The sequence below is a fragment of the Manis javanica genome, chromosome 1 (genome assembly GCF_040802235.1).
Source record: "Manis javanica isolate MJ-LG chromosome 1, MJ_LKY, whole genome shotgun sequence".
In the NCBI taxonomy this organism is placed as follows: Eukaryota; Metazoa; Chordata; class Mammalia; order Pholidota; family Manidae; genus Manis; species Manis javanica.
The window spans coordinates 17,502,251-17,574,339 of NC_133156.1; positions in this window are offsets into that span (position 1 = coordinate 17,502,251).

Here is a 72,089-nt window from a genome sequence, read left to right on the forward strand (position 1 = left end):
CCCTTAAGACACGGTTTCTTAGAGGACGTATCAGTTATCAATTGCTGCATAACAAACCATCCCAAAACTTAGCTTAAGACAGCAATGATTCATTATCACTCATGACGTTTCAGGGCTGGAAATCTGAGCAGTTAAGTTGCTTGCCTTGCAAGACAGTTGGAGAGTGTGGCTCTGGGGGGTGTAAGGTGGCCTCTCTCACTGTCAAAAGTTGAAGCTGGCTGTGGCTCTATTCTCTTTCCCATGACCTCTGATCCACCGATAGATGAGAAGGGGCTTTTTTCTCAGCAGAGTGGTCTCAGAGCCTTAAGACTGAGGCTCTGGAACTTGTACAAGGTTGTTTTTGCCACATTCTATCGGTCCAAGCAGAGCCCAAGGACATTCCAGATTCAAGGGGTGGAGAAACAGACTCCATGTTTCAGTGTCAGGACCAAAAGGATATAGGCCTAGGAAGATGTGACTCCCTGGGGCCATTATTCTAACCATCTATCAGAGCAGAAGTGGGCTCAGGAGAAGGGGGTGAGAGCAAGACTGGGGGGCAGGAGGAAGCTAGTTTAGGGACTGAAGGTGGCTTCCCATGGAGTCTTTATGCTTTTCCTCAATTTTAGAATTCTACATCAGCCAGGGATAGGTTGTCCCCAGTTATTTTTTTCCGGGGATACAGATTCAAGGGAATGTATTAGAGAAGGAAAAATGATGGATGCCTGCAAATTGATTAAACTTTGGCATTTAGGAAACACTATATAAAGTGGAAAAGCAGAAAAAATAATGAACATACCAAAGAGATGAGGGGAAGCAGAAGATTTTATCAGGAAATTGTACACACATTCCAGATTATATATACGTATTTGAACATAGAGATATATATGCTTTCTGCTGTAAGATAGCTAATTTTATGGCTGAAGCTTTTACAGATTGTTTTCTGTCTGTAGCCCCAAAATTCAGGTAGTCTTCCACCAAATGATGGGTGCACGCTTTAACCGAGAGCCACATGGATTCTTCTGTTCAAGTCTTTTAGAGTCATCATCACAACTTTCCTCTTATATAATCAGGAATCATGTAATTCTTTATTAAAGGAATAGAACCGTAAAAAACCATTGAACGCTGAGTTAAAAATGAATTTCTCATCCATCTTTAGCTTTCCCTTTATTCATTTCCTCTGCATCTAAAATCAGTAGTTTTCCCAAATAGTTTCTCTCTTAGCAGGCGCAGCCATCTTTCTGTTATGGGCACAGGAACCCTGTAGAGATTTCTGGCCTTAATTAAAGAGGTGGCTTTAGGTTACCTTTCCAGCACCGTGTCTCTGCATTTTTCATCTACATGCAGAAGGGACAAAATGCAAAATGAAGCATAGAGGTAAGAGGCACAGAGATTATAATTTATAATAGTGTTTTTATTCACTGTCAGTTTACTCCTGAGTTTTAATTTTTTTCAGGACTTCCCATCTTTCTCTTCTCTTAATTAACTTCTTTAACTGGAACCAGCATGGCCTGAATGAACATAGTAAGCTTGCATTCTCTCCTTTATTGTAACCAATAACCACTTCTTATAAGCTGCCATAACTTCAGTCTTCTATAGAACATTTTCCTGTAGATCCTGTAACAGTTTGAAAGCTAAGCTTTAAAAGTTTGGAATAGTGACTTAAACCACTTTTATGCTGTAAATCCCATCTTTATTTCTTGAGCCAGGACAACCTGGGTAAGGAAGAAAATACACATCACTCATTGGAGAGGACCACTCTTGATTCTGTCCCAAGCTGAGCCATCTTTGTGAAAAGTATTCGAGGGCTGGTTGTAAATGAGCCTATGTACTGGTCTTCCTCAGACAGCCCCTCCCCATCACACAACAGCTGCCCTTTTCCCCGGCACCCAAAGGTGACAGCGCACACCCACCTGCGGGCAGGTGCTGAAGAGGCTTCCAGGTCCCCGTGTCCTCCAGAGGAAGGTTTGGGGGAATTTGGCTTCAGCTGAATCTCAGCCTGAGAGTACAAAATCAAACCCTGAGATCTGCTGTATCTTGAGTTACTGAAGTTGGGTGAAAGTGAGGTCATTACTGGGTGTAATGCACGGTCTTCCGGTCCCGAGGCCATGTGCAGAATGTTGCGGTCTTGGAAGTTAATGATTTCAGCATTTTACGTAGCAGCTTGAGTTTTTCACAGCCTGAACTCAACTAAGTTCCACAGCCCACAGGGGAGGTGAAGATGGAACTGTCACAGATTTCTGCAATGGGTGCAATATCCTGTCGCTGATTGATTATTTGCATAAACATCAAAACTTTGCAGTTCCAGGGGACACAGGCCCATCCCTATAATGTCTCTGTCTGCAGATCAGATACACAGATCCCCTGTTGTAGATTATCAACTGTTTCAGCCAGTCATTTAGAAAACGTTGCAGGGCAAACCATACCCAGTTGAGGTCTATGGCACGTGCCCGCACAGGAGAATTGTCTACTGACGGGCAGAAAAGCACAGCTCCAGATCGCAGGCATGTAGAAGACACCCCCTGGTGTTAGTGAGGATAGAGCAACGGGCACACACTTAAACTGCTGCTGGGGCTGTAAAGAAGAGCAAATCTCAGGCAATATAGTACCAATGTGCTTATGCAGATTAATGTGATTTGGCTGTTCAGGGTTTCTTTATAAATAAATGATATACTATAATTAATTCAACCAACTTTAAGTTGTTTCCGACTTTTCACTGTTATAAGCAGTGCTTTGTGAACATCCTTATTTCTCTGTGAACTTGACCTGTTACGTCCTTGGGATAAGGTCTCATGAAATGGAATTGCTGGATCAATCCTTAAAATGTTGATCTACAGTGTCAGGTGACCATCTTAAACTTTGCATACCAAGATTACGAATCAATTCCCTATGTTAACGTTTTCTTTTAGTATTTTAACTAAAATGTATATTTTTACATTTAGATATTTGCTCCATCTGAACTTTATTTTGATAGGAGAGATTTGTCATTTCTGTATTTCCAAATGACTGAGTCAGTTTTCCCAAGTTATTTTGCTGAATGGCCCACCTTTACCATGCATCAAATTCTCATTTGCACATGAGCTTGTTTCGGGATTCTGTACTCCTGAGCATTTAAAAATTATTATAGAATGCTTAAATTTTTATTTTTTTCATTTTTTATTTATTTTTTTTTTGAGAGGGCATCTCTCATATTTATTGATCAAATGGTTTAACAACAATAAAATTCTGTATAGGGGAGTCAATGCTCAATGCACAATCATTAATCCACCCCAAGCCTAATTCTCGTCAGTCTCCAATCTTCTGAAGCACAACGAACAAGTTCTTACATGGTGAACAAGTTCTTACATAGTGAATAAGTTCTTACATGGTGAAGAATACAAGGGCTTTCATCACAGAAACTTTTGGTTTTGATCACGCATCATGAACTATAAACAATCAGATCAGATATGATTATTCGTTTGATTTTTATACTTGATTTATATGTGGATCCCACATTTCTCCCTTTATTACTATTATTATTTTTATTTTTAATAAAATGCTGAAGTGGTAGGCAGATGCAAGATAAAGGTAGAAAACATAGTTTAGTGCTGTAAGAGGGCAATTGTAGATGATCAGGTGTGTGCCTGTAGACTATGCACTAATCCAAGCTAGACAAGGGCAATAAAACATCCACGGACGCAGAGGATTTCTCTCAAAACAGGGGGGGTGAGGTTCTAAGCCTCACCACTGTCGATCCCCAATTTCTCACCTGATGGCCCCCCTGCGACTGTGCCTGTCTTAGGTTGTTCCTCCCTTGAGGAATCTTACCCGGCTCTGGCTAACCTGTCATCTTCCAGGGCAGAATGCTTTAATTTTTATATTTGAATAATGTGTTTTAATACCTGGGAGGACAAATACTCCCTCATTATACTGCCCAGCTATTTATTCATTTTTATTCTTTCAGAAGAATTTTGAGAGCAATTCTTTTTATGTGCAAAGAAGACACAAAATTTTTTTGATTGAGATTTGCATTGATTTTATAGTTTGATTTCAGGAGAGTTGTTATTTTTTACAATGTGGAGGACATGTTCAAAAATGGAATTTATTTTTCCATTTATTCAAATATCCTGTGTCTTTCAGGAGAATTGTATTGTTTTCTTCACATAGGCCCTGCACATCTCTTGTTAAACTTTACCCTTAGGACTTTTATATTTCTTTGGTCACCACTGTTAAAGGGATAACCATCCCTCCATCCATTCCAGTCATCCTGGACAACCATGTCCCCATCCATTCTAGCCTGTTCCACTGACGTAGACTGATCCCCTTGGCTCCTAGCTGTACAGTTGCCTGGACGCTCCAGGTCCCACCTGTGCACTGACACCTACAAGGAGCAGCAGAAGGGAGGCTGAGCCAGGCCCTCACCTTCGCCTCCTGCCCCCATTAGTTCCCCAGCCCCCATCAGCCCAGAGTGTGGGTGTGGGGCCATTTGAAAAAGGGAGAATCAACCAACCTCTCAAAACTATGCAGAAATGACCAGCAATCAAAGTCGGAGCCTATTCGTAAGTACCCAGGACCCTGTACCTGGGGCCAGCTCCCCCAGGCAGGGCCAGATGTCCTGTGGCTGAGGGGTCAGGAGGCGGGGCTGGGGTGAGAGCAGAACCGGCTTCTTACCCTGGCCATGGTCTTGCAGCCCAGAGCCTGGAAGTCAGGGCCCAGGCCCGCCCAGGGAACATGCTTCTGCGTGGGGCATGCCCAGGGAAAGCTCCTGGGAAGAGAGGGGCAGCCCCAGCTTCTCAGAGGAGCTAGGAACCCCCCCAGGGCTCTGGTCTGCAGGAAGGACAAATTTCAGATAACGAGAAGTTCAGTGTTGTTCTATTTCTGACTTCTAACTCGGTCAGTAAAAATAAGACCCTCTCCATTATGTTTTAATAACCATCAATGGCTCACAGTGTGCTCCGCCCCTGGGGTCTGGGCGCATGACAGAGGTGACCCTTGAGAGGTGGCACCTGGAATCAGAGGGGACTTCCGTCCACACCATGGCCCTGGAAGCGTGGACTTCACAAAAGCCTGTTGTATTTTTAGCCAATGGATTTGTGGGAGAGGAATTTGTCATCAGTTGCTTCTTGCCTTTGATGCCACATGACTACTTGCAGGCTCAGAAAGCCAAGTCCCTTATCTTAATAATAATAGGTACTATCTGGCCCTGAGCTGACACTTCCCATGCGCTATTCTATGTGAAGTTTATAAATACTCTCAGGGGTATGTAATATTATTCCTGTTTTAAATATGAGGATGTGGAAGTTTAGAAATGTCAAGCTTGTAAGTGGTTGAAGTAAGATTTGGAATCAAATAACGTGCTTTTTCCATTACCCTATCTGACCTCACTAAATAATACTTAAATCACTGGTGCACTTTCCTGAGACATGACCGACCCTCTCCTAGACCCAGACTGGCCATTGTTCTTTTTCGGGTGACTGGTGTGTCAGAATGATTTCAGACTGTGAACAGCCAGGGATTGTGGCATAAGTATAATAGAAAACACTTATATTGGGCTTTTCTATGTGCCAGGCACTATGCTAAGTACTTTGTAAGCATTAAATCACGGAGTCCTCACGCCAATCTCATGGTGCAGGTTCCATTACTGTCTCTCGTTCTACTGTGAAGTCCTAGGGACATTAGGCAGCTCATGTAATGTCAGATAATGACCAGCATGTGACAGAGCTGGGACCCAGGCAGGCTTGCCTGTGCTCTTCCCATCCACAAAGGCCTGTGGAACCAAGATGAGAGGGCTTGGGGAGGGCCTTTAGGGGTGCCGTGAAGGCTGGGGCTGGCAAGAGTCTTATCTGAGCACATCGCTTTTGAGGTAGGCTAGTAGGTTCCCCAGTAGAATCTATCAAGAAGGTATTTGGGGATCAACTGGGAATCATCAGCATGCAGGTGGTGTGTAAAGCCTGAGATACAATGAAGTCACCCTTATAAAATATATAGGTGGAGAAGGGGAGAGACCCGGGGCCTCTTGCACAGCCTCGGGGAGGCAGAAGTGGGAAGGCTGGCCAAGGACATATGTGACTCCCTTTCCTCACCCCGTCTCCCAACCCTCAGCAGGACCTGCAGGTTCCATCAGTCGCTACCACTGCCCAAGATAAGCCGTCAACGTGGCACACTCCCAGTCTAGAGCCCCTCCAGCAGAGCGCCCTGCCCACCCCGCCCTCCTCCTACACTCCCGGCACCCCAGCCTTCCTGCTGTGACCTTGGGGCACTCTCTGCTGGGGGCTCCTGCCCTTGCTATCCCCCTTACCTGCAAATACTCTTCCCTATCCAGTTGTGGGCTTCACCCACTGCTTTGTTCAGATCCCTACTCAAACGCTACCCCCATTAGGGCCTTTCCTGACCACCCTACCCAAAAGAGCACCCCCAAAGCTCTCTTTCCCTATAAGCTGCTTTCATTTTCTTTGTAGGCTTCGTTACTCTCTACGCTGTTTTATCTGTTCATTGGCCAACTCTTCTCGAAATGGTGAACTCCAGAGAGTGGAGACAGTATATGTTTTCCCACTACTGTATTCCCAGGGCTTGGAAGAGTGCTTGGCCCAGTGGGAGACATGGGACAAATATTTATGAATGAATGAATGATTGATTGGAAGGAAACTGAGAAGGGGTGGTGGGGTAGGAGGAAAATAGGAGTGTGTTTTCACAGAAGCCAAGAGGAGAAAGTGTTTTCAGAAGGCAGATGTCATCCGTATCTACTGCTGGTAGTGGTCAAGGGGATGAGGATGGAATTTGGATGGCATGTTCTTGCCATTTTACTTTATTATTATTGGTGCCACAGTAAGTATTGTAAAGAGGCCCATTGCAGCACTGCAGGTAATGACAAACTTCAAACAAATGAGCGTAAATAAGCATCCATTAACTTATTAATACATCCAGGCTATGGAATATTAGGCAGTTATCCAAAAAGAGAGGGAGATCTACAGCATTTTCTGGAGAGATGTCCACATATGTTAAATGAAGAAAGTAAGTTGGAGCCCAAATTATATGATTCCCTCTTTGTTGGGAAAAAATGTATATATCTTTTATTTATCTATTATTTATATATGTGCATATTATATATACATTATACATATACACACACACACTAAGGAAAAGCTAGGATGGGTTAACAATAAATTATTTTAGAAATCATTTTTATGGGATTAGATGTCTGGGGAGATTTTCACTTCTTGTTTTGTGCAGTTGTTTTTTAAGTGGTAGGATTATGAGAATTTTGGTTGTTTGCTCTTTGCAGTTTACCGATATTTTAATAATCATTTAAAAGGGAAAGATAATGTATGTAACCGTCAGATAGCTGTGTTGTACACCTGAAGTAACGTGTTATATTGTCAACTATATTTCAAATTTGAAAAGGAAAATAAATAAATAGGATGATTTTATACAGATTTAAATAAATGGATGAAAATAATTGAGGGTGGGGTTGGAGGCTCTGAAACAGACATGAAGCAGAGGACCCCAAAGGCAACTCAGGGCCTGAGTGGGATGCTTTCTCCTCAGTGGCCCCTGCTCTGAATATGGGGCCCAGGATGACTGTTACTGTCATGAAATCACACTGGTCTTGAGCTGGCTGCGTTGTCGTGCCACAGGGAGAAGTTTCTGGAATGGCCAGTGGCTGATACTAGTAGTCTGTGGAGAGCAACCTGAGTTATGTCAACACTCAGACACTGGCACCACCACTTATTTTACTGAAATTCTTTTTCCCCTCAGGACGCCTAGAATCTGTGGGGCGCCCTCCGGCGAGAACACGTCACGCTGGCCGCAGGCTTCACTCTTCCAGATGCGTCACCTGTCCAGTCGCCGTTGACAGCCGGGAGCCGTGGGGTGAACTTGGCTCGCCTCCTAGAGATTCCATAGCAGAGCGAAATCCACTTTTATTGCATCAGTAAGTAAGAGCCAGGGGCATCCTCTAAAACCGATTTTCTTGCAAAAAGGAAACTGGTAATTTACTCCATGAATTGTAATTTTAAAAATTAAGTTCTGCTTCAATGAGAATTGCTAAAGATGCTGATGTTTTCCCTTTTTGTTTTGTTAAAGAATCGGAACCGAGGTGAGGTCTGTGTGTGTGTGTGGGGGGGGGGAGTCCGCAAAATCTCACTATCCTCTGCCCGTCAGACTTCTCGGAGAAGTCACATTTGCCAGATCCTTCCCTGGCCCTCCTCACTGGGCCTTCCTTCCCCTCCTGGCTTTTCATTGTCTCCATCCCTGCTTACCCATTTCATGCCAGGAGACTGTCTTGTGTCCCCAGGCCCCAGCCTGGCCCCTGATGCGGAGGACCCCCCCGCAGCCCGCAGGGCCCTGAGCTCTCGCGCGCTCCCTGCCTTTGCGTGGTCCGCCCCTCTTGCTGGGCATGCCTTCCGTCCTTTCTCACCCAACAGACTGACCACGATCTAGAGTATCAGCTCGACCGTCCCGTCCTTGGGGAATGTTCCCTGGCCGCTTCCTCCCACCCTCAGAAAGAACCAGGTCTCCCCCCGTCTGTGTCCCCAGAATGGCTGGCGGGAGCAGGGCACCCCTGAGCCTCTGCGGCCCTGCCGTCGGGCATCTCCCGTCTGTCTCTTCCATGAGGCTGCGCGTTCTTGCTTCCCGCACACCTGATCGGCACCCGGGGCAGGGCAGGTGTCCAGCCCGTGCTGGCCGAGTAAATGAATGATTCCCAGCGGGAGTAGGGAAGGCAAACCCCACCATTTCCCCGGGGACTTGTTACCCTGATCGTAGGAATACTGAAGGGCCACATGCACATCACGTCTCCACCTGGTCACCACTCTGACCACTCCTTCTTCCAAGTCCACGCCGGGGGTGGGCCGAGGGTTTTAAGCCCCATTCCCAGTTCTGTTCCTGACTCACTTCAGCCCTTCAGATTACTCGTTTCCTGTCTACAGTGGCATTTGCTGGTTTACAGAGCAGGGCGCCCTTGAGGGATGGCAGTTGAGAAGAGCTTCAAAAAGGTTTCACGGTGTCACAAACTGTCTAAATGCTAAATGTTGTTATGAATCAGTAAAGTGAATGAGTGGAATCTATCAAGCTCTCCCCTGGATTGCTAACTGCTTTATTTGTCCAATTAAAAAAGTACTAAAACCACCCCAAGGGGAGAGTTTTGATCTTCACCCTTCCTGATGAGTAATTTCTTATGAAGAATAACAAATAAGACAGGAAGCCAGAATTCCAGGCCATGGGGGAGGTGGGTGGTGCTGTCGCTCTCGCCTCTAATTCCCACCTTGGGTGTATTGAGGGATGTGTTTGCAAAGAGAACGATGCATAAATGATGAGTTCCCGAAGGCGGCTCCTGCCAAGGAAAGAGAATTTATAAATGTCGCAGCAGCGTTTCCTGCTGTGGGGTGCTGAGTGAATCAAAGGTCACTGTGGATGTCTGGCCCTTTACTTCTGCTGCTGGGAGGACTGAGACCCTCACATCATTCCCCCTTCGTCCCAGCAATACCCTGAGGGTGTGGGGGGCCTCCTCTTTCTGCTGCAGTCCAGCCAGGGTGAGCTGCGGGTATGTGTGGCTGGGCCTCTGGCCTCCCTCACACGGGACCTTTCAGATCAGAACTAATTAGCGGATTCATCCCAGGGCCAGAAGAATGAGGCCATGCCCAGTACCAATTAGCTTGGCACATAAACACGTAGCTTCCCTGAAGTCAGGGCTGATGTTAATACAAGGGCGAGAAAATGACAGGCAGTCTGTGCAGTGAGGTTCCATTTTTAGAACATGATTGGCTGCAGGCCTTAAAGAGGACCTTGATATGTTGCCTTTTCTCCTGTGCTTTCATAATCATGTGCTGTATGCTAGCTAATATTACGGGTTTTAGTTAAGCCTTTTATCTTTCCAGTTGTGAGGGTGAAAAAAATGGTGGGGCAGGGGGGCAGTCTTGTCCCTGTCACCCTGAAGGACCCTGATGGTGGGCTCCTCCGCGTCACGCCGCTGGGTGTTCGGAGGGCCCGTCTGTGCTTACAGGCGGCCTGAGGGTCCAGCAGGGTGGAGTCTCAGTGGGTGGCTGGGCGCGGAGGGCTAAGGGCTCCTCCCACGGCCGTTGCTGGGAGAAACAGCCCCACCGCATGAGACTGGCTGGCATCAGCCGCGTGTTAGGGGCCTGGGCTCAGGGCAGAGCTTTTCATTCTCTTCTGGGAAGGCCGAGCCTTGCCTTCAGGTTGGGCCAAATGCTTCCTTCCAATGCTGAAAAGAAGACCAAAAAGCTGTATTCAGACATTTCCGCAAAGCTCAAATATTCATATGTAGCCACATATGTAAATATGCATACATAGTATATAACTGTTTACAATGTGTGCACATGTGTGTGCTGGCCTTACACATATCATATGCACACATGTATTCCATTGCATATCCACACATGTAGTATGTGTATATATGTATTCTCATATTCTCAAGATAATAACGTATCTTGAGTAATCTCTTCTCTAGCCACACTTTTTCCCGGCCAACATGGGAATCACCCGCTTGGTATCTTTTGAAGACTATCAAATAGAAAGGAAGTAATTTTCTCCAGACTAGAGTAGCACATTTGAAATTAAAACTACAATAGGCCCCTTGAGATTTTTTTTTCAATTTATATTTCATTTTAAAACTCAAAAAGTATCTTGGAAAACACTTTGAGGACATTGAGTTGGGAGCGCCTGAGTTTGGTCCTTGGGCCTTTTTTGGGGATGTTTCTACTGACACATAAAGTTGCGGTGGGGAGGACAGGGGTGCTGGGGCAGTCAGAGCCTCCCCAACCCTGGCGTCCAGTCTGGGGCTAAATGTCCGTGGATTTCATCCCAGGACACACTGAGCTGCACCACCCCTCCTCTGATAAATATTGTACCCTTAAGGACACAGCAACAAGTGCAAAGAGCCGCTCAGGGAGGCACTGCGGGGAGATTTCATAGCTTCAGAATGCTGACGGGCCTCTGTGATTGGTGGCCTCGCAACATCGCCCATCTGTTTACCTTCTACATGCGATGGGCACAGTCCCAGAAGGCTGGTCCCAGGATGCAATCTGTTCCCATATTTTAAAGGGCAGGTCTGCCTGGGAAAAATTATGGGCCTTTTAGCTTCTTGGATATTTCATCCCAAATTATGGTTTCCTTATCGATGAACTTCAAGTGTGAGCTTCTCAGCTTAACAGTTGGCCAGGCAGGTAAGATGCTTGCACATGGCTGTCATACGCATAAGCACACTCTGCTTTGATTAAGCTTGTGGATAAATGTGAGGAATTGTGTACAACTGTGGTAGTTTTGGACTCTGTCTTAGAGTTTATGGACAGGAATTGGTTATGAGCCAGGCTGCCGACTCAGTAGAAGCCTCTGGTGATGGAATATACTGAATACCCATGGAGCATATTTCTGCATAGCCTGCTCCCAAACACTTGTGGGTTAGCCAGGCTGTCTTGACAGGGCAGGGAACAGTGTTTCAAGAGGTGAGACCCAGGTGTATTCTCACTCTTCTCCTTTGCATTTATAGTTTAATGATTTACACACACACACACACACACACACACACACACACACATGTGCTGAGTGTTAACAAGTGAGTCAATGTAAGGCAGAAAATAGGGAAGAAAATTGGTGAGTTCATTTTAAGCTGGTTGTATATGAAACAATTAAAATTAAGTTAAATGCATGTATTATCCCTAGTTCTACATTAACCGTGATTCATGATTCCCCACTATTATCTTAAGCACAGAAAGTATTCATTTTACTTGGATAAATATATGCTTTGGGTAAAGTTAATTATATAGTTTTAAAAATGATAGACTATATACAATTTTATATTGATAAAATACACCTTTGTATCTCTTTGCATTAGTAAGCAGAGACAACGCCTCTGACTTGTGAAGGAAAACAGAAGAGTCAAATTTATATTCCTTGAGACTTCTGCCTCAATCTGATTAGTTAGCAAATAGTTTTCTCTTAATTGTTTAGCTCACTAGGCCGTAAATTCAGCTTATCAGCACAGAGCAAAGCACTTTAAATCTAAGCGACTTCCTTTTCATCAAAGCTCTCTCCTTAAATAGAGGCTCGTGTTTCTGATTTCAAATTTGCCTTTCTCAGAGAAGGGCTTGTATTATTCTGTTCATCCACAGGGAAAGAAAGAACGAGGTGCTTTCAGACAATAACTGTATCCTTTAGAAGTTGCATTTTGGCCAGCAGTTAGAGACCTGGCTGTAGGGACTGAGGCAAATGAGGTGATTTCTTCTGCCCTTGGAGGAAGATGGGCCTTGGTGCATGGGCAGAAGCCTGTGCAGCATCAGCGCCCAGGCTCCTGGTGACTTCGTGCTCTTCCATCTTCGGGAGGTGGCTTTCATCCTCAACCTTGCCTCATGGTACAAGATGGAAGGAGCTGCAGTAGCTATTGCGTCTCCATTCCAGGAAGGAAGTAGGAGGAAGAGGGTCTGGTGTCTTATAATAAATTTTCCAGCAGTTACAACTGATGCCACATCCCAGGCGACTCTTGGCTGCGCCTGTCGCGGTGGCCCTCAGCCACTGGCTCCCTGGCGCAGCCTGCTGGAGCCTGCTGGAGCTGGGCCTCCGGCCTGCACGCTGCGGCGGGGATCCTCAGGCGTCCCCACGGCCGCTGTGGGGCTGGGCGAGCACCTGACCCTCATACAGTGTGACCTGCAAGTGTGCTTGAGTTCTCGCTTGCCAGGTGGAGCTTCGGCTAAGGGGAAAAGAGCGCTGTCCACTCGGTTTTCTCTCTTCTTGTCCCCCCAGGCCTGGGACCGACGGCCTGAGTTGCATAATTATCTACCGAGGGAATCTGAGCATCTGTTGTGCTTGGCACCCAGCTTGGTAACACAACCTCTACTGGCTCTCCCCTTCCTATGTCCCTTTTCTCTCTCCTCTTTTTCCCTGGGGTTGCATTCCCTGATTAATTAGGGGCACATACACTTTTGTCTCAGGCTCTGCTTTCTTGGGAGCCCAGGCAGAGCTTGGTGATGCGGCATGTCAGCTGGGGGACTGAGAGATGCAGTCTTTAGGCTGGTGATCTTGACTTGTTGAATAAGCCAGCTTTCTGTTTCTAAAGAAGGATGGGAGAAGTCTGCCGCAGTGACCTCCAGTATCAAGGAAACTAAACAGAGCGATGGTAGAGGGTGACCTGGTGCAGGGCCACACTGAGGGCCTGTCCGCAGCTGGCTTGGTCTCTTCAACAACAGGCAAAGGGCATTGGATAATTCCATGAGTGGCATTTAGCTGAACTGAAGATATTGCTGATTTGGTACTGGGGCACAAGAACCAAATCAAGGTGGCGTGAATTGCATGTGCTGAGTAAAGAAAAAAATTGCATTTTTCCCCCTGGAGCCTCATAGAGCCAGGCTGTCTAGATGCAGCCTGTAGCTACAGTCCTGCATAGCCTGGTGCAATTCAGGCTAAGCTGCTTCTAGAAAAGAGGGTCTTACGAGACCTTGGTTGCTGCTATTGTTGAGTGACGCAAGAGCCTGCTGAGCCGCCTCCCCGGGTCTATTATTTTCTATCGGGACTGTGGAAGGTGGGAGATCATGGCTGCTGGTGGAAGTGAAGGAAGCTGGTGAGGCTGGATGAAAATAGAAACGGAGGTTCCAGCATGACCAAGATGGAAAAAGATGCACCCCGCATGGGCGGGGCTGTCAGCACCAGGAAAGCAGCTGGTTCAGAAGAAACCAAAATACTTCAAGGTAGAGAAATAAAATAGGGTCACCCGGAGGCCTTTAAAAATGGAAAGTGAGAACAAGGCACTGGTCCTTTGTTTCATAGAGGGGGTGGCACCTTGGGAGCCAGAAGGGGACCCCAACTAGCATGGCTTGATTCTTTTGGGTTCAGGCATTTTCTCCCCTAATTTTGGATATCATTAAAAAAAAAATCTCTGCAAAGTGCTTGGGTTTGAAGTGGAAAAAAGGACAGAAATCACTGGCAAAGGCTAGCTTGGGTCCACAGGGGTTGATCCCTTCCCCTAAGCAGCTCCGTAAAACCCCAGGATTTTAGAGACACCAGGAAGAATACAAGCTGTGCCAGTTCTAACATAAACCATTAGTCTAAAATCCCTGTGCAACCCAGGTGGGCTCATTTTACTAGGTGTTTCTCAAGGGACAGAGATGTAGGAAGTCACAGAAAATCTGGATTTAGTGCTCCTAAATAATCTGGCCAGTTTCAGAGCTGGTTATTCAGAGGCTCAACAGCATCTTTGGGGTCCCAGTCTGTTCTTTGGTGCTGCTCTGGTATCTTCAGTTTGCCAGCTGGTCCACCCTCCTGGTCTCAAGAAGGCTGCTGTGGATCCAGACCTGGAATGGAGACACAAAAATGTCTGGCGGAAGAAGTGTTTCTCCACAATTTCTGATTGGATCAGCAAGGAAACCCCTTTAGAAGCTCTTCGGCTGACCTCCTTTCATGTCTCATTGACCAGAACTGCCTCCGCCCATGCCACACTCTGGAGGAAGAAAGGAGCTTCCTGGATTGGCTTACACTCCTTAGAGCCGGGGCTGGGGCTGGGGTGCGGGCGCATTTCCCCTGAAGCGCTCGGCTGTGTGGGGGAGGCCGGGTACCTGATGGAAACTTACCCTTTCTGAACCTTGGCTCACCTGTAAAACTTCACAGATTGGCTGTGATGAATGAATAAGATAATGGGTGTGAAGTGCAAACCGCACAGCAAGCACTCAGGAAGGGGTTTTCATTCCCTCACTTCAGTTCGACAACAGGAATCCCTCCTGCCATGGACAGAAGCCTAGACTAGGAAGACAAACAGAGCTGCCCCCAGAGCTCAGGGATGTCCCCCCGGTGTCCAAAGCTGAAGCTCTAGTCCTGGCTCGCATGTCACCGCTGCAGTCTGCCTATTTCCCCGGGAGAATTCAGGCACATTTCCTAACACCGACATCATAATTCTCTTCCTGTCAGCTTCTCTACGACAGATGCTATGCAGGCTGCATAATCTGGACGGTAAATTAACGGAGGATTAAGCACAGACATGCCCTGTGTACCGTCTAAAGGAAAAGGAATATTCGGCAGAAAAAGACTCTTCAGGTCCTGAGAGCATTCATGAGAGGCCCTTGGGCTACGGGCCTGCAGACACCCCGTGCCTGCCCCGTTCCCACGTCTGGTGCCCCCACATCAGGGCAGGTAGTGGTCTGGCTGGTAGAGCGGGGGCTGCAGAGTCGCACACACACAATCCGCATTTGAACATCGGCTCAACCACTTATTACCATGTGGCCACGTGGGAGTCACTGGATTTGTTAGCAGCTCAGTTTATTTTATTTCATCTGGGAAGTAGGTGTAATGGACTGAATGTTGGCGTCCCCTCAAAATTTGTACTTTGAAACCCTAGTCCCCAGTGTGATACTATTTGGAGGTGGGACCTTTAGGAGGTGATCAGGCCATGAGGACAGAGCCTTCATGCATGGGACTAGTGTCCATGTAAGAGGTCATAAGTAGAGATCCTCTGTTCCCTCTGCCATCTGAGGACACAGCAAGAAGACGGCTGTCTATGAACCAAAGGCCGATCCTCCCCAGACATCAGGTCTGCCGGTGCCTTGATCTGGGACTCCCCAGCCTCCGGAACTGAGAGAGAACTGTCGTTTACAAGCCACAGGGTCTGTGGTTTTCTGCAGGAGTCAGAAGGACTAAGAGCCTTTGGAGGTACTTAGTCATGAGGGTAAAGTCCTCATGATGGGACTGGTGTCCTCATAAGAAGAAGGAGGAACCAGGAGAAAAATGCCCCACACCTTTCGCCCTCCCAAGGCCTCCCTCTGCCTTGTGAGGCCACAATGAGACGACTGCTGTCTGGGAGCCCGGGAACCTCCCAGCACCTTGAAGCACCCCCAGCTTCCAGAATCTGTGAGAAATAACTGTTGTTTCAGCAACCCAGTCTGTGGTATTTTGATAAAGCGGCCTGAGCAGACCAGGACAGTAGGCTTAAGACCTACTTTGAGAGTCATAAGGTTACTGGGAATGCATGTGAAGTATCTGTCACAGAACACACATTCAATAAACAACCAGTATTATTAATGTTAAAAAAAATGCATACAAGTAAATTTAAAGATCAGACTGGCTTTATTAGGTGATACATGAATTGGGCAGCCTGCTGTCTATCAAGTAGAGAGATGGTCCAAAGGGCTACGGAAAGGGAGAGGTTTTTAAAAGCATGACAAGGAAGCCATAAACAGAGAAAAGGACTATTTCAGGTTCCCTTCACTGGGGACAAGAGGGTCTTATCAGGTGGATTCCTTTGGGGAATGTGGGGGACACATTTGACCTTATCTTACTAATGCTGACTGGAAAACTCTTAACTGATTACATTTCCGGGGCAATAGAAATTGCAGTTAGGTTACGAAAGTCCCGTTCTGGCGACTTGGCCTAGCGGAAGTGACCCCATGTTGGGCCTGTGTCTTTCTTAACATCAGGAAACTGGATTCATCTTTGTGTATTTTTGTATGTATGTATATATATGGTTTTTTTGCAGGTTTATTGAAGTTTAATTTACCTACAATGAAATCAATTCATTTTCAGCATTCAGTTTGAGTTTTGGCCAATGTATATCCATGTAATCACAACCACAATCGAGAGACAGAATGTTCTTGGCCCCACCATCCGCACTTCCTTCGTGTTGCTTTAGAGTCAATCCCCGACCCCCATCCCTGGCCTCAAAAATCACCGATTTGCTTTTTTGTCATTATAGTCTTTGCCTTTTCTAGAATTACATAAAAATGGAACTAAACACTAGTTTTGTGTTGTGTTCAAAAACTCCTTGCATAACATTCTTGAGATGTATCCATATCGCGTGTTTATTAGTAGTTTGTTCCTTTTCATTGCCAAATAGCATTCCATTTGCCAGGTGGTGGATGATTCGGATATTTCCAGTTTGGGGCTATACTTAATAATGCTATTATGACCATTCATGTACAGTGTGTGCGTATGTGCTTCAGCTTCTCTTGGGTAAATACCTAGGACGGGAGTTGCTGGGTCATATGGTGGGTTCGATCCAGTAAGATATTACTGTCTTGCAAAGTGCCTGTACCGTTCTGCATTGCTACCAGCGAGACCTGAGGTTCATCGTTAGTGGCTTGAACTCCTCACTGGTGCCTGGAATTGTCATTTCTTTTAGTTGTAGCTGTTTTGATGTGTGGCTGGACATACCTCATGGTAGTTTTGGGGGCTCTGGACAGGCTGCCCCAAGATATGCCACAGCGACAAGTGGATCATTTTGAATTTTAGTTACTTAAGAAATGGCAATTGCAAGACACTGAGTTTTCTTTGTCTTCAGAAACCAGGAAGTAAATCTCCCATGTGTGTAGGAGGTAGAGAGGAATCCTTATCATCAGAGATGGGGATTCGGGGCTGATAAGCAAATCTTGTTATTTATACTAATTTACTACTCCAGTGCAAATTCTGTTTAGAATCCTTGCTAATTGAAGTTCCCAAACAGAAGTTTTCTTTGTCCTGTCTCACAGACAGGTTTCTTTGTCTCAATGGTAGAAAAGCTGCTTGCTTTGGTCGCTTCTCTGAGACATATTTCTGTGAGTTCCCATATATATGAATTAAATTTGGTTTTTTTCCTGTTAATCTGTTTGGGGTTAATTTAATTCTTAGACCAGCCAGCAGTAATTTGAAAGGTAGAGAAAAATTTTCCCTCCCACATGGTTTTCATTTTTCATTTTTCTAGTAACTAGGGAGGCTGAGCATCTTTTCATGTGCTCACTGAGCATTAGTTTATCTGCTTTTGTGAAGTGTCTGATCTTTTGTCCTTTTCAAGTTGGATTGCCTTTTTATTGTGATGTTGTAGTCCTTGAGAAATTCGGGATTCCAGTCCTGTACCAGGTATAGGTTTTACAAAAATTCTGCCCCATTCTGTGACTTTCATTTTTATTTTCTTAATGGTACCGTTTAAAAAGCCTAAGTTCTTTAATTGGACAATGTTCACTGTGTCAAGTTATTTCTCTTATGGTTTGTATTTTTGCATGTGTGCCCTATCTAAGTAACCTTTGCCTGTCTCAAGCTAACAAAGATTTTCCACCTACTTTATTTTTTACATTTAAGTATGTGATCCAGTTCAAATTAATTTTTATGTATGGTGTGAAGGGTCAAAGTTCTTTCCCATATGAATTTGGAAAGGATGAGACAGACAGTGGATTCAAGGAGTTGGAGGAACACCGTGCCTGTGTTTCCTGTTGTCCCTGAATTGCCACTGTAGGGTCACTTTGGATCCCATTGCTGTCACCAAACCTGTTAAAGAACAAAGGTTCAACAGAGTAAATGTGAAGATTTAATTGGCTTTATTCAGTGATTCATGAATTGGGAAGCAACCCAACTAGTAAATGGACTGATGCCCTTAGAAGCTGCACAAATGGAAGACTTTTATAGGTGGGGTGGGGGCAGGGGGTGGGACAAAGAGGTTACCAGCAAAAGAAAAGGAATGATTATTTCAGGCAAAATTATGTTTCCCTCAGGGGAAGGCAGGGGGTCTTTATCAGGCAGGTTACCTCACTGGTGCTGACCAGGAAATTCCAGATGGATTGGTCTAAAATTCCACTCCTGGGAGAGGTTGAAACTGCACTTAAGTCTTGGTTTGCTGTCCTGGGGGCAAGTGACTCTACCTTGGGCCTGTTACTGCTTTTTTAAACATCTGTCAATGCAATCACACGTGTCTGTAAGTGAGAGACAGAGGGAGATTTCACACTGTCAGAAAAGGGAAAGACACCCTGAAGAGAAGGGGGCAGCGAGACCGCTGAGGCACAGACTGGAGTTTTGGGGCCACGTGCCAAGGGACACTGGCAGCTGCAAGAAACTTGAAGAGGGAAGAGACGGAGTCTGGTCAGTACCTCTGGAGACAGTGCGACCCTGCGACCTCCAGTTCTGACCTCCAGAACTCTGAGGGAATGAATTTCTGTCGTTTCAAGTAGCAAGGTTGTGGACATTTGTTATAGCAGCCAGAGGAAACTAATAAAGAAGAATTCCCTTCTCTTGTGTTTTTGGTAAAATTGCAATATTTCCAGAATCTAGTGCACCTCCGCATCTATAGGTGGCTTGTGTGCTCTGAGAGGGACTTACACCGAGTCCCACAGCAACATGGGACAATAGTAAAGGGGCCAGTATACCTTGTCAGGTGGCAGATAGACTATATTGGGCCTCTGCCCACATCAGAAGGGTATCGGTATGCCATGACTTGTGTGGACACAGCTACTGGCCTGTTGGTTGCTTTTCCTGCACATTGTGCAGATCAGCAAACAACCAAAAGGGGCGTGAAGCATCTCTTGGCAGCCTATGGCCGGCCACAGGTGATTGCAAGCAATCAGGGCACCTACTTTACTGGACATGTGTTACAAGAATGGGTGAAGCAATTAGGAATAAATTGGAAGTTTCATGTACCCTATAACCCTACCAGTGTAGGCATGATAGAGAGGTACAATGGTTTGTTAAAATCTGGCCTGAAGTTAGACACCAATAGTCTATGGGACTGGTCAGTTTGCATATGGACAGTGCTATGGTGTTTGAATGAGAAGCCCCCAAAAGGAGCCTTGAGCCCTGTGAACATGCTAACACACATTGCTGCCTCCTATCCACTTGTATATGCCAACCAAAGAGGAGTTACTGAAGCCAGGCTATGGCCAGCAGAGCAACATCCTGCTGCCAGCCCCAACTGCATTAAACCCTGGACACTCTGTTGAGTGGACATGGCCCTGGACATTTTTACACATGGACCAGTGAGGGCTGGCCCTTCTGGCACCTTGGAGAAAAGGCCTGGAAATTGGCCCCCTGTGTGTTCCCGGAGTAACAGCAGTGTGGCCCCCAAAGATCACGGTAGTGTAGGAGATAAGAGCATCTTGCAGGGAAGTTTTGTTGTATCTTTATGGCCAGTGCGTGTACCTCCTGTAGCCCTATATATTGACCCATCTGTAACTCCCACGGGGAGGGAGGTGAAGATCTGATAGCGTAGACCAGGATGAGACCCCATTCCTGCCACTGTCCTATCACAGGACCACTCTCTTGCATGCATCCTACCTGATGGACAAGATTTGCCTATGTTGGTGTCTTTAGAACATCTATCTTATTGCCCTTAAGGTTATTTTCTTCTACAGTCCCTGTGGCCTAGACCTGTTCCCTGGCTGCAGTTGCTGCATGATTGCTTTGAACTCCCTACTCATTCAGCTCCTAATGGCCTGTGGAATGGGGAGCTGACTTTGAACCTAGCTGAATCCTCTGGCTTGAGGATTATCATGATTTTATTGCTGTTGCTATTGTATATTATTAGTCTGGTTACAGTGTTTCAGTTTTCTCACCGAGGGGCCATTGTGGAAGATGGGGAGCAAGTAGATTGTGAGGCAAGATTTCTGGAGGTTTGGGCTGTCCATAAAATTGCAATATTTCCAAAATCTCTCACATCTCCATATCAATAGGTATTTCCAAGGGGTGGAGAGAAGTGGTATTCCAACACCATATCAATAGGTGATTACAAGGGTGTGGGGAGCGAGGGTATATCTGGTCTGCAGAGGTTTGTGCGTTCATTTTTTGCAGCTGGGTCCCGAGAGACCTGGGTGAGCAGAAGTGGATGACTGCTTATAAGCAATAAACAGGTTTCTCCCACTTGATTTCTCCCTTTGACTGATTTCGGCTTCAAAGGTAATTTGCCCTGGGCTGGGAACTTATTTTTCCCCTGAAGTTACAAGTGTATTGTGAAGATTTTATGTAGGATTGGTATTATTCCTTCTTCAAGTGCTTGTTAGAATTCACAAGCCTGTGAAACTCTCTGGGAATACATCCTTTTTGATGCAAAGGATTTAAATGGCAGTTTCAAGTTTTAAAAATTAACATTGGGCTACTGAGCTTTTCTTTTTCATCTTGAGATAGTTTTGGCTATTGTGTCTTTCAAAAGCTTTGTTTACTTCATGTATATAGTTAGGTTTGCTGGCACAAATTTATTGATTATATTTCCTTATACCCTTTTAATTTCTGTAGGATCTGTGGTAATATCCTCTCTTTCATGTCTGATATTGGTAATACATAATATGTTCTCTTGTCCTTTATCAGCATAGCTAGATGTATGTCAATTTAATTGAACTTTGCAAAGAATTGCTTTTAGTTTCATTGATTTTTTTCTCCATTGTTTAATTTTTATTTTATTTTTTTCTGATATGTATTTCCTTTCTGCTGCTTATTTAGGGTGTACCTGATTCTTTTTCTAGCTTCCTAAAGGGGAATCTTAGATAATCGATTTTAGACCTTTCTTTGGTTCTATTGTAAGCATTTGAAACTGTAAATTTGTCTTAAGGCATTTCCTTAGCTAAATCCCACAAATTTTAATAGCTTGTGTTTTCATTTTCAGTTAAGGAATATCATCTAATTTTGTGTGTGTTTTATTTCTCTGATCCATAGGTTATTTAGGAATATATTGGTCAATTTCCAAATATTTGGATATACTCCAGATGTATTTCCATTATCGAGTTCTAACTTTATTTTCTTGTGGATCAGAAAACACAATGCTATGTGAATTTAATCCTTTTGCATTTATTGAGATTATTTTTTCATCTGGCATGTGGCCCATCTTGACGAATGTTCCATGTGCCCTTGAAAATTCTGCTGTTTTTGGGTAGTGTCAATAAATGTTGATTTGATCAAGTTGGTTGGATTTTATTCACTCTTTCTATATACTTACTGATTTTCAGTCTGTTTTTTTCTATCAATTACTGACAGACATGTAAAAATCCTGGCTTTAATTGTAGATTGTCTATTTCAGTTTAGACAGCTTTTTCTTTATGCATTGTGGAGCTCTTTTATTAGGTGTCATTAATGATTGTTATATCTTAAATTTTTCCTGTCTCTGGGAAGTTTCCTTGTCTTGAAGTCTATCTTGTCTGATATTAATAGAGTCTCTCCATCTTTCTTATGCTCACTGTTTGAATGATATGTCTTTTCCATCATTTTGCTCTCAACCTTTTAGGGTTTTGTATTTTAAATGCTTATATGATAGACAGTGTATGGCTGTGTGTTGCTTTTTATATAATCTAAAAATCTCTACCTTTTGATCAGAGTATTTAGTCCATTACAACCAATGTCGTTGATGATATGGTTGATTCAGGCCTCTCACTATAGTAGTTTTTCATTTGCATCATCACTTTTACGTACCTCTCTCTTCCTCCCCTCTGTCTTCTTTTCTGTAAATATTTTTCGTTAACATTCTAACTTCTCTGTTGGCTTTTCAAGTGTGTTTCTTTGCATGAATTTTTAAGTGCTTGCTCCGGAGATTAAAACATGCTTCCTTCACTTAACACAGTTTATTATAGGAAACCTGCATCAGGGTGTGGAAGCACACACATTTGTATTTTAATACTCCTTTTGGTTTTTATTTGGTGAGATAAATAAATTTTTTTGATAGATTGATTTTTTTAACATATGGTAGTTGCGTAACAGAATGGTTGATCTCTTTTAATGAACTTACTAAGGCATTTGCCGAGAGAAGTCGGAGGAGTAATTGGAATGAGGGGGAGGGGCATATGGTGTGACGTCACACACATAGCTTGTAAAAGGCAGAGGTGCTTCAGAGACGTGGCTGTTGGACAGCGGCAGGAAAGCTGTTACAAAAGCTAGGACACGTCTAAGGTACAACCAGGCATGAGCTATGACTTGAAAAACAAGAAAAACTGAAGACTGGGTGGGTGGGTAAAATTAGAAAACTCAAGCTGAGGAACTTATTCATTAGCATAAGATGAACAAAAAATTGTGTTAGTATGGAAGAGTCTATTTGCCTGAGAATTTCACTGTTTAAATGAGGGTAAGCTGAGCTTGGAAAAAAAAATCTAACAGTGAAAATTCTTGGAGACATTTATAGAAAGAAACAGAATGAAATGAAATAAACAAACAAAAAAGAATCACTGAGTGTTGCCCCAAATAAGAAATCTAGGCATTAGTCTCACTTGAAGACAGTAAAGCAACTCCCTATTTTTGCAAAGGATGTAAATTTAGGGTGAATTAATAAATGCATGATTTGCCATAGAAATTTTCTTCCCTGGAAAACACTAGCAAGTGAATTCTGCTCCACCCGGAGTTTTTCATCTTCGTCTGTTCCTGAGGAAAGTCTTGAGCATCGCACCTGTTTTGCTCTTTGAAAAATCATTTTTAATCACCTGGCAGATGTGCTGTGCAAAAGGAAAGTGGGAGGTCTTGAGCAGCCCCCCAGTTAGATGAAACCTAGGATAGGATTGGTTTAATTGAATTCCCAAGGCCCACTCAGTACATTTCTTTTCAAAGAGCTTGTTGTAATATAGTACTGATGAACTGGGAGGTTGTCTTATCTTGGGAGATTTTAATATTTCATTTTGTCCTTTAACATGCCTGCCAAAATATTTAAAGAGTTGAGTAAAAAGTATATGCATCAGGATGATGAAAAAGATCTTAGTCACTTTAAGCCATTTAAATCATTTCCTGTTGGAGGTAAATTCAGGAAGATAAAATGAACAAAGAAGCCCAAGTATGTCTCCACATGGTACTGTCATGATAAGAACTGGACGTGGTGACATTCCAAAATGTAGTGGTTGGCAGCTGAGTATAATCAGCTGCCTTGTGCAGCCCAGGACTCCCCATACTCCTCAGCTGGCAGCACTAATGGGGTCAACTCAACATCATAGCTCACATTCCATCATCTCTTGTGCTCACCTGCTGATAGAATTCCTGCCCCTGCAAAGTCTTCCCAAAGTATGTCTGGGTATTGCCGGCGGCCTCACACATGTGTTCCTGAGCGAGCCCTCTCAGTCCGCCATGTCTCCTTTCTCTTCTAGCCTGATGGGAGGGTGTGGGCTGGTGGGAACTGTCTCCTTCCGTTCTGTGTTAGCTCTGGGTCTTGGCCACCCGCCCGCACCCTGTTTCACAGAGGTGGTAGGGAAACTGCCCTTTCATGTTCCCTGAAGCCCTCTCTCTGGGATGCTGTGGATAAAGTGAAGGTCTCTGTGGCCAGGATTCTCACCTGGCCCCGGTCGGCTGACTCACTGCACACATGTGGGCAATACGTTGTTATGGACTCTAGATAAAGAGCTCTGCCCAGTGCTCTGGGGGACAGTGGCACAGCTGCAAGGCTGCAGGAATGCAGAGACGAGACTGGAGTGGTGGCAGCACCGAGGATAGAGTCTGAGACGGCTGTGGGGCAGAGGGTCCCAGAGGCAGAGACCTGCTTGCTGCATGCAGACTTGCTCTGATGGGCAGGATTCTAGTGATTGACCTGCCGCCGTGGGAATAAAGTTGGGTATAGACCCTTACACCCCAAGAACGTTCTACTGTCATTTCTTTGGTCACACTGAATCCATAGTAAACTTGCCTGGGGCTGAAACCCATTGGCAAGACAGATGCAGTCTGGGAAGATGCACGTGGGGTCATCTGCGGGACCAAATAGCCGTTCTCCTCTGTCTGTGAGATCTCATTACTTGGCCAAATGAGATCTTTCTGGCCTCTTGATCCCTTAAGGGGAATTTTGTGCAGAGTCAGGTTCCCGACTCCTGGAAGGCAGAGGCCACACTGCCTGTCCATGTCTGCATTGCCGCAGGGGAGGCACACCGTAGAAACTTATTATCTCTGCCTGAGGCTCTTACATCTGTCAGCAAATTGAATTCTTTGGGGGGCTAGCCCCACATGTTTGCCAGAGTTGCCTAACTTCTGTCTTAAACACAAAACCAGAACCCTTACTACATTTAAAACGTCTCATAAAATATCAATCACTTTATGCTAAATTGCTTTATTTCTAAAAAGCTTGGTAATTGTGAGAAAAATTTCATTGTTATAATTTCAACTCGGGCATCTCCTGACTTCCACCATTTTGTTTTGGGTTTAAATACAGACCAATGTGGATATTTCATTGATTTAATCATGATGAAATTACTGCCTCTTGTCCTGCCATTAGCAAACCATATAGAGTTGCCAGAGAAAATGCAAGATAATCAGTTAAATTGGAATTTCTTGTAAAATAATGAATAATTTTTTAGTATTATGAAGTCCCGTGCATTTTGGCACTAAATATATATAATATATTTATAAATATATATAATATATTTATTGACCATGCAATATATTTATAAATATATAAACTAAATATAGTTTGTATTATGCTTCCTTTACACTAAAATTTGCACTAAAAATGATTTCTTATTTATCTGGAATTCAAATGTAATTAGTTGTACTGTTTGTTTTTTTTTCTGGACAAATCATTTCTCTTTTCTGGGTTTCTGCATCATCTATAAAATGGAGTATCAGTGTTGCGTACTTCATTAATCTAGAGCTCAAATGACAAGCACATTAATATTCCTTGATAATTAAGAATTTGTCATAAAAACATAAGACATGTCTAGCCATTCAACAAGTGTTTATTGAGTGTCTACTATTGGCTCTGGTGGATATTAGCACACATCTGCTATAGTGAATTCAAAATAAGTGGAAGTCAGGTTTTTCTTTGAAGGAGCTTTCTAGATATCTAATAAGACAAGCCCAATGGTCTTCCAAACACTGCAGAAGATGAGTAAGTGTAGTGCAAGGTAGCAAGAGCTATGGTATAACCTGCAGGGTGCTGAGAGCTGAGTCCTGAGTTGGACCAAAGGAATCAGCGGCTCCTGGATTCCTTGCTGGGCACCCTCATCCCTCGAGGTTCTCCCCAGAATGCCAGAAGTGGGGGGAGTGATATGATCCAGAAATGAGGCTTTAAAACAAGGAGGGAGTTGCCCCTATAGCATAGTTTCAGATCCAGTTTCCAAGTTCCAATGTGAGTTAATTGGTTCCTGTTTTTAATTTTAATTTGAGCTTAAATAGCATCTTTGAAAAACAAACCAACACAATGTTCATTTCAAATGAGAAGAGCTTCCAGTATCTCTTATAACTCATTTTTTAAGTACATATTCAAAATGGAAGATTATGTTGTTTTTTTCATTCATTCATTCATTCATTCATTCATTTATCAATCACTCAGTAAGATGCGTCAAGCGCTTGCTGTGGGCCAAGCAGTATGCTAGCTGTATGGGGTATTTAGAGATTAAAGAAAAGACAATCTAAGGTGCTCACTTCACATGCTTCTATAATGGACCCTGAGATTCACTGAGGGATTCTGGTAGGACAGATAAGCTTTGAGTCTGCCCTTGACCGAGGCATTCCCTTTCATTTCATTGAAAGTGTCTTATCTCGGTGAGTCTGATATTTGGTAGGATCCCATGACCCAGATCAGCTGACCAATCTGGGTCGTCTTGCAAGTAAGTGATGTTGAAGCCTGCTAACCCTTATTTCTTAAAACAAAGCTAGTGGGAAGAAAGACGTGTAATGCATATACTTAGTACAGTGTGATGGAGGGTTGGGCAAGGTGCTGCAGAAACAGAGGGGAGCCTGGCAAAGAGGGGTTTCTGGTGGGCTTCTTACGAGTAGGCGGCCCAGGGTTTTAGAAGAGCTGGGAGCTGAGCAGGGGGTGAATGTGGGAGAACGTTGCCGGCAGGGTGAACATCTGTGCCTCTGAATAGCATTTATCATATCCTGCCTTATGGCTTTCTGACTTCCTGCCTTAGGCCATGGGCGCCTCCAGGGCTGGGAGGGCTCTGCCTCAATTGCCCTCGCGTGCCATCACCCACCATAGTGTCTTTCAGATTGCTATTTTAGCTCAGCAGACTACGGTTACACTGATCACCTTTTCAAATAGTCTTCATAATGGTGAGCTGGTCTGTGCAGAACACTCCCTGCTCAGTATTAACAGGCAGTATGACATCAAAGACTTGGGTTCAAACCCTGGCTAACCCCTCACTGGGTCATATGACCTTGACCATGATTCCCTTCCTGAAAGTTTTCCTTATAAGACAAATGAAGAAGGTAATAGCTACTTCATGTGTTATTTTGAGGTAATATAAAGGTAGTATCTACTTCCTATGTTATTTTGAAGCGTGAATGGATAGTGTGCGCAATGTGACTGTCATAATCATTGATAATCTTATGACATATGAATTCCCCATATCCTCCTCAAACTGACTTGGAATTTAGTTGCTACATTTGTTTGAAGAAAAATGTAAGGGCCTGGAATATAGCCCATCAAATAATAAAAACTGTGCTAGTGTGAAAAATAACCATGTTTACAGCTTCATACACATTCATACACATTGTTGTGTATCCACGTATTGCAAACAGACTGTATTCAGATGATTCTCATGGGGACGATGTTTTAGTTGGCTTATGTTTATGCATGAGTCCCAGATGTGTTCTGGTGAGGCACCATGTAGAAATCAGGAGGCTATTTTGCAGGATACCAGGGCCATTTGAAATGTTAAATTAAAAAAATACTGTATATATGTTTTGCTGCAGAATCATTATAGATAAGTAATAGTCCACAGAAAGTGTTTAAGGAAATAATTTTTGGGAAAAAAATATCTATTCTTTCCATGAGTTTCCATGAATCAGGAGGAACTGGCTGTTGTCTGATTTAGGGAACTGGTCATGTACCCATGTTCCTTGGCAGCAGAGTTTGACAATCTCTGGTCTATTTGGTCAAAGAGTTTTAATGCAAACTGGTTCTAAATCATTTTAAACTTTCCTTATGTTGCTATCTCTCCAAATATAGACCCAGTCTTAAGAGAGGTGTGCATTTGGAGGAATAGTCCATTTCTGGAACAATAACAGAAGACTTAGATTAAGCACTAAAGTATATAAAAGGCCCCATGCCCCTTACCTTTCTGCCTAACTCACTATCATTTTGACTAGAAGAATAATTAATTCCATATGAAGCCTCCAGTCTTATGAATCTTCCAACCACCTGTTCCCTACCAGGACCTAAGAGAGGAAGCCAAGACTCAGGAGCCTTACCCTGATGGACAGTGTGTTCTACTTGCTATTGTGGTTCATGACACTTGGTATCACGTCGTATCGTGACTCTTAGCATCTAAGAGTCAACCTCAGACTTGGGCAGTGGAAGGAGGTGTGTTTGTGTCCTCCGCTCTTATGTTGTCTCCCTTGATTAAAACACCCAGGTCACAGGGTTTAAGTGGCTTGATGTGGGTGAGAGAAGAACAGGTCCCCTCGGGTCTCTGAAGCCAGCCGTGTGACGTGTGCCGCCTGGCGCTGCTGCAGACACCTTGCAGTCAGCAAGGAAGCAGGAAACGAGCTGGGGATGGCAGAACAGAAAGATGGAGGGAAACCCAGGCCTGGAGCTGATGCTGTTAACCTGTTGACTGAAACCACCATGGAACTGCCCATCCTCGGCACCTTTTATGGTTTATGGCCTGGGAGGCTATTGTTTTATGAAATGCTCATTTCACTTATATATGTGTTTGTATGTCTGGCTCATGCTATAGAAATGTCTTTCTAAGTCTGGTCTGTGGTCACAGAAAGACACCTGCCTGGCCAGAGAGCCAGTTGTCCATCTGGGAGGCAAAGCTGGTTCCCTGAGCCCTGCCCACCTGCAGGGTTCCCCCACGTCCCCACCCATTCTGTCCCTGGGCCCTGAGCTCTCAGCGTGGCCCAGCCTAGGAACTGTTCCCTTTAAAACTTAACTGATACTCTGAGGAAATAGCACGTGGCAGTCTCTTCGTTCAGCTGCTCCCATTTTTGGTGCTGAGGTGTCTCTGAGCCGTGCATGGGCTGGCCTCCTGTTTGCTGGCTGCCTCCAGGCCGGACCACACAGATCCCAGAGGAAACGGGCTAGAGTCGACTCCCTGGGCTCAGAGGGCTTTGACCGGTGAGCAGCCTAGAGCTGGGGACCAGGTCTTGCTTGGCTTGCCTGTGGGAGTGCCAAGGAAGGGGCACATGTAGTGACACGACTTTGTCCTGATCTGAGACATCGCGCTGTAGGCTGCTGGGAGGAATGCCAGCCGTGCAAGTGCCTCTAGAAAAGGGGTGCAGAAACCCAGCTCCCCTTCTCTTTCACTCCCTCCAGGTTCAAACCCTACCGGCCGACCCCATCTTCACTGACTCTGCCAGTCAAGGTGCTGGCAGACACTTTATGCCTCTCCTCTCTCCACATGCAGCCGTATTCCAACCACACCGGCCCTCTGCAGCTCCCTGACTCTGGGCATCTTCCCACAGGCTACCCCACCCAGCCTCTGCGTGAGGGCGTCCTATCCACATGCCAGGGCAGAGCTCCCACACCACCCACGCTATGAAAACGTCCCCGAGCTCCCCACCAGAATCCACGGCGCTTTCCTCGGGCCCTGCAGCATTCTGTCCGTGCCTCTGCTCAAGCACGCATCACGCGCTGCCCCACCGTAGTGATCTGGGATCCTGTCTGGCCACCTCGGTGTGCCTCTGAGCTCCTTGCAGCCGCGTTGTGCCCATCCTTACTCAACAAACTGCTGGGCATGCAGCAGGTGCTGCACACACTGTAGGGCTGATGTGCCATTATTTTCAGGGTTCACATGGGTCAGATGACACATACGGGAGGTTGATTTTTGATGGAGTTGCCAAAACCATTCAATGGGTGAAAGGACTGTCTTTTCAACGAATGGTGTTGGGAAAATGCATATCTATGTGTAAAAGAATGATGTTGGACCCTTACCTTGTATCACATACAAAATGTAACCCCAAATGGATAAAATACCTAAATGTAAGAACTTAAACTATAAATCTCTTTGAAGGTAACACAGGGTAAAACCTTCATGATGCTGAATCTGGTAATAATTTCGTGGCTGTGACACCAAAGGCACAGGCAGGAAAGAAGAAAATAAAATGGATTTCACTACCAATAAGTCTGTGCCCTGAAGGACACTATTAAGAAAATGAAAAGACAATCACAAAATGGGAGAAAACAGTTGCAAACCACGTATTCAATGAGGGGCTCCTGTCTAGAATATATAAGAAACTCCTACAACTCCATAACACATATACAATCTGATGCAAACATGGGCCAAGGCCATGCAAAGGCATCATCATCACCAAACCTGTTGCCCGGGCAGATGAGTGCCCTGTGATGGTGCCTGTGGCCGCAGAAGTGCCAGTTCGAGGACAGCCACCCAGAACCTGGGCCCTCCAAGCTGGCAGCCCGCCTTGAGTGAAGACCTGGCTTCGGATCCAGGTGACGGTGTGTCTTGAAAGAGCACCTCTCTTTCCCTCTGAAGGGGAGAATGTTCTCCACTTAGCCTACATGAAATAAAGGTGGTGGTGTTGTTTCTTTGAACCCATGGCTTTCGGGTGAACAATGATTCTGCGTGGCTTTCCTCGAGTTCCCTCCCTCTTAACCGGGAACCCCCTCCTCACCTTCCCAGGGGACAAGGCAACTTCCCCCTCCAGATTCCCTCTATCTTCCGGAGGCCCTCCAAGCCCCCAGGGCCCTCTTGGTCAGGGTGTAGCCCAGGGTGGTGGCTGTCATCCACCTGTGGAGTCTGGCTGGCTGCACGGGAGCTGTGAAAACCAGCCGCTTCCAGGCCCCAGCCCTCGTGCATGATTCCGTGGGCCAGCTTTGCTGACAGCATCCACCCGGGGGCTGTAATTTAAGCAGCCCCTGTGGGATGCTGCTGCCCAGGTGGTTTGCTGGGGGATGGTGGAAGCCAGCAAGCCTGGGTGCCGCTCCAGGAGATACAGAAGGAACAGGCCCAGCAAATAGATTCCACTGTCGTGACACTTGCATTCTAGTCAGGTAATGATGGTCGAGTCTGTTGGTAGGTAAATGAGATCAGCTTGGATGCTGAAAAGTGCTGTGGATAAAACAGGGTCATGGAAAATAGAGGGACGGGGAAGATGCCTCAGCCAGAATCCAGGAAGATACTCTGAGCAAGTGCAGACCTGAGCAGAGAAGAGGGGCTCCAGGGCTCCAGGCAGAGGCACTATCAGGGCTCAGGCCCCTGGCAGGGCTGGGGACCACAGGCAGGCAGGTGGTTGAGGGGAGAGTGCAGGAAGGTGCCATCACAGAGGGTGCAACCGCATCAGGCAGGCGACCTCTGGGTCCAGGTCCCAGAGTTTGAATTTTATGATAACCTCATGGGAACCCCCTAGCAGGTTTTCAACAGAGGAGAGACATCATCGTATTTATCAAGGTCATGTGACTGGTATGTGAAGGGCAGACGAGGGGCATGTGAATCTAGGTGAGGACTGGTGGGGGTCAGATCAGCGTTATGCCAGGGGAGCTGCGGAGAAGCAGTTGGACTGGGGAATCTATTTTGCAGGTAGATCAGAAGACCCTACTAACGGGTTAGCTATTGAGAATGAGGAACAGAGGGAGTTAAAGACAACTCCCAGGGCTTTGGACTAATCAGGTCACCAGAAAGTGGGACCATTTCTTAAGATCGGATTCAAGGGGATGAGACGGCAGATTTGGGAGAGTTTTGTTTCGATTCTGTTAAGTTTTGAGATGCCTATTGGACATCAAAATCAAGAAGTTAACAGGCAGTTGGGTATACGAGTCTGCAGCGGGTAGAAGAGTTCTGGGCTGGAAAACTCACATTTGAGAGCTGACAGAATATAGGTGGTCTTTCAAGTTGTGGGATTAAGGAAGATCATGGTGGGGGGAACAGAGAAGATGAGAGACTTGGGGTCACTCTGGCATTTGGAGGTTTGGTGGAGGCTGAGACAGCAAAGGAATGGACAACGTGCGCTGTGAGGTGGAAAAGAAACTGGCAAATGTGTGTCACAGGAGCCTGGACGGGCGGTGTCTGCGGGGGGAGCGGTCAGCCTCGTGGAATGCTGCAGAGAGAATGAACAACAACAGACAGAAAGGTGACCAGTACCTTTGGCCAGATATAGGTCTTAAGTGGCCCCAGTAAGAGTTATGATGGTGGTGGGGACAAAGGCAGAGCTTCAGTGGGATGAACCGAAAGTCCTTTGTCCTGGTTTTGCAAGGACAAAAATCTCTCCCCTTCGCCTAAGAGAGTTTAACTGGCAAAATGGAAACTGTCTACCCATTAAGCCACAAACCCCTATCACCCCCTCCCCTCAACCCCTGACAACCACCATTCTGTCTCTGCCTCTGTGCATTCGGCTATGTTAGGGGACCTCATAAAAGGGGAATCATGCAGTATTTGTCTTCTGTCTGGCTTGTTTCACTCAGCATAACGTCCTCAAGGTTCCACCATGTTGCAGCATGCATCAGGATTCCCTTCCTTTTAAAGCTGAATATATTTCTTAGACTTTCACTGTATGTTTTAGGTTCTGCTCCTTCCCCCTCTCCTGCTCCCCCTCCCCCATTACAAACAGACAGTTGTACCCTTTGCTATTCTTCTTTGTCTCAGGGATTTTTGCAGGACTAAAAGAAAAACCAGTTGACAATAACTGCTCCTGCATTTTTCGGAAATCTGAGCTATCAGAGACATAACTCAGGATGGGTGGGGATGGGGCAGAATGGGGGCATCCAGTAAAGAAGGGCAGTCCTGATGGTAGCAGAGGAGAGGCATTTCCTCAGGACAGGAGGGACAGAGGTCTGTGGGTGGGAACAGTGTGGACCTCAGAGGACTGGCTGGTGGGGGTGTCAGCCTCTGGGCTCCAGGACTCAGCAAAGCTGTGGTGCCCCATCTGTAGGATGGAGAGCAAGAGCTTCACGGGACCTCGTGAACTCGGATCTGAGAATTACCCCAGCAGTGACCACAGACTGGGGAGAAAGGGCCTTCACTTCATTTTCCAGGCACCTCTTAAGCCTCCTGGATTCTAGGGCAATAATGGCTTTTATTGAATTTCTTCCAATCCAGTGGGATGGGCCTCAAGTCAGAATTAAATGGACCTAAATAGAGTGGTATTTCCTCTGCACCTGAGTTCGGGAACTGAAATTCATTTCCACCACCCTGTCAGTTTTCTTCAATCTCTTTCTCTCCTAAATGAAAAGCATTGCAATGAGCTTACATGCATCGGAGGATAGGGGTTGATGGAAGAGTGGGATAATAGACGTGAAAGCACTTTGAAAAGTTATGAACAAATACATGGAAAGGGAGAAATCGCAATGCCTTGACGGGAGTGGAAACCACCATTTCATTAACCCAGAAAGCTCCAACAGACGTGAGACTCGGCAAACAAAGGCAGAGCAAATAGGTCTCTTTCATCGTGTGTTGTCGGTAATACTAACCTGCATATGTTAGTATCTTTCATCATCAGTTCTTGGAGAGCAGGAAGGAGTACAGAGCCCAGCCAAATAGGTCACCATGTTTGTGTTACAATTTTTGTCAAATAGAAAGGAAGGGATGGCAGGAAGGAGGACGGAAGGTGGCTTTCTCTGCCTCCTTCCTGAAATCCCAGCTTGCATCCTCATAACGTAAATGCTCCTGGGCAGCGTAGGCTAGGATAAGAGTAAGCTGTTATCAATCACTGATATTTACATTGGGCTCTTTCACAGGACCTGAGCAACTGGGGGAAACTCCCTGCTGGGGAAAAGCACCTCCCCTTCCGCGGAGTAATTTGGGGCAATGAGATAAATATGGTCAACTTTGCAAGGCCGCTCAGAGAACTGCAGTCAGTACCAGACCAATCCACCTTTGAGGCAGATGGTAATTTGATCATTTCTACGAGATCATTTGATGCACTGCAGAGTTCAGGCTTCAATCTCCACGCAGTTTAATTTTTAGAGGGTCATTTGCTCTTTGCCGGAGGCATTCCTTAGGTTGCCAGCCAGGCTCCCTGGAGCACGGGCAGTCGGGCACGTTGCAGGGCCCTGTCCAAATGGAGAAACATCCAGACGAAATATTGATCAGGTATGAACCTTACAGATGAGAAAATGGTGAGGGGTGGTGGGGTAGCGGAAGGGCACATTTGTCTCGTGTTGGCTGGATCACCAAGCTCAGGAGGGTGGGTTGCCTAGCAGCTCCCAGTCACTCCAGGCCAGTGCTAGGCAACAAGATGCAGTCTCTGAGCCACAGCCCATCCTTGCTTTCTGCTGTTAGCAGACATGTAGGTATTTCAGACGCATCTGCTTATCTTCGATGCCATTCTCTTCACCGTCTGCATCAGATATCCTCTCTCAGACTCCCCCGGTCCCCTGCCCCCGCTCTGATGTTCAGATGCTCTTCTCACATAGGAGGGGACCTTGCAGGGACACCTTGTGCATTCCAGAGAATGGGACGATGAGGATCTGTCATTTGGTGACATTAGGCTTTTCATTAAGCTGGCTCTCTGCAGTCATTTTCAAGGCTTCTTACTGACAAACAGATTATTGGATGTACAGAGAAGTTTACTGGTGGATGGATGCTAAGGAAACCAGGACCCATATCTTACTGTGAGAGCAACTGTTCCACTACCTTCTCATTCCCCTGGAAGGAGAAGGGAGGATGTGGTGGCTTGGGGATTGTCTGATTTCTGTCGCCAAGCAATTGATGGTGTTTATTGTTGTCTTGCCAATGGGTTTCAGCCCCGGGCAAGTTCGCTATGGATTCAGTGTGACCAAAGGAATTGACAGCAAAATGTTCCTTGGGGTGAAAGGGTGATACCTAACTTTATTTCCAGGTGGCAGGTCAGTCACTAAAATTCTATTCACTCAGAGTGAGTCTGCACGCAGCAAGCCAGTCCCTGCCTCTGGGCCCCTCTGTCCTCACAGCCGTCCTCTGGGCCTCTGTCCTCAGTGCTGCCACCACTCCAGCCTCTGCTCTGCTCTGCTCTCCTGCAGCCTTGCAGCCCTGCCACCGTGTCACGCCCAGAGCACTGGGCGGAGCTCTTTATATAGCGTCAACAGCCATGTACTGCCCACAGGTGTGCAGTGAGCTAGTCAACCAGGGCCAGGTGAGAATCCTGGCCACAGGAACTCTCGTTTTATCCACAATTGTGCCTTTCTATGTATTGATCCTTTTTTTTTTGCTGTTTAATTTTCATGATAACCTTATTGTTATTACTTCTGTTTCACAGTTGAGGAGGCAGAGGCTTAGGAAGTCCACCTCTCCAAGACACACAGATTCTTAGTGGCGTAAAGTGTCATCGTGCCTTCTGAATTTTTTTTTTTAATCTAAAACAATATGTAACTTAGAGAGATTCAGGAAAGTGGAAGTCGCGGCAGGGCATCTCGCCTAAAGGACTGAGGAGCGGGCTTCCGTGCTCACCTGAATCTTCTCTAGTGAAACCACAGAGCAGCCGTGGCTTCTTTCGGTCCTGCAGGCCGGTCTTTCACTTGCAGGTGGCAGTGCAAAAACTGGAAGCCCAGGGGAACCGGAACTGCACTCCGCCCCCTGGTTTTGGTAGAATCTCAGATTTGGAGGTTCACAGGCCCTGGTATGCATGGCTCTGTATCCACACCCCCGCCTCTACACACAGGTACCGACTGCTCGCCAGACATCCACCTATCCAGAAACTGGGGTGAAAATGAGATATCTGTTCATCCTTCCTGGCGCTGCACTGCCCGATTCCCCAAGTAGAAACTAGAACACAAACAGGAAATCAAGTGACCCAGAAAACAGAAAGCGGGAAAAAGAATCAAGAGGTTTGGTTCAAGGTCAAAGTGAGTAAAGTGAAAATTTACAAACATCCAAGGTATCCCTTCATTTTAGAATAGCCCCCCTTAAAGTTCACTGCTTCAGGAAAGGACCTCTGAATGCTCTAATACCTGGGTACCCCCCCCCACATATGCACATACACATATATACTGTGGCTTTGCTGGGATACTGATGCTATGGGGGGCATTATGTAGGCCAATGACTCCTAAAATTTTATGTGCTTATAAGCATTTTGTTAAAATTCAGCCTCCTAGGCAGGGTGAGTAAATTGAGGGTGGGGTCCGAGATTCTGTGAGTCTGACAAGCGCCCAGGTGTCATTCATGCTGCTGGTCCAAGAATCAAAGTTTGAGTAGTACGGCTGTGGGGGCCTCCTGATTGGAGTAAGAAATAGGGCCAGAGGAGGCTACTGGCCCATCCTAGCTATTATTTGGGATTTATGTGGTTTAAACTCAACCCATCTAAGGTACAAAAATCAGCCGAGTCACTAAATTGCACTCGCTTTGTCCTCTGAAAAATTCCCTATTAACATAACCTATTTCTCCCCCAGCCACAGTGACGTTTGCACTGATGCCGGCACCATGGTGTGCAATCTCTGAATCTTTGGGGTAGCTATTCTTACTGCTGTGTCAAGGTGAGGGAATTGATGGGAAGTGCTAAAGTCAGAGCTAGTCATTCACCTTCAAGTCCTGGGCTGTATCTTGCCACCACATATGAGCGAGCACCCCACAGACCTGAGAGAAGACAAGGTAGAGAGCAGGTGTTTATTAACTCAGATCTGGTCAGTCTGGGGTTGTGATGGATATTCTGGGCTGGGTGGTGGTGGGGCTGTTGCAGGCACAAGTCAGCTCTGGGGAAAGAGTGAAAACGTGAGATTGTGTTGAGTGGCTCCTTCCTGCCTGGCGCCCTCTCGTTGGCCTCTACCCACTCCATGCATGCAGCTCTCAGCCTTGCTATGCGGCCTGGCCAGTGGGAGCAAAGGAATGGGACTGAGGTTCTTCCAAAATGAGATATATTTGATTTATTAATTACCTTGTTCCAGAAGCAATTTAAAGACAGTAATAATATGCACTTGCTCGATTATCCTTTCCTGGGAGGAGATTTGAAAAGATATTGTCTAATTTGAAGGACAGAATTTCCAACGGTGCAATCTGAGAGGTTTGCATTTGGGAGTGTGGGAGGGAGTTAGTGGTGGAGGGAAAGTCTCAAGGAAAGGACCACGCTTCCCGCAGGTGCTCAAACTGCCCCAGCCCTGCCACGGCAGCCAGGGGAGAGGGCAGGTCCCCAAGCAGCAGGACCATGAGCCGTGGCTTTTGAAAGGTGCTGGACACCATTTAGAAAAATAAAGCCATTTTAGGTGAGTTAATCCAAATGGGTTTGGTGCTGGCTCTGAACTCTGACCACAGGCTGTGTGATTAAACAATGATTAACAGTAACGTCGCTGGGCTGCTCGAGGGATCTTTATAACATTTTATCTAGCAGCCTCATTCATGGTCTGGAAGAGCTAGGTGCTAACAGAACTTTAATTATGTTCATGGTTGATATTAAATTGGAAGTGACTGTGAATCTCAGGGAAGGCAGAAAAGCACCCTAGAGTAGAAGGTAAAATAAAATTCAGCGTTAATGGGGGAAGAGAAATGCCTTTGAAAAGACTTGCGTGGAAATGACAAGGGTTTCAGAAATTGGCTTATTGTGTCCTGGGCCCTGGGCTGGGCACTCCACAGGTGGCAGGGGGGTTCATTCCTTCTTTCCAATAACACAATGGGGTGGGTGCTGTTCTAGTTCCCAGTTTGCAGGTAAGGAGGCTGAGGCAGGAAGAGGTGCAGTGGCTTATATAAGATACTCAGGTGACAATTGGTCTAGAAATTAAATAAATGCCTTCGGTCTTTCTGTCTTGTATTTCTTCTCTAGAGTTATAAGGCAGTAGTAACACCATGCTTCTGAAATGTTTCTGGTTATTGGTTTTAGTGACAATGTATGTTTTGTGCATTAGCCTAGGATAACCAATTTGAAGCAAGGTTTTTCATAAAGAGATGTTTATAGTATCCATTTCATTGCTACCATGGAACTGGGCATGCAGGCCGCCTGCCAGAAGGCCCGTGTGAGCGGGGACCGATCTGCTTGGCCCAGTGCTGCCTCTGCTTTGCAGAGAGCCCACCCACGAGAGACATGCAAGAAAGAATTAGATGAATTTCTATTAGTCCACGCTTGTTTCACATCAGCTTCCACTTGCAATTGAGGAAGCATTTGGTAGTGCTTTTGATGGCTGTGGATGCCAGGAAATGGCTCACTGGTGCCCTGTGCACTGAGAGGGTTGAGCTGCAATACGGTTGCGCTTTCTAATGTATAACCCAGCCAAGGAACTCACACGGCTTCTTGTCCCGTAATGAGAGATGGTGGCTGTGCCCTCTCGCCTGCCTCCCTGGGTTTGGGAGAATTAAATGAGAGGAGGGCTGGGCAAACATCTGTCAGTTCTGAGGCATCGCCCAAGTGTAAGTTATCACACAGTGAGAACTTCACACTGCGTGTTTCAAATGTGATAGCACCCCCAGGCCGCTGTTTGGAAAAGAAGTGAGTTTAACCACTGAAATAAATTTACAAAGACACTGAACTAGTCCAAGAGAGTGCGGCTCATCCCTGAAGAACAGATGGCAACAGACCCTGCTTTCTTCCCAGGTGAACTTCAGAATCTTTGGGGGTGGGAGCCCAGGGGTGCTGTTATTAAAATGGCTACATGTGATTGTGAGGTTTGAGATTGATGACAAAGTCCAGAGACAGCTGCTTCCTAAGGAGAAGAAAGCTGCAGGGCTGGCGGAACAAAGGGCCAGAAGGTGAGCAAGTGGCAGAAAATGCCTAAGTCTGGGGTGTACCAGAGAGCCCTGACTTGTGTCATGAAAGAGGTTGTGGGAAATGGTGTCGGTCAAGGTCAGAGGCTTGGCCTTGTGGGAGAACGCAGGGCTGGTCAGGGTGCTCACTATGTATCAGGAGGGGAAGCGGCACTGATGCCTAGCGGTGGTAGTGGAAGATCGGCTTGCGGATAGAGGTGGGCCGATTCCAGGGTGGGCTTCCAGGCTGGGGAAGAGCTTCTTCCTCCACCTGGAGCTGCTGATTGGCCCCCTTGTCAAGCACCCTCTGACCCATCCATTTCCCCAGGAGCGGCAGCGCGTGTAAATTGTAGTCATTCATTGGACCAAACAATTATTGGTTGAGCACCTACTAAGTGCCAGGCCCTCTGGGAGGCCCTGGGATACACCAGGGAGCAAAGCAGACAAGGTCCTGCCCTCTGAGAGCTCCAGGTGAAGTGGGGAGATGGATGTGAATGCAGTGATTGAAGAAATGCACATAGACTTTAGAGAAGTCTGTACCTGCCATGAAGAAGATGGCTAGGGTCTCTGAGAGCTCATGGGAGGTCTGCTGTAGGGAAGGTGTCTGTGATGGCGCTCCTCAGGCAGCAAACTTTCAGGCTACAGGCAGCTGACCGGGTGAGGGGGGTCGGGGTCAGGGTGTTCCGGGTGGAGGAGGAAGGCGTTTGGAAGTCCCCAGGGGTGAGGGCTATGTCACAGGGGCACCACGTGGCTGGAGAGCAGAGACGGAGGGTGGGCAGGGGCCACAGTGGAGGCCTGGTGGGGCCCCTACATGCAGGGCCTCCGTCCTAAGGGAAATGGGAGACCCTGGCGGTTTTTAAAGAAGGGTGGCTGTGTGGGGTGGAGCGTGGGTGTGTGAAAGAGGGAAGGAGACAGAGGTAGAGACACAGGGAGATGAGAGACAGACCATATGAGTGTGGGAAAGATGGGGTAATCACATACCACAGACTGAGTGGCTTAAACAACAAAAATTGACTTCCGTATAGTTCTGGAGGCCACAAGTCTGAATCAAGGCATCGGCAAGGTTGGTGTCTCCGGCCTCCTTGGTTGATAGGCGGCTGCCTTCTCCCTGTGTCCTCACAGGGTCCTGCCTCGGTGTGTCTGCGTCCTCACGGCCTCTTACAAGGACACCAGTCATACTGGATCAGGGCCCACACTGTCTCATTTTCTAAATTAATTGCCTCTTTAAAGACCCCATCTCCAAACATGGTTAAGACTTCCACATGGGAGTTTGGGGTAGGGGTGACACACTTGGGCCCATAACAGAAATGAAAGTGGGTTTATGTTTTAGAAAGCATCTCTGGCCCCTGGGTGGAGAATGAATGGAAGGATGGGCCCAGAAGGCCGAGGCCCCAGCTGGACCTCCTGGGCTCATCCGCCACCCACACCACCTACCCCAGCAGGGCGTCAACGCTTTGTCTCCTATTACGACTTTATTGCATTTTCATGCAGAACATTCTAATGCTATGAAAATCTATACACTAACCTACATTTTAAAAAATCACCAAATGAGGCCCTAGAATATTTTGCACTGGACAATCCCTCTCCTCCACCGCCCCCTGACAGTCAACTAAAGGCCAAGGGAGTCATTTTGTAACTTAATTATGAAAGCCCAGATAAATAAAATGATTTTATATTTTTGCATTTTTTTGCTGAAACATCACGTGAAATAAAAATAAATGAACGGATACTGTCTTTTCACATAGGCTTCTCTGATGTGTCAGTGTTTTAGAGCATGCAAAATGAGAGAAAACAATGATATTTAGCTATTGAAATTATTTTACATTTCCAGTGCTTGATACTATAAGAAGGTGTGGGGCAGCACCTCAAACAAATCGGGACCATCTTCCAATTCAGATCATCACAGATTTATCATAAAGAAATCCTTTCTGCAGCTTTAAAAGGCAGCAATATTGAAGAAACACATCCGGAAAGTGAGCTGAGGCCTAGACTGGAGGAAATGATGTGTGTCAGAATCATCAGTCATCCAACACTGTGTATGACAGGCCACCTGCACCAGGATCCCCTGGGAAATGTGTCACAAACGCAAATTCTTGGGCCTCATCTCAGACCAGATACAAATATGTGGGCACAAAGCTGAGTCATCAGCCATGCTAAGCCGTAGGAGCCTGGCAGGTGGGTCTTAAGCTCAGCAAAGTTTGAGGACCACTGTCAGAGACAAATATATGCTGGGCAATGTCGGCAGAGAAAAGGGAAATCAGTTTCTTGGGCCCACCCTGAGGACTTCCTGTTGTGCAGGAAAGCCCTGCATGGAGATGTCAGATCAAAAGACAACACACCGTGGCATAGACTTTCTGCACTTCTGGAGACCTCCACTGTCGTTTAGTGGCCCTTACATCTTGGAAACAGCAGCTAGCACAGGGGGAGGCTGACTCACCCAGGCCGCGCGCTTCGGGAGGGGGCTGGGATTTGAATCCAGGCCTCTGGCTCAGGTGACAGCTTCCCTCGTGTTGCCCGGAATATATGCAAATAGACCTGTGGCGTGCGGTCCTTACAAATGGGGGCAGTGGCTTTCTGCTGAAGATGCTTGGTTTTCTTTTTTTAAGGGAACACAGAATCCTTGCTCTCTTCAGGTTTGAGTCCATACACTCATGCGAGCGTTCTGTGGAGCAAGGCCTGGGAAAAGCTCACCTTCTGTGCTGGTTGTTGACGACAACATCGAAGGGAAAAAACTAAAGGTCACTCGGTGCGTGTAACTGGTTGAGCTCCGCTGCGTCCTGGAATTATGAAGTAGTCTCCTGGAGTTGGTTTTTAACTTCTCTAGGTATGTTTCTTAAAATAAAAACTTGTTCTTGTTGAACTAAAAGTGAAGGGTTAGGAGATTATTTTATCCTTAAAGATTGAGGGGGTGTTAATATCCTCAAGAATGCAAAGTGTCTTGTATAATTTACAACCAGAGAAGAAATAATCGTAGTCTATCAGGTGAGATTCAGGCTCTAAAGAAAGCAGCCCCTGCCCGGAGCAAAGTGCTGTCCTCTCCTCAAAGCCTGGGCTTTGGAGACAGATGAATTATTGCCTCTTGCAGCTCTCTTGGGCTTTCTCAGCCAAGGCCGTGGCTTCTACCGCCTTCTAGACGCTGAAGACCTCCAAATCCTGGTTTCCCAATGGTTAAGCTGGAAATGTGTGAAACTGGGTATTGTTAGCAAGTTTACTGAAGCCCTGCAAAGTGTTTTGAAATTCTAGCAGGGACTTGATCACCCACTAGAGATGGGCAACTCCTCTTAATTGTAGAGATGGCTCACACCATAGCTGAGCCCAACAGGCAGGGGGCAGAGGCCTCCTGGGCTGTGTCGGATAGAACGTGATTTCCGCATCGTGCGCCGTCTCACAATCTAGGGAGGTTACAGGGCATGTGCAGTGAGATGAAGATGAGATTTCTCACCTTGATCTGTCCTCAAAGAACAAGACTTTAAGAATCATCCTGTGTCAGAACCTAAGGAGATATTATTAAAACAATCTGTACTTAGCAGGATATAGGAACTTTGAGTCTTCCAATCCTATGCTTTTGACTTTTATCATTTTTAGGGATCTGATGGGCCATATACATGGAGGTGGGGGGGGGAATTTAAAGTGAAAATATAAAGAAGAAAACAAGACACTGATAAGTGTACTTTTCACAGATAGTTACTAATGCCATTTTAATGCACACATCTTTTTATGCTATGTTAATTACATTTAAAAATAAAATGGCAATTGTATTTTAAACAAGCAAACAGATTGATAAAAATACAATGAGGAAACACGTACAAATGCACAGATTCATAAACTGAAAGCCATCTGGGAGCCCAGCACCTGCATTAGAAGGATAACTGCTGGGAGTACAAGGTCTTTGAACTGGAATCTAGACTCACAGTAGACGGTTACTTTCTCAAGTTGTCTGTCCAAACAAACAGAAAAGGCCTTTTGTTTACAATAAGGGGTGGACAGCTTTCTCTATGTGGGGTGGACATAAGTATACTTTTAAAGGTAATAAAAGCTCAAAATCAATAGCATGGATGTGTCATCTAAATGTTTGGAATTGGAAAGACTGAAGCCAGCAGCACAGAATTACATGAAGTGGAGGCTGCTGGCAGAGGATGGCACAGCACCCCGATGTAGGAAAAGGTGACTGAGTGAAAAAATAAAATGGGGGGCTGTAAGGCAAGTGCTTGGTAGAAATGCTGGGGTTGAATTAACAGTGTGTAGAGAGAAAAATGGGCTAAGATAGCTAAATTGGGCCATTATGGGAAATGTAACAAATGAGCAGGAAGGGGCGACAGACATATTCAACACAGCTCATGGCCTCCTCCGGCCTGATTGGTCTTCCGTGACTTACATTCAGTCCATCCTCATTAGCACTTGCTCTATACTCTCCAGTGATTTAGAGTCACTGGGAAGCAAAGCGACGTGTCAGGGCCCCTGGGGATGTTGTGGGCTGGAGCCTTACTGTATTTGTGGGTGTTTCAGATATCCCACTTGTTCCGGCATTAAACTCTAGTGGAGGGGGTGCAGACAGAGGGAAGATGGTAACTGAACCTTAAGGCAGGACTAAGTGACGGCTTCCAAGGCAGTCACAGCGGGAGGAGATCTTGGTGGGCAACGCAGCTCCACACAGGGGTCCAAATACACCGTCGTCCAGGTACAGAGGGAAGCTGTTCAGGAAGGTATGTTAGAGATGACAGATTTGTTTGCAGATTGAAGCATGAATGAAGGGAGGAGACAGGCAGGGAGATAAGTTGGGGGCTGACTACAAAATGCCAGACGCAAGGCAAAGAGGACCTGTCTTCTCATGATGACAGTGGGTTAGGAAGTAAGAACACAATGGAAGACTCCAGGGAACTAGGTGGCTGATTGGATGTGGAGATGGAGAGAGGCGTAATGAAAGGGGGCGGCAAGCCTGGGGGCCGAACAGTGTTCCTCTTGGCTGGAATAGAGCCTGCTTATGAAAATAAAGTAAGGAGCTTGAGATGTGGCACATTTTGGAGAAAGGAGGTCTTCCTGGGGACTGTGTGGCAGGCGTGGGTGGTGGATTCTGGTGCTAGCTCCGAGCTGACTGGTGACTCGGGTGCTGTGGGCTTCCAGGTCACTGCAACTGGAAATTGAGAGTGAACACACTCCCTGAGAGAGAGGAGGTTTGGAGAGAGGGGTGACTGAGAGAACACTTGAGCTGTGCCCCCAGCAAGTCTCGGGAAGGACGCCGGAGTGGCGGTGACTAAAGGCAAGGAAGGCGCAGGAACAGAGTGGGGCAGGGGAACAGGACAGGAGGTCCCACCAAGCCCAGGTAGGAGGGAGTCTCGAAGAAGAACGGATGGGAGAGGATGTGACCTGCTGCGGAGACATCAGGAGAATCAGGACAAAATACATCATAACTTTTCAGTTACGAATAGAGAATATAGTTTATTCCTTCATTACTTTAAAAATACTGTATTTTTTTAAAGCAGTTTTAGGTTCACGGCAAAACTGAGAGCGAAGGACTGAGAGCTTCCATGTATCCCTCCCCCTACACATGCTCAGCCTCCCTCGCTGTCAGCATCCCGACCATTTGTCACAGCTGATGGAGTTCACGTCATCATCACCCCAAGTTCATCATTTAATTAGGGCCCGCGTTTGGTGGCGTGCGGTCTATGGGTTTGGACAAATGTGCAAGGACGGACATGCGCCCCTGTAGTGCCATGCAGACTAGGTTCTCTCTGCTCTATCCGTCCTTCTCTCTTCTTACCCTTAGCAACCAATGATTTTTTTATTGTCTCTATAGTTTTGCCTTTTCCAGAATGTCATAGGTGGACTCACAGAGTAAATAGCTGTTTTAGATTGGCTTTTTCACTTAGGAATGTGCATTTAAGTTTCCTCCCTGTCTTTTCATGGCTTGACAGCTCATTTCTGTTTAGCACTGAATCTGTTGTTTGGAGGTGCCATGGTTTAGCCACTCACCTACTGAGGGACACCTGGGTTGTTTCTAGGTTTTGTCAATTATGCATAAGGCAGCTGTAAGTGTGTGTGTACAGGCTTCATTTATTTTTACGATGGCAAGATATATATAATGTAAAATTGACCAGTTTAGCCATTTTCAAACATACAGCTCAATAGTATTAAATACATGCTTATCATTGTACAAACATTAGCACCACCCATCTTCAAAACTCTTATCTTGCACAACTGAAATATAGCCATTAAACAGTAAATTCCTATTTCCCTTCCCCCAGCTCCTGACAACCACCGTTCTACTTTCTGTCTCTATGATTTTGACTAGTCTAAGTACTTCATGTAAGACAAATCATACAGTATTTGTCCTTTGGGGTCTGGCAAAATGTCTTTGAGGTTTACCCATCCATTTTTAGCACATGTCAGAATTCCCTCCCTTTTTAAGGCTGAATCATATCCCATTATGTGCATATACCACATTTTGTTTCTCCTTTCAGCCCTCAAGGGACCCTTGGCTTGTTCCTGCCTTTTGTCAATTGTGAATTAGGCTGCTGTGAACATGGGTGTACATACATCTCTTCCGGACCATTTTCAATTCTCCTGGGTGTATACCCAGAGGGGATGTGCTGGATCATATGGGGATTCCATGTGCAGGTTTTTGTGTTTTCAACTCATTCCGGTGAATACCAAGGAGCGTGATGGCTCCACTGCAGTAAGAGCATGGTTTAATTTGTAAGAAACTGCCAAACTGTCTTCCAAAGTGACATTTTGCATTTCCACCAGCAATGAAAGTTCCTATTGCTCCACATCTTCACCAGCATTTGGTGCTGTCAGTGTTTTGGATTTTTACCAATCTAATAGATATCGAGAGTGATGTTATTGTTTTAATTTGCAATTCTATAATGGCATGTGATAATAAATGTCCTTTAACATGTGTATTTGTCATCTGTACATCTTTGATGAGATGTCTGTTCAGAACTTTTGTCCACTTGTGCATCGGGTTGCTTTCTTACTGTTGAATTTTAAGTGTTCATTGTATATTTTGGACAACAGTCTTATCAAGTACATCTTTTATAAGGATTTTCTCCAGTCTGTAGCTTGGTTTCTTCAAGCATTTTGGAATTCTCCAGCTTTTCAGTTTTTGATTTTTGCTTTAATTCTATTTTGGTCTGAGAGCAAACATGGCCCGATTCCTGTTCTTTTACATTTGTTAAGGCGTGTTTTATGGCCCTGAATGTGGTCTATCTTGGTGAATGTTCTATATGAGCTTGAGAAGAATGTGTTTTCCGCTGTTGTTGATGAAAATGTCAATTACATCCAGTTGACTGATGGTGTTGAGTTCAGCTGTGTCTGCACCGATTCCCTGCTGGTTGCATCTGTGCGTTTCTGAGGGAGAGGTGTTGGAGGCTCTAACTGTAACGGTGGATTCACCTGGGTTTCCATGTGGTTGTGTTTTTGCCTCATGTAGTTTGATATTCTTTTCCTGGGCATATGCACCTTAAGGATTGTTATGTCTCCTTGCTGTACCGACTCCTTTATCATTATGTGCTGCCCCTCCTTAATCCTGATAACTTCCTTTGCTCTGCAATCTGCTCTGTCTGACATTAAAATAGCTACTCCAGCTTTCTTTTGGTGAGCGTCAGCTTGCTATGCTTTTCTCTATCATTTTACTGTTCATTTATGTGTATTTTTATATATAAAGTGGATTTCCTATAAACAACATATAGATGCACTCTGACAATCTCTGTGTTTTCATTGGTTATTTAGATCACTGCTGTTAAAAGTTATTAGTGGTATAGCTGAAATAATCTCTCTCAGATTTGCTACTGCTTTCTATTTGTTCCCTTAGTTCTTTGCTCCTATTTTTATTTTCCACTTTTTTTATGCCTTTTGTGGTTTCAATTGAGTAGTTTATTTGATTCCATTTTCTCTCCCCTCTTGAACATATCAATTATGTTTCATTTTTTACTTTTTTTAGTGGCTTCCCTAGATTCATCACTGCAGTGTGTGGAGGGTTGTACAGGTACCTGAGAGTAACAAAGTATCCCTAATTTCTCCCTCCAATTCCTTGCATCATTTCTGGCATTCATTTCACTTGTATACATGGTATAGTCATCAAATATATTGTTTCTTTGTTAGTTTGAACAAACAGTGTCTGTTAAATCATAAGAATCAGAAAAATAAAGGTTTTTTTTATTGTTTCTTTGTTAGTTTGGGTTAGGGTTATAATATAATGTTATAGGGTTATAATATAATGTTCTTTCTCTTCATGTAGATCTGAGCACTGGTCTATATAGTTTTCCTTGTCTCTGAGGAATTTCTTTGGATACCTTTTGTAAGGCAGTCCTACTGTTAACAGATTCCCTCAATTTTTTTATTTGCTAAGAAAATATTCTCCATTTTTGAAGGATAATTTTGCAGGATACAGAATTCTAGGTTGGTGGGTTTTTTTCCTCTCAATATAATAATCCATTCTCTTTTTTCCCGCCTGGTTTCTGAAGAGAAGTCAGATGTAATTCTCATCTTTGCGCCTCTATAGGTAAAGTGTGTTTTTCCTCTGGCTTTTTAAAAGACAGTGTCTTTGTCTTTGATTTTTTGCATTCTGAATACGACATGCCTGGACGTAGTTTGGGGGCATTTATCCTGCTTGGGGCTGTTCTTTGAGCTTCCTGGATCTGTGGTTTGGATTCTGACATTGATTTGGAGAAATTTTCAGTCATCATGCTTCTAATATTCTTTCTATTGTTTCTTTCTTTCCCTTTTGGTATTACCATCACATGTATGCTACACCTTTTCTTGTGGTCCCACAGTTCTTGGATATCCTGTTCCTTAGTTCTTCAGTCTTTTTGTTTTCCTCTTTGCTGTCCAGTTTTGGATGTTTTTATTGACATAGCTCCAAGCTCAGAGTGTCTCTCCTCAGCTGTGTAAAGCCTCCGAATGAGCCCATCAAAGGCAGTCTTCATTTCTATGGCAGTGTTCTTTGATCTCTAGCATTTCTTTTTAATTCTTTCCTTGAATTTTTATCTCTGTGCTTACATCATGCATCTGTTTTTGTGTGTTGTCTACCTTTTCTGTAAGAATTGTTAGCATATTAATCATAGTTGTTTTTAAATTCCTGGTCTGATAATTCCAACATTTCTTCCTTATCTGAACCTGGCTCTGATACTTATCTTATGCCTTCAGACTATTGCCTGTATTTTAATATGCCTTGTAATTTTTTCATTGAAAGCTGGACAGGATATATGGGTAAAAGGAATTTCTGTAAATAGGCTTTTAATGGTGTGATGGTGAGATACGGAGAAAGGGAAAATATTGTATAGGCCTATGACTAGGTCTCGGTCTTTCGGTGACCTTATGCCTCTGGAATATGAACCTCAGAAGTGCTTTTCATCCCTAGCAAACTTCCCCCTGCCACTTTATGTGGGACAGGATGGCTAGAGGGAGCTGGAGTTGGGTATTTCCTATCCCTCAAGCCACTTAGGCTCTGATAAAACCCAAATATGTTAGGATCTGGTAAAATAGTTTCTCTTGTTAAGAAGAGAATGCTCTGGTGTATTTCAGAATGGTTACGTTTTCTTTCTCTGCTGGGAAGTTGAAAGATTTTTCTCCAATATTCAGCAGTGAGAACCTGGTAGAGCTCCTGGAATTAAAACACAAAAATGTGGGCTCATCCCCCTAAAACTCAGCCCCTCCCTGGAGTTTTTCCTCTCTCAGACTTGTCCGCTCTGAGCGTGCCAACAGATTGTCACGTATGGTTCTGTGTCACCCTGGTACTGGCTCCCACAGAGAAGGCTACTTGTACATTTCTGCTCCAGTAAGTTACAAGTTTCTGTATGCACCTGTGTGTCTCCCACTTGGGGAACAATTCTTTTTCTTCTGACCTGTGTTTTCTGACAGATCGAAGAACAGCTATGGATTTCAGTTTTTTCAGCTTTTTACTTGGAATCATGGACGCAAGGTCCTTACATGCCAGACTGGAAGTTGGAGGTCTGTACTTCTCATTACTTTTTAACCCTCAGCGAGGATCGATTAATAGTGCTCAGTCTTCCACCAGCATAAGTAACAACAGAGACAGATTTTAAGTAACGACTGTAAGACAGTGGGGCACATAGAAATCACTTTGTTCTGGGTGGGACTGTGGGTGTTCTGCCCATCTGGGTGATGGTCCCTGCCAGGGGTCCTAGCAGGGAGAGGCACAACAGAAACGAACAGTGGAAGGGAGATACAAGAGAGGTTTAAGACATGCCGACAGCAAACAATGGTTATTTACCAGATGGCCTGTTCAGGGTGAGCTAGGACTAATGAGAGCAGCATTTTAAATTTCACCAGCATTTTTTCCTTCACGGCAGCAGAGTGCATTATACAGAAATATCTAGAAGTTATTTCTCTGATATAGTAAACTTTGACTAATCTCTGCTCATGCTCAAAGTGAGGCATTATACTTTCAAAGTTTAAATACACGGTATTTGTCGATATGTTGCAAATTTGTAGTGTAGGCCTTTGGGCATATTTTGATACATGGACAATTGAAGCTTCAAGTATATGTAATGATTATGATTTTTCATGAAAATAAAGAAAAGCATCACATGGAGCAGTTTTTCTCAAATGGGAGTCAGAATCCTCTGGAAAATGGATCAGAGAACTTGCCCTCCTGGGCTGGAAAGAGCTCCACGTGGCAGCTACCCTGCTAGACCCTTCTCAAGTCATTTGCAGTGCAGTGTCTGATCCGCTTGCTACTGTGTCCAGCAGCACCACTGCCTTTTCCTGGGGCTGGTCTTTGGTCCATTCGTTCTGGTAGCTTGGAGCAAGGGGGCGTGATGGTGAGCAAGACAGATGCAGGACCTTGAGCAGTAAAACTAGCCCTTTCCTCTTCGTTCTTTTGTTATGTTTTATAACCTTGTTTACAATGCTATTTTCTGTGTCTCTCTACCTGATTAGGTGGTGAGGTTCAGGAGCACCAAGTTCGTCTCATTTACCTTCTTATCATCCACATGGCTTATCACATGCCTATAACATATTAGATGCTCCGTAAGGATTTGGTGGAATTGAATTGAAATAAAATAAATTGAACTGAATGATGCTAAAAAGAAATGGTTGTCCAAGGTCTGTAGTGGTACAACATACAGGTTGAGGGCATAGGCTTTCCTGAAGGCCCCAGAATTTCCATACTGGATGAGTTTAGAAGTGACTGGCTGCTTGGGAGAGAGGACAAGAGGATTTGTGCTAAAGCTACATTGGCATAGAAATCATATTGTTTGGACTCCATCAAGGAGCCTGCTTAAACCAGTTCTTAGTACCACCTTGGTACAGACAGATACGGGTTCGAGTAATTGCTCCAAGCCTCAGTTCCCACACATGTAAAATGGGAATAGTATAATGGTTGTTGTAATACTGACCCCCAACAGAGTGTTGTGGGGATCACTGAGATAATGTGTCTTAAGTGTTTAATTGAGGCCTAGCATATAATAAGCCCACAATAAAGCTATCATTATTATTACTACTCTAATATCTCAAGTTGGTAATGTGAATAAAATGTTAGACTGTTTGCACAGGAAGGTAGTTCAGGAAGAGCAAAGATATTGACACTGGAGTTCACAGACCTTAGTGGGAATCTTCTCCCGGCTCCCTCCGAGCTAGATGACCTTGGACAAATGGCTCGCCCGGTGAATCTCAGAATGTGAGAATCACCTGGACTTGTAATAATCATACAGGATTCCAAGCCCCTCTCCAGATATTCTGATTCAGTGGTTGAATGTAGCGCCCAGAGATCTGCATTTTACAAGTTTCCAGGTTATTCTGAGCCATGAATGATGTGGACCATGGTGTGTGAGAGGCTGACTTTATAATCTCGTCAGCTCTCCGGCCTCCCCCCCCCCGTGCCGTGGGGCGGCACTGCCTGCTTCGTGGTGTGTGTGTGCAGAACATCTGGCCTGGAATCTGGCTTACGGCAGATGCTTGGAAACATTGGCCCCCTTCCCTCTAGATATCGTTCATTCCACTATTTCATCCAGCCATGTGCGTTCGCTGCCAGAGAAGAGACCAAACTCGCCAGTATGTGCTGCAAATTGGCAGAAATCAGCTGACACAACAAAGGAGCATCAAGCTTTCAAGGGCGAAAAGAGTCTGTGAAACACATCAGACCTATTTTGAAGAATATAGGCCAGTCATAGAATGGATTCCCACTCCCTGCTCACAAATCGGTCATGGATGGAAGTCAAAAATTCCACTCCGATGAGCACGTTCCCCTGCTTTCAAATGCCAGGAGCTCAGTGAGCTGCGAGCGGAGCCTGCACCATTACCACTGGCAACACGCAGGTTCGTAATGAGTCTTGGAAGTTTGACTACTTGCCAGCCTCTGATTCATTAATGTAATATTAGAAGAAAATTAACAGGGTCTGATGTCCTCAGCGGACATCTGGGGAGAGGGCAAAGTCCATGCTGAACTGAGTCAGCCCCAAAGGAAATGAAACTTCGTATTTCCTACAAGGGCTGGAGCTTCTAAGGCTATAGTTTGCTACGTGGGCCTCCCGTCCCCTCAGCTGACCGCTCCTGCTGTCGCCGTAGAACGGGAACTTTGAAGCCCTCGTGTCTGTAAGAAGCTAGATGAGCTCGCTTGTTAATACCCTTTCCTTCCTGTTACACTTTTCAGGATGAGAAGCTGCTATTAAACTTTGAATTGTCACAATCAGTTGCATTATATAATATGATTGCTTCCCTGTATAATTGGTAAAATAAGCTTTGTGATGCCTCTGCTTGGAGGGGGATGAAAACTAGAGAGGAACGTAAGCCTGTGTTTCTGCGAAAGCAAAAAAAAATCCCATCAACTCTCCTGAAAGCAAGTTGGGCAAAAATCACCAAGAGTTCATCTTTATTATTTTTTTTCTGTCATGCAAAGAATAGACTTTTGAACAGATATTTCCCACTTTTCATCTGCTGTTTGTAGACCCAGGATATATACCAGCAGGGGAGGAGATGAGAAAAATCTACGGAAGGCTGGTTCTGTGTAACAGATCAAACTCAAAGTTGTTTGTAAAAAGACGGAGCTTATAATGTTTTATTCAGGTTCAGCAATGGCAACATCATCAGAATAGAGGCCTGACTTCAGGGAAAAAAAATCGTGATTATAAACTCCTAAATTAAGCTTTGAAATAGAATCTGATTTGTCTATGGGAATTAAAAAAAAAGATGTATTCATATGTTTGTTAATTCATTCAACAAACATTGGCAGCTGCCTCTGTGCCAGACAGTGGGAAAAAGGGAGGTGGATTCGTGCCCTCCAGGAATGCACTGATCCCCTCTCCGGTCAGCTTCCGTGGACCCTAGCGCCCATCACAGCACATGCCATAGTTTATTGAAACTGCTGGTTCAACAAATAATTGTTGAGTATTTCTTGGGTCCAGCACAGGTCTACACAGTCCCTGCCACCCTGTGGGGCTGTTGTGAGGCTTAAGTGGATCAATGCAAGTAAAGTGTTTTGCCCTGCACTTGGGGCCTGGGTAGATGTCTGAGGATTGACTACTTCATGCCCCCCGGGGAGGTCGTCCCTGGGACCCTGTGGTAGTGGACGTCAGAGGGATGAGGTGTTGGGGAAGGCTGCGAGAGGGTTTGGAACAAACGAATCTTCTGGCAGCAGTATCTGCATTCTTCCTGCAGCCACACATTTGGACCTTCTGGTCTACTTTGCTTTTGTCTTAGACTTCAGCCGTTTTGTGACTTCCTTCCTTCCTTCCCTCCCTCCCTCCTCCATAAAATCCCAGCAATATTTCACTCCAGCAAATTCATTCAAGGTACATAAGAGCAGCCGTGAGGGGTGGGCTGCCCAGGAGAACCCTAGGAGCTCTGAGTCACTGGCTGGCAGGATTAGGGCAGGGGACCTGCTGCAGCCCCTGCAGATAGGGCTGACCTGAGGGTGCCCAGGGTGGGGTGGTGGTGGGGTGAGCCTTTTATAGCATAGGGTATCTAGATCCATGACACAGATTGCTGTGTATGCCTACATGCAAATCCTATTCAGGGAGTTTTGGTATTCTGAATTATGGAACAAAACGATGATGCCCCAGAGGAGAACCACTGGGCCTGGGATGAGTGGCTGGATATTTGAAGTGAGAGGAATGAGGGGTTATTGATTCTTGGGGGTAAATACAACATGAAGAGTTAAGTTGTCATTTCTGTAGCACTCATTTAGGGATTTTAATCATGCAGGATCATAGATCAAAGAAATTCATATGGTCTACACTTTAAGAAAATTTTGAACAAAGGAAGGACCTTATTTATTGTCTCACAAAGAGGCAGTCCCTGCACTTGACTTTGCCCTCTTGGAGGGCAGTGTCTCTGCTGTGGGTCTGTAAGTTCCGCCGAGACAGAACCATGTCTACTTTTGGTCACCATAAATCCCCAGAGCCTGGTATGGTGCCTGGTGCCCCACAATGCTCAGTAACCATCTACTGATGTAAAATAATGAAGGTGTGAAGTCATCTTGAAATGCTCTGTTTTATATAGCCCAAACACTCTAAACAGGATTCTGAACCAAGTGATAAATGAAAAAAATCTATGAAACAGTAATAGCAAACCAGGACATGATATTAAGGCATAGTTCCACAAATGGGATTTTAGACTATTGATACGAGGTCTGACAACATGTTCTGTTCTTAGGCAGTGATTGTTTGAACAACTCAGATGGACAGAGTGGTACCCACGCTCCTACGGGGAAGTTCATCGCAGGGACCCAAGGTTGGTAGTTACCGTAATGATCCAGACATTCACTGTGTAAATGGGTTCAGGCTTCAGACTGGGGGAGGAATCATTTATAAGGAAAATGTGAGAAAAACCAAACAAAGCCTGACTTCAGCTTACTCAGAACAGTTTTCTAGTTTCAATGTCAGCAAATTAAATGGCCACCCCAGGCCTCTTGGGTAATCTTGGATGTATGGAACCCAAAGAGATAAACTTGGCAGGGTTGGTTTACTGACTGACTTGAATCAGTCTCTAGTCTGCATAATTTGTAATTGGTTTTAAATCCTAGCAAAATATGCATGAAGGGCAAAGAAGTTGATTCAGGGACTCAACTAGTGTAGTCACATTCTAGGGACGAGAAAGAAATTTAAGTAAGCAAATTAGAAATCAAGATGTGAAAAAGTTTTTAAAAAGATACAAATGGAAAATAAACTCTCAGAACTGTATGTCAATGAATTACTGGATTACACTGATGAACTGTTGATAAGAGCTGGCAGGCATTTTGTTCTATATGACGGATTTTCTTTCCCACATACTAGAAAGCATTTTTCATGACATTCTGTAATTAATAGAGGGTTTCTAACTCATAACTAACCAATAGTTGTTTCCTGTGTTAAGGATCATGACTTCATAAAGCAGGAAAGTTTGTTTTAGGGGACTGACAGAGGGGGGTCTGTAAACAGGCAGTTGAATCGGACACAACTGGAAGACTTGGTTCTCAGATTTGCTATGGCTCATTAAGATGGTATTTGGAGCAGGGGGACAATTAATTCTTGGATGCCGGTGCTTGCATATTTGTGTAAACAGGCCACAGAGAAATGGAACAACCAAATCTTGTTCTTGTATCTATTTAATCGTGCATGTATGCATATGGCAATTGTCTTGGATGCCAGTGAACCCAAACACAAGAATATAAGTCCTAAATATTTGGAATACCCGTAATGGAACAACTTACAAAATAAGACTATCTGTATTGTTTTCACTTCTCATTTTGTTCCGTGTCAGTCTCAGCAGGACCGTCCTTTGGCTAACCGTTGTTGCAGTGCGTGGTACTCGCAGAAAGAAGTCAATGTGTCTAGGGCACCTTTCTTTAAAGGGAGCAGCTCTGGCCTCTCCCACCTGGGTCTAGAATCTTGACCGTAATAGTCACAAGGCTGACCTGATCCCAGTCTCTTCCCCTTAGGAAGCTGGGAGGGTTTTTACTTGTGATTTTATGATGAAAACAATAGAACTAAAATCATACTGTAGGTTAGAATGAAAACTGTACATGGTTTACAAATAACTTAGGTATGGTCATAAGAAATGGGATCCCTCAATGGGGAGGGGGCCTTGCAAAGCCATATTTATACTTAATTTTTTTTGTTTGTTTGAGGTAAGGCTGCCAGCAGTTTTCCTGTATGGGTGAGAAGGCGGGTCACCTCGGAGCATCGCTGGGTTTTTTTTGCTTGTTTTTTTATTGTGGTAAAATATATGGAACATAGAAGTTACCATTTTACTTGTTTTTAAGTGTACAGTTCAGTGGCATTAAGTACTTTATAATGTCATACAACCATCACCATTATTTATTTCCAGAACTTTCTCATATCTCCTCCTGAAACTCTGTAGCTATTAAAACACAAACTCCCCATTCTTCCCACCCCTGGCAGCTGCCATTCTACTTTCTGTCTGTAAGAGATGACTGCTCCAGGGGTCTCCTACAAGTGGAATCATACAATATTTATCTTTTTGTGTCTGGTCTATTTCACTTAGCATAATGCCCTTGAGGTTCATCCACGCTGTGGCCTGTGTCAGAATTTCCTTCCTTTTTAAGGCTGAATCATATTCAGGTGTCTGGATGGACCACATCTTGTCTGTCCATTCACCTGTCGATGGACACCTGGGTCGTTTCCAGCTTTTGGCTACTGGGAATAATGCCTCTGTGAATGTGGGTGTACGAGTATATCTTCAGCATTCTGCTTTCATCTCTTCGGGTGTATCCCCAGAAGTGGGGACCCACGGCAGTTCTATTTTTAATTTTTTTGAAGAACGTCCATGCTGTTTTCCGCAGAGCGACACCATTGTACATTTGGAGTGTGTCTTCTTTGACGAACCTCCTTTTGATATCAAAATGTACCGCGAGCAGGCCCGGTGCCTGGAGAGAAGCTGTTGTGGGACTTTCTGTTGAACTTGGCTGCGTCCCTCCCCTCGGCGTTCAGTGCAGGGGGAGGACATGGGCCGATGGCAGTAGGAACACAGGGCCCTGGTGATGCGAAGGGGTCTGCATGTCAGTCCAGGACCAATTGTGCTGCTCACTTGGGCTTTCCCAGGACTCTGGCCCGAGGGCTGCAGAGCTTCAGGGAGGAGCTATAAAATTATTCTGTCTGCTGTCCTGTGGGCTCTGGTAGCCAACAGCTGGCAGGACTCAAAATTAACATCTTTTTCATGAAAAAATAGTGTGAGAATATTAAGTGACGTATTAATGGAAGGAATGCTTTGTCCCTGCCTGGAACAGGGCTTTGGGATGAAAGTGACATGAGGAGCAGAGCTGCATTCTGAGTCCTATTAAAGAAACCAGGCCACCCTCTCATCTCTTCTAATGAGACCCACCACTGTGGGAGAAGCTGTAGGGAAGAGATTGCCATTCACATTTAGGTCCTTCTTTTAAAATTGAACCAGTTTATCTCTTTAAAATGAAGACTGTCATCCTCCGCCCTTCCTCTCCCCCCACATACACAGCAGTCTCATAAAATAGTTTTTCCACAAGAGGGATTAGTTTTTCTCTACAAAGATTTTTTTTGAAATTGCCATTTTGCGTCTATGAAACAAAAGAAAATTTGATTCAGAAGGTTAAAAACACATCCTTGCTGCTCTAATTATAAAGATTAAAAGTGGACCTCATCTCAACAATGAATTAAGAGGAAACATGAGCTTGTCTGGAGGCTTAGCAGCTTGAAAGGGCCTGTTTCCCTTGCTCTGAACCTCCGGGAATGGGGCCTTCCGCGTGCTGGGCCCTGACACCCACGTGCCGCAGCCGTGTCCTGCCCGGCGTGTGTGTGGAGGCTCAGCCGTGCTCCACAGCCATGGCCTCGTGAAGGTCATTGAGCTATTAAGGGGCACAAGTAAAAATCATTAAATGTGGCCTTTGCTAAGTGTTCATATTTGTGTTTCATTGCACTCAGGTGAGTAAGAACACACTTCTATTCCACATGTCTGAGTCAGTAAAATGGTCAAGAAGAAGATGTATTCCACCTGTGTTCAAAAGCAGGGGAAGCTGCTAGCTAAACCTGGGATACTGTACATAGAAATAACACTAAAAATAGTTTTTAATTGGCTCCATGACTTCCTGATCATTGAAGTTTGCTATAGAGATTTTCACTTATCTAGATGCCTATGATGGTTAATTTTTGTGTGTCTACTTGGATGAGATTAACATTTAAACTGGTGAATTTAGGGTACAGCGGACTGTCCTTCATATGGGGGGCGGGCCTCATGCAGTCGGCTGAAGGCCTGGGTGGGACAGGAGGGCTGATCTCCCGGAGAAGGGCCAGTTCAACAGCCCACTGCCTTTACATTTCACCTGTGCCACCCACCAGCCCTCACGTGCCTCCAGTCCGCTGGCCCTCACTGCAGATTTTGGACATACTAGCCTCCATAATCACATGAGCCAATTTCTCATAATAAACACCTCTCTCTGTATATTTATATATATTATATGATTATATATATATATATATACCTCCTATTGGCTCTGGTTCTATAGAGAACCCAGATAAGCACAGTTTCTTTCCTATACTTACATTTCCTTTCTCTCCCTGAATTCCTACATTTCGTAAGGTGAACTCAAATCAGTGTTTTATGCTTCTTTTTCTTTTAGTGAGAAATTAGGATAATTCATTCTATGTAACTATAAAAATGGATGTGATGTTAAGAGTATATATGAATAAATAGCTAAGAATATATCAGTCAGGGTTCTAAGGAGAACTAGAATTCCACCCAAAAGCTCCTCCACTGCTCGTGCAAGAGAATCTCTCGACTACAGCGCGACCTCCTTTGCCGAATGTAAAGGGGCCTCTTGGCAGAGCACAACAGAGGGGCGCAAGGAGTTCAGAGGTCGAGCCTGACCCTGGGGCTCCGCGCATGTAACTGCAAATAAAGCAAGGAGCCAGTGAGCACAACTGAGAGCAGAGTAAGGAAATTCTGACCATTTACAAAGATGCTTCTGTCTCCTGATTCCAGCCTTCATCGCTTGGGTAAAAGCGTCTTTTACAAAGCAGATACTTCTCTTTAAGTTGCAGGAGGATGGGTGGCACACGTGGGCTGTCAGCTCTGCCTCCTGAATTCATTGTTGAGATCATTGTCCAAAAAAGGGACGGTCAGAAATGGGAAGAACTGTTTCCTAGTCTTCACAGCATTATTTCCTAAGGTCGGCACACGATTGCAGAGGCCCCAGTCAGCTGGCAAGAATCTTCTGGGCTTGTCTGCTTCTCAGTGGAGCAGTCCATATGCAGAGCAGAGAGGAGGCCAAGGGAACTTTGCACAAAAACTTACATTAAGCAGCTGTTGCACATATCTGTTCATGAGATGGTCATCACTAATCAGATGCATCTGACTCAGCACCGGCTGCAATAACTAAATACCATAGATTCGGTGGTTAAAACAACAGACATTTATTTCTCATGGTTCTGGAGGCTGGAAAGTCCAAGATCCAGGGGCCTGCAGGTTCAGTCCAGGTGAAAACCCGCTTCCTGACTTGCAGATTGCAGCCCTCTTAGGCTCCCCTCGTGTGGCAGAGAGAAAGAGAGCTATGATTTCTTTTTCTGCTTATAAGGGCACTAATCCTATCATGGGAGCCCCACCCTCCTGAGGCCATAGAACCCTAATCACCTCCCAGAGGCTGCATCTCTGACACCATCACATTGAGAGTTGGGGCTTCAACATAGGGATTTTAGGGGGACACAACATTCAGTCCATAACAACATGGTACAAATAACATATTGGGCAGATGTTTGCAAAAACACTGCCAGGACAGTTGCTAAAATGTTAGCTTTTTGAATGAAATCTTGCCATTTGTGATGACATGGATGGATCTGGAGGGCACTATGCTAAGTGAAGTCAGTCAGACAGTGAGAGACAAATGCTGCATGATTTCACTTATATGTGGAATCTAAAAAACAGACAAGCAAACAAACAAAACAGAGAGAGATTCACAAACACAGAGAACAGACTGGTGGTTTCCATGGCGGGGGAGGGAGATGGGCAAAATAGGTGAAGGGGATAAAGTGGTATGAAATTCCAATTATAAAATCAATTAGTCAAGGGGATAGAAGTACACTACAGAGACTATAGTCAATAATATTGTGATATCTTTGTATGGTGGCAGGTGGCAACCGCACTTATCCCGGTGAGCATTAAGTAGTGCATGTAATTGTCAAATCACTATGTTGTACACCTGAAACCAATGTATTGTATATGTATCAGCTATGTTTCAATTCAAAATTAATGTCAAGTTAATTACAATTAAATAAAGAATTTTTTTTGACTAAGTACCTCAGTTAAAAGAGAAAAAAAGTGAGCTTTTTGACTTCAGTTTGACTTTGTTCCATTAATCTAATTGTTCTGATAGCTGGTCTCACGCACGCAGTGGTTCAGTGCATCACATCTTACTCCACTTGTAAAAGAAGTAGGTGGTTTTCCCGGCTCAGTAGCTGATGCCCAAAGTTTACAAAAACACCAAGAAAACATACTCAATGTATTAAAACAAAGTTCACTGCTGACGCCGAGCCGTTTCTTTCACGTTTTGATTCATGAGGTAACAGCGCTCTAATCTGGAAAAAGAAAACACCGGACCTCATTTAAAAAGCACCAACACTCCATTTAGCTGTTTAGGGCAGTTTCTCCTTTTGGATTCAGAGGCACTAAGTGAAATGCTCCTAAGGGCGTGGCTACATGCGGCCAGTTTGAGAGGATTGCTCATGTGAATGGCGTCTCACTGCTTTCACAGTAATGCAAACTGAATTCTCTTCCTAATAATATTTTGGGACTCAAAACTTGTTAGGCAATATGATATTAATGAAAAACCTGGGAGAAAGAAATAATTATTGTTTTCGTGAAAGCTATTGGACTACTTACACAAGAAAATCTCCCAACCTCAATATGACCTCACTCTCCAAATGTAAAGGGAACATACTTGAATGTCTGCTGACTGTCTGTATAGCTCTAACCACAGATATCACTCTCAGGACAATCAGGATATCTCAGAGATTATAGAAATAGGATGTCTAGGTAGAAAGTACTTCCTAACATCACCAGTAATTCATTTGCTTATTTAAATTTAATGGATGGAAATATGTTTTTGAAACAATAGTTTAAAAAGCCTTATTCCGGGTGCATGCCTGTCTGGTCTGCAATGGGGTGATCAGAAGCTCTGGGTGAGGTCGCCCTGTTGTGTTGCACGTGTGTCTGTAGTTCTCTGCACACCACCTCTCTGTTGCCGTGATTGCCAGTGTTTTGACCATGACAGAGAAGGAGGGCAGCAAGAGCGCTAAGCTAGGTTGGGAGTCATTGCTGGGAGGCGGGGTGCAGCCCCGCACAGGGGCCTGAGGGTCTTTTGGAAGGAGAGGGAAAGGGCAGCCTCTCTCGGAGACACTTCAGCCCCGTGTGGACCACTGTGTTCTTGGAACTGAATTGTGACCAGCACTGACCTGGGGACTGAAATGGAGGAAAGGGTCACATCACCTGTGAGCTGTAATGTGAAAGTGACTCTCAGTATCTAGAACAAGGAAATAGGGATTCACAAGTGATGCGGGAGTGGGTAGGGAATCAGTAAAACAGGCTGACACTGTGCAGCAGGGTGTACGTTCTTAAGCTGAAAGATGCTATCACTTCTGTGGGGTATGTAACCCTCACATCCCTGAAGACCATACATGCATCACAACAGTAGACTGTGCCTCACTTGCTTTTTCTTGTCTTCTAATCAGCTTACTAAAGAACAGAATCATCTTTACTGGTAAAGATGTCATAGTGGCCTCAATTTTCAATCATTCGAAGTGTATCTTAAGGCAGTTATACCAGTTCAGTCATAGGACACAATTTCATATGAGAAACATATAGTCAAATTGAAAACATGGATGATAACAAACAACTCACGTTGAATCCTTAACACATGCCGAACTGTTCTAAGTGCATTACTTATATTAACTAATTTAATTAAAGAGAGGGGACAAGCATCACAGAAAATGCAAGGCAATTCATTTTTAAACTCTGGAATTGCTAAATATAACAAGGTGAAAATAACACATCTGTGGTCCCATGGATCACAGTGGACACCAACGGGTGAGATATGCGTAATGTCTAAATCGGACAAGAGACAGGTATCTACTGAATGTACAAGGAGATTCTGCTTATCAACAATAGAACTGCTTATCAACTCCAATAGAAAAAATGGAAAAATAAAGAAGAGGCACTTTACAAAAGAGGAAATTCTTTGAGAGATGCTCAAACATTGTTAACAAGAGCAATGCAAATACAGTCATAAAATATCACTTTATACCCATTAACGAGGCAGTAATCGGGGTCTGGAGGATGTCCATGGTTGGCGAGGGTGTGAGGTTAGGTGCCCCCTGTCTGCTGGTGGAAAAGTAGACTGGGGCAGCCATCCATAAGGTGGGGACACTCCATAGGTGTATGTGTACCCTACGGCCCAGCTCTTCCCGCCTGGGGTGCCCCCTGGAAATTCTCATTACAGGCGCAGAAGGGACACACCCAGCCGTGCTGCTTGCAGACCGTTTGACGGCAGCGTGTGGATGCCAGTCCTCTGTCCTTGCTCAGGAGTTGGGGGGTGGAAGGCGAGGGTGAGTGCTCACGGACGCCGACGTCGCAGTTAGAAGCGACAGATTCAATTTTCATATGGCCCTGAGTGAGAAACACAGAATGACATATATGACATAATTTTCTTTATATAAACTAAAGATGTATTTTAAAACTATAAAATTCTCTGAAGAAGACACAGGGGAAAAGCTTCGTGATACTAGATTTGGCAATCGTTTCTCAGATATGACCTCAAAACACAAGCAATGAAATAAAAAATAGGTAAATTGGACTTCAACGAAATTTAAAACTTTTGTGTATCAAAGGACAGTGTCAGGAGTGAAAAGATGGTGCGTGGAATGGGAGAAAATGTTTGAAAATCATATATCTAGAAGGGTTAATACCCAGAATATATAGAGAGATTCCACATGTCAAAAACAAACAAAAAAACAACCAGATTAAAAGGGACTTGAAAAGATGTTTCTCCAAAGAAGCTATGCAAATGGCCAATGAGCATATGAAAAATGCTCAACATCCCTAATCATTAGGGAAATGCGTTCCCAAACAACACTAAGATAGCACTTCACACCCATTAATTAGGATGGCTATTATTAAAACAAAAACAAAGTGCAAAATAACCAATGTTGGTGAAGGTGTGGAGAAATGGGAACCCTGCGTATTGCTGGCAGGACTGGAAAATAATAGAGCCTCTGGGGAAAACAGTACGGTGGTTCCCCAAAAAGTTAAGCGTAAACTACCACATAGTCCGGCAATCTTACTTCTAGGTATGTACCCCAGAGAAGTGCAAGCAGGAACCTGAGCAGGTATTTGTACATACATGTTCATAGTTCAGCATTATTCATAATAGCCAAACAGTGTGAACGGCCCAGCTGCCCATCAGCAGCTGAATGGATAAACAAAATGTGGTCTCTCCATTCCACGGAATATTATTCAGCCATCAAGAGGAAGGAAATTTTGACGCATGTTCCGATAGGGGTGAACCCTGGAGATGTTAAGTGAAATAAGTCAGCCACAAAAGAGAAAAGATTGTTATGATTCACCTTATCTGGGGCTCCTACAGTAGTCATATCATAATGACAGAAAGTAGAATGGGGGCTGTGGGGGGCTGGGGGAGAGGGCAAAGGGGGTCTTAGTGTTTCCTGGATACACTGAGAGTGTCTGGATACACTAACAGAGTTTCAGATGAGGAAACAGTTCTGGAGATGCATGGTGGTGATTGCACAGCAATGTGAATATACATTATGAAACTGAACTGTACACTTACAGTGGTTAGAACAGTATGTTTTGTTTTGTGTTGTATGTATTTAACCATAATTGTAAAAATAAAAAAGAAATTTGAAAAGACAAAAAAAGAAAACCAAAGTTGGTTCTGATAGTTTTAGAGTAGGACTACAATACTTTTTTAAAAAAAGGAGAAGGGAGGTCATACTTACGTCTTCACTTAAGTGAAACAGTCGAAACACCATGTAATAATGAAGTGGTCAAATATTATGCAAATTTTAAAATTAATTAGTTCCAGAATACCTTGGCTCCTGGCCCCGACCACGGTGAGCTGGGCGTCCATCATCACATCCCCTCCTCTGACTCCGACCCACTGTTGCCTTTATAAGCTTGTGTGTGACTGCACAGGGTCCCCCTGGTGTATCAGTGTGCTGGGGCTGCCTAGTAAACCAAACGCCATGTAGACTGGGTGGTTTAAACAGCAGAAATGACTTTTCTCACAGTTCTGGAGGCTGGAGGTCTGGAGGCCAGCAGCTTGAGTTCAGGGGACTTACAGACCACTGACTTCTCACTGTGTATTCACTGGCCAAGCAGGTATCGGGGAGAAGGAGGGAGGGAAGGAGGGAGGGAGAGACACCATGGGAGAGCCAGCTCTTTGCATCTCTTCTGAAGGTACATAATCCCACCATGAGCCCACTCTCATGGCCTCATCTAAAGGTAATTATTATCTTCCAAAAGCCTCATCTCCAAATACTATCACGTTACAGGTTAGGGCTTCAATGTATGCATGTTGAGGGGACACAGTTCAGTTCATAGCACCCAGAGAATCCCAGACAAACTCTCGACATCCTTCCTCACATCTGCAAAATCCCACTTGCTGTGTAAATCCCTTGCCATATTCATAGGTTCCAGGGATTAGGACACGCACATCCTGCGGATGCCACGTTACTGCCCATCACAGCAGATGATCGGCCGTATTTGTTACATGAGTGAATAAAGCCTTTGGAATACTAAATAAGTTGTTTCAAGTTTTAGTCTGGTCGCTGTACATTTAATCGTAGCTCAGGTCAAACTGCCCTCACATCCTGCATTCTAGCGGCTCAGGGCTCGCAGAGCATCTTGGCCATAGAAGTCCCCCCCTTTTCATGGTCCGGTGACACAGCCCCAGAGCAGCACCCTGAAGCTGTCCTTGTCCGCTCTCCTTCCAGGCAGCGTCAGACAGCTTGTTGTACAGTTTGAGCTGATATCAACGCCCACTTCCTTCCTTAAGGTGGAGGAGAGCAGATTGGAGGAATGGGTTTTCTAAGGATGAATGACCAGGAGCTCAATTACACTGTGGTGGCCACAGCCTCCATGCGGGGACGGGAGCTGACATTCATTTCTTTATTCACTCCACCAGTGTTTACTGAGCTCTTTGTCAGGCATGAGGGTACCAAGTTCTGCCCTTGAAAAGGATAAGTCACTGCAGATAAAACGTCACCTGAGCACAGATCAGAGTGAGAGATCGACATACGCTTCCTCCAAACGGCAGGAACGCTGCCTCTGGTGGAGGGTACGAGGCAGATGCTATGGAAGGAATACTATTTTATTTGTTGTAAATGTCCAGCAATGGTGCAGACTCTTCACCAGGTAGCGATGTCCTGTCACTGGAAATGTTAAAGCAAGGGGCGCCGAAGGAATTAATGCAGCTACTGCTACACGGGTGGGAGCTTAGCTCTCGTAACCCCTAAGCTTCCTTTGGGGTTCAGGAGTCTGTTTTGCTTAGGTGGGGGCACAGGCTGATTAAGCCAGGTGACTATTACATTGGTCACTGTCAGCTGCAGACAACAGAATTCACTCAGGCTACTTTAAACAGAAGAGGAATTTATTTATTAAAGGATATTAAGTCATTCACACAGTGGGAGGCTTTTCAAAACAAGGCAGGCTGAGCTTCCAGGAACAGGCAGCAAGCCCCTCCCACTCCTGTCGCTGCCAAACGCGGGGTGCCGGGGTCCCCAAGAAGGAGCAGGTGGCTCCCGGTAGGGATGGCTGAGACCTGGCTTCTCTTCCTTTTCTCCATCCGCTGCTCCTTCCCTGCGACTTGCAGCTACTCCTCAGCCCTCTGTCTTTTTTGATGTTGCTTTCCTAAGCATAGGGGTTCCATGTTTGAGATGTCCCTTTCCATTGTGCCATATCTTTTCCCCGGGGGAGAAATCGAATTAGAAAGAAAAGCATTAGGGAGATGAGTGATTGTTTGCTTCATGAGCATTCATCTTTGCAGACCTCTGCCCCCTCTGGCCACTGCAAAACTGAGTTAAGCTTGATGAGATTACTTAGCCCACATTCTCTCTTTTCCTCCTCAGAGGTAAAGGATGGGAAGAAAGTGTTTATAAAGTAAAAATAAAGAGGGAAAAAAATCCTCCTCGAACTCCGTGCCTCAAAGGGAAGCATTTGGAATATCTTAAACTAGAGATTAAAAAAAAAATCCAAAATTGTGACATAATTTATGTGACTTCCCCCTATTGATGGGCGTAGGGGATTTCCCTTCCTGTCTGCCATTGCAAACAGCGCTGCACCCCAGCTGTGGGCATACGTATCTTTATGCACCAATTGCTACTCTTGCGGTAGGGTAGAGTCGCTGAAGGGAATTTCTGGATCATTTTTATGTGTTTATGTATTTTTACAGATAATGACAAATCAACCTGCTCCAAAGTTGTTAAGATTTACATTTTCATCAACAGCATATAAGTGTACATTTTACTGTACTCTAAGTCACTAATGTTGATTTTTCCCCCGTGTTTAGATAAGAAATAGTGTCTCTTTAAAAAATTGTCTTTGGACTCTACTAGTCTGGTAGTTCTTATTTGCTTATGCTTATTGGACATTTTAATGTTTTTCCTTTGTGGTTTGTGTATTCATGTACTTCGATAGTTTTCAGACCGGATGATTGTATATATTTATTTATTTATTGAAATACTCTGCAGCTCACAGCTATTAACTCTGCAAATAGTTCCTTCTAGATCTGTCTCTTGTCTCTAATTCTAAATAGTGTTTTTAATCATAGTGTTAACTCTGTTCGGCTTCCTTTATGTTGTCTGGGTTTTGCTTCACACTGAGAAAGGCTTTCTTCATCACAAAATTATAAAAATATTCTATATTTTTCAAGTAGTTTTATACATTTTTTACTTTGCTCTTTAACCTGTTAGGAATATTTTATTAGCATCATGTGAATTTGGAATCTAATTTCGTTTTTCTAAATGAATGGTCATTTTTTCTTTCCCAGACATATAAAAAAAATCACTCTTTTCCCACACTTTAGCTTATGTTAAATGACTATATCTATGTCTCTATCATCCATCTATCCACAATTGCTTTGTAGATTCCAGTATATTTTACAGTTTTTTCACTATTCCTATTTCAGTAATATAGTGCTTTGATTATATTAGTGTAAATTCTTTCCTTATTTCCCCTTTTATAATTTTCTTGACCTTTTGCACAATTTACATTTCTTCTATTACAAATGATACTGAATGTTTTTGATGTTAATTCTTTGTGCACTTGGCTAAGTTATGCACATTGACTTTGAGATGGAGACCTCAGATTTCTCAGCTGAAATGCAGGGCACGGGCACTGAAGGTATGAAGCAGAAAGAAGGGACAGGGTCATGGCAGAGAGATTCAGATTCGTGAATCACTCTCATGACTGCAACCAGGAAGAGTTGAGCTCTCAGAAGAAGGGTGTCAGGCGAGGATGGATAAAGGGCCAAAGACTAGGGGTTGTGGGTAGTAAGTAAGAGGAAGAGGACCAAGCAGGAATCACAGAATTTACACTGCAGAAAGCCAGCTACAGAGATCAAAATGCGAGGACCACTTAGGAGGCTCTTGCTGAAAAAATAAGGCTTTCAGTCTCCCTGCACAGAGAGAGCTGGCCGGAAGAGTGCAGGACATCTGTGCCTTTGGGCTGAGGATTGGTAGCCAACTCTGCTGTCACTTGATGAAGGGCTCAGACCCCGCACCCAAATGTTATCAGTCACACTGGGAGAGTGATGCATTTTGTGCCATCTTTCCATGCTGGTGATACATTCCAACTAATTAATTCACTTCCTGCTTCAATCAATGCCCCTTGATGAGTCGGGACAGCATCATCGAGCCCCATGACCAGGAGTAGAGTAGCAATCTATGAGAGTGGGTCAGATGGATACTAATTGGGCCATCCAAGCTCTGAACTCTTGATTTTGGTCCTAATCAACAAAAATGACCGATCATGTTAAAAAAACAAAAAACCCCAGCGTATTCACTTTTATATTATATACGAAGTATAGCTGTTTTGTTATCTCAATGAGAAATAGGTCACAAAGTTGTAGATTTTTAAACACAGACATCTAGGCAACCTGAAATATAGGCATCAAGTATTTGCAATAAATGCGGTTTGTATAGTTACTTTAAAAATGCATCTGCATAGAGAAGACAAGTAATGACTCTACAGCATCTTACTACGCTGACGGTCAGTGACTGTAATGGGGCATGTGGTGGGGACTTGATAACAGGGGGAATTTAGTAACCACAATGTTGCTCACGTAATTGTATATTAATGATACCAAAATAAAAAAAGAGAAGAAAATGCATCGGCTTAGTTTTAATCCTGCTGTTCTTTGATGTTTCAATCAGCTGTTGTTGACTCATTAGGAAATACACGGTAGTGGTTCTTTCTCTTTTTTCCATACTAATCCAGCTTCCTCGGTCTCAGCAGCTGACTTAACCTTCTATTCGGCTAGAAGATATGAACCAGGAGTTTTAGGAGTCCTGCCATTCCCCTGACCCCTATCAGCCTCTCAACTCAAAATACATTTGTTTACATCTTCATGTCTGCCTCCAAATCTCTGGACTTCTAACCACCTCTGTCCCTTTCTCCTCTCAAAGAAGATATCATCTTTCCTCACTTTGGACCAAAATTTATTGACATGTCTTTCCTTTAATTTGTATACAAATTAGAAAGTTGGGTCATGTTGAAAAGTTTTATTCAAAAATCATCAATCCCCTGACTTTGCCTTTTGCCCATTTCAACTCCTGTAGCTACTTTTTTCTTGGGATTTTACCTCCACACTTTAAAATTATATGCACGTACTACCATCTCTTGAATCATTTACACAATCGCCCAACATAGCTATAATCATAATCCCTATTGCATTCATATCAAGTGTAAATATGTAAAGTTCATCCACAGCTGAGCCACGTAATACTATGATACTATGACATTTCCTTTATACTTTTTTTTCCCTGTACAAGTAATTCCCTCATTATTTTTCTTTCTTTCAGTCTTTTTTTTGCCTTTCGGCACATACTTTGCAATTTTTCACTCAAAGATGGACATGGTGTGTCTGGTCAAAGGCACTGAGGTAAATGGGCCTTTATTTTCATGTTTATCTGATTGAGTTAGACTGTGTTTACTGTTTGTTGTACCTGTGGTATCAGAGGCTAGAATGTCCTAGTGTTCTTGTTTTTATCTCTCCTATTGACTGAGTTTTCCGAGAAACTTCTTAACGAGGGCCTGAGCGTCCCCCGTTACTGTACAGGAGGCTCACTGGTGAGGGTGACGGGAGAGGCACTGTTCTGCAGCCTACGATTGGGTCCCAGGCCGTTAGCGAACCTGATTTGGATTCGGCTCTTCCTCCACGTCGAAGGCTGGTGGGAGCTGACATTGATTATTTTCTGTCCCCAGGTTGGTTAAGCACAGATAAAAAACGCCAGTTGGTCAGGCTCTGGTGAAACATTTTCCCTTGCAGCCTGTTGAGGAGAATGGAGAGCTCTGGATGCCCGTGGCAGGTTACTTTGCCCCTCCTCCTGCCAGAAGCATAAGACGGTTTTTCTCCCGTCCCACCCCACAGTGAGGAGCTAGTGGGACTCATGAAGGTAAAATTCACAAAAGGATGGGCCCCTTCAGAGTACTTAACTTCAAGCTTGCCCACCCTGACTGTTCAGCAATCCATCAGTTAGAGTTTAAAGTTTTCCTACTGGCTTGGGCCCCAGCTGTGGGCTTCTGCTCCTGGTGAGCTGGGGCCCTCTCTTAGTGTCCTGTCTTTCCGGTTTTGGGGGCAGCAGTTTGCCCTGTGACCTCACTCCTTTGAACCATCTAAGCAGAGTTGTGGATTTTCAGTTCATTCCATTTTTTTTTTTTCTCGTTTTGAGGAGGGAAGTGATGACTTCCAAGCTCTTTACATGTTAGACCATAAAACTGAAATTCTTTACTTCGAATCTCTGGGTCAGTTTTCTTATTCATTCCCAAGGCCATGTAAAATCTCTTTCAACAGAATTCAGCAGATACTGACCTGTTGCTTTGTGTGTTGGTTTGGAGACATTCCCCTGGAAACCCTTGATTCTCCTGCTCCTGTCGGAAAAGTTTATGCTCCAAACTGGCTGCAACCTGAGGCTTCCTTTGGCTACAACCCTGCGAATTCCCTTTATATTCTTCTACCTTCTGTCCTCTGTGTCATGCAAACCATATTTTCTCTTTGTTTGGTTTATTTCCTTGTTTTAGTAGTGGAGCACAGAGTTTTATAGCTTCAGAAAAGAAGGCATGGAAAGCACCTTTTTAAGATCTTTAATGTCTGAAAATGTCTATTTTACCACACTGGATAATTAGTTTGGTGGAATACCTAATTCTAGGTTGAAATCATTTTCCCTCAGAGTACGGAGGGCACAGTTCTATTGTTCTCTCATTTTCAATATTACTTTTGAGAAGTCTGGTGCTACTTTGGTGGTTGTTGTTGTTATTTTTCTTCTGGAAGCTTCTGGATTTTCACTTTATCTTTGGTAGTCCAAAATTTCAAATGATGTTCCTTACTTTGGGTCTTTTATGACTGTGCTACTTAGACCCATTTAACTGGAAATTCATATCCTTTGATTCTGAATTTTCTGTTCTTTCTGTTTTGTCTCTTGAACCCCTGTAAGTTGGATGTATGTGATCTCCTGAATTTTCCTTGACCTATTTCTCCTATTTTCTAGTACTTTGTATTTGTATTAGTGTCTAAAAGATTCTCTTGTTTTCCAATACTTTAACCAATTTAAAATTTTTATTTTTGTTTCTTAGGATATTCTTAATTTCCAAGACTTCTTATTTGGCTATTATTGCTGTTTTTATTCTTAACTTGCTCTCATATCATAGATGCAAGATCTTCTCTTACTTGAAAATGTTAATGACAGTTCTGTAGTCTTTCCCGAGGAGGTTTCCTTCATACATCTGGTCCTTCTTGGTTGTGCCCTTATATTTAAGAATGAGTTACTACAAAGCTGCCTGGAAGCGTTATGCACGTAGGCCGGGCTTGTAGGAGATGGAGCTTTAGTGCTCTGACAGAGGCTGTGCTACCCTGGGGAGGAGGGTCAGGGGTCCCATGGCTTACTATGCAGAATTCACTCTCCCGATTTCACCCCTGCTTTTCTCCATACATGCTGTCCCCACAGCTGTAGCCTCTTAGGATCCCTTTTTCCAGAGAGAATAAGTTCCCTGTGGAACTAGGGGAGGGTTAGTGCCAGAATGTGCTAAGGGTAGAAAATTGGGAATCTCATGCTCCTGTCTTCTGGCCTCCACCTGCCTTCCTCCTTTCACTGTGTCTTAGGTCCTGGGCCTCTCTGGGCTGGGTCAGGCAGGTCATCCTGCTTCCCATACATGCCTCACTCAGTCCATGTGCTGACCAGCCCTTCACCTTCGTTTCCCTCCCATAGTCCAACCTCTCTCAGTTTCATTGCACATAGATATGTCTCTTATTCTCCTTGTTGTTCTGGGGGTAGTTTTGAGAGAAAGAGGAAGGAGAGACATTTCAGCTCCGGCAACTCAGAGCCCTCAGCTCTGGCTGCCCTGCCCCCTGCTTCTAGTCCTGAGCCTGGCTCAGGACATGTTCAGCTGGTGTTAACCAGTTTCAGGCAATGGGGACAGCAGGGCTACCTAAGAGGAGGCAGTGGGAGGGAGGGAGAGGTGCAGGATCCAAGCCCTGGGACTCCTTGCTCCACTCAGAAGGGACGACACTGTCTGGGAGCAGCAGGTTTCACAGGCTGCAGAAGCAAGCAGAACCCAGCCTCCCGTCTCCATGATCTTTTCGAGCTCCAGAGAACCCAGTGGAGCCGCAGCCTCCGGGGAACCCATGTGCCTAAGACATTGTGGAACCACCTTTTATCATCTTCTCTGTAGCTTTCTGCGCATCTTCCCGATGAGCTGGCTGATGGTCCCTTCCCACCCTCAGTTCGGTCCAGCTGCCTGCACTTGGTTTTCGGGTCTTCTTACTGCTCCTGTGCGTATGTTGGGACCTTTAAAGCACAGCCAGTGACTTTAGATCACAGCTGGGGCTGCACACTACCTTTCATCTGTTCTCTGAAGCTCCGCATTCTCCTTCTCTTTGACCTTTCTTCCTCTGTGCACAAGTGTGTGCAGACTTCCTCACCTTGAAAATTTTTCTCTGAACTGTGCTAATGCCTCCATCCTTTTTCATTCCTTCCACTGGCCAACTTCTCAGGAGAGAATATACTTGTGACCTATATTTTCTCACCTCCTCAGGTTCTCATTAATGCCTTCCATTGTAAACTGGGACAAACCCCCATTACAACTTAAAATATTCGTCTCCAAAATCATGAAAGGATCTACAATTTTTTTTGATCATTTGTCTTTTTTCAGCAAATTGGATCATCTCTCCTTTTTGAAATGCTCGTCTCCTTTGCTTGAAAAATACATTATCCTGTTACTTCTGGCACGCTCTTGGGTTTTGCTTTCTTTTGCTCCTTTCTAACTCCATCCTATCCACTCCCGTAAGTGGAGACGTATACGAAGGCTCAGGCTTTGGCTTTAATTGTTTCTTTTTCAATATCCTCATCCACTAACCTGGCATCAAAATTTCTGGTCCAAATCTCTAGTCTGTAACTGCCTCCTGAGCCTCAAAATTCTATGTTCCAGTATTTGCTTAATATTCTCATTTATATCTTTGACACCTCCAGTTCAAGGTATCTAGCACTGAATTCACTTTCATCAAAAATTGATTATACCTCCTCCTGTACTTAAGTATATCTGTGGCGCTGTTGTTACTATTTTCAACTCAGTTCAACATTTCAATCATCATTTAGTTTTCCTCTTGCTTCCCTGCACATTCAGCCAGCCTTCTTTGGTATTGCCTCACATATCTCCCTTCTTCCGTTTTGCATTTCTCAGGTATCGTCGGCATAAGTCCTTAAGTCTTTATCCAAGCTAAGGGTATCCATGCTTTCAAAGTGATCCTCTAGGTTCAGTATTTCCCCCTCAATTTGAGTTGCCAAACCATTGGTTGGTTGAGTACAGTTGCCCTTTCTTGAAGTAGGTTCAACATCTTGTAGTTTTCCCTAGTCAGTCTACTACTCTCCAGCTTTCAGGGGTTCTTGAGTTGGGCTGGACCACAAAGACCCTTACAGATTTGAAGTCCAGCTCTTGGACCATAGATCACTTTCACCCCTGGTTTGCTGGCAGATACACAGAATAAGGCTACTAGAGGGTGGGAACGGCTCCTTGTTACCTCCCTAATTCTTCATGAAGCTGCACCGGATATTTAGTGGCTCTGAAGACCTCTGTGGAATGAGGAACTTGCTAAGTCAGGAAAGCTCAGAACCCTAGCGCCACTGCCTCTGCAATATTTCTGGGATTTTCAGAGGTGTACCAGGTGAACTGGGGGAGGATGTGGTTATTGGCAGCTAAGCTATTCCACAGTGACATGGTTTTGTGTGCTATTTCTTGTATCATCAGACCTATCTGAGGTGTTAGTAGACTAGGCTTTGGGTGTGGTCTACCACAGTACATGTGCAGGATGTCAAAGATGGTACTGTTGTGACCACTTCACTTCCCTAGATCAGGGCAGACATTACTAATCAATCGCAGACTCTTTTTGTAAGTCATGATGTGGCTTCACAATTGTGTGTGTGCAATGGCTACTTACCAATGGATTTGACCATCTCGTGCCAATGGATTCATTCATTCCACATGTATGTGTGAGTACCTACAATGTCCAGGCACTAGTTTAGGTGTTGGAGATACTGCAAAGAAAAAGCCAAATGCCTGTTCTCATGTAGCTGACATTCTAGTTGGGGATAAAAGAAAGAAATAAGCAAGTATGCAATCAAGGTAATTTGAGAAAGTCATGAGCTTTGTGAAGAAAATAACATAGGGCATGGTAATTGAGAGTGACTACTTGGATGGAGAGGTCAAAGACAGATGCTCTCAGAATGTGGCTTTTGCTCTAAGACCTGACTGAGGAGAAGCTGGAGGTCCTGTGAAGAG